The 72089-nt window shown below is 48.4% G+C and overlaps 1 protein-coding gene and 1 pseudogene across 4 annotated transcripts; one reads left to right on the forward strand and one right to left on the reverse strand.

Moving 5' to 3' along the window:
* Positions 1-35244: 35244 nt before the first annotated feature.
* On the reverse strand, positions 35245-40061 carry LOC100216878 (keratin-associated protein 5-4). Of its 4 annotated transcripts, none has more exons than XM_008667116.4 (5): positions 39568-40061; positions 38686-38738; positions 38036-38080; positions 37875-37919; positions 35245-36000 (listed from the first exon to the last, which is right to left on the reverse strand). In XM_008667116.4, the coding sequence occupies exons 1-5, from the start codon at positions 39676-39678 to the stop codon at positions 35373-35375; spliced, it is 882 nt and encodes a 293-aa protein (XP_008665338.1). In that variant the 5' UTR covers positions 39679-40061; the 3' UTR covers positions 35245-35372. The 4 variants fall into 4 exon arrangements, with proteins under 4 accessions (XP_008665338.1, XP_035820192.1, XP_020402633.1 ...); XM_035964299.1 differs by adding an exon at positions 38219-38269 and having other exon boundaries at positions 37875-38080; positions 39568-39815; XM_020547044.2 differs by lacking the exon at positions 38686-38738 and having other exon boundaries at positions 37875-38080; positions 39568-40057.
* Positions 40062-49055: 8994 nt separating this feature from the next.
* On the forward strand, positions 49056-50640 carry LOC109942021 (uncharacterized; annotated as a pseudogene).
* Positions 50641-72089: the final 21449 nt, after the last annotated feature.

Here is a 72089-nt window from a genome sequence, read left to right on the forward strand (position 1 = left end):
TTCTCTCTCTCTTGCAACAGGGACCGGGAAAGGGGGATACCCCAAAAGGGTCCTTCCCCGTGAAGGAACCAGGCTCCGAGCCTCCCTACTGATCAGAGGTTCGAAGGCTGGCCCCCCGAAGGGTTCGACAGCCGCCTCAGATCGCGTGGGCCCTACACCCACTACTGGTCAGAGGTTCGAAGGCCGCCCCCCCCCCCCCGAAGGGTTCTACGGCCGCCTCAGGCTACTCGGGCTCCGTGCCCATTACTGATTAGGGGTTCGAAGGCTGGCCCCCGAAGGGTTCACAGTCGCCTCAGACGCCGAGCGAGGGATGACCATGGGTACGTTCGATACATAACCAAGGCTCGGGCTGCGCTCCCGAGGTACCCTAGGACATTTCCGAGACCAGCGGGAGCGATCTTGTAACGGAATCCCATCAGAAGGAGGCATCGAGCCCTCGGACCCCGTCGCCAGGGGACCGGGTCCGGCAGATCACCCGCAGGTACTTTTGGGCGTGCCTCTGGGCCCCTAGCCGACCCCTAACGAACGGGGCACGGACGTCCACTCGGATTACCCGCTTGCAGCTCACCGGAGACACCATGTTCGGCGCCCATCGAGGGCAACATGGCGCTTTCCCGCCCTCCTCCTTGCGGAAAGGCGATGCAGGGGCGTATGTAAAAAAGCCGAGTTTGTCCCTGATCGCCCTCTCGCCCTGTGCAGAGGCTCGGGGGCTGCTCTCGCAAACCCGGCTCCGGCCGAACCGTTGACAGCGTCAACATACCAGCCCGAGAACTTGGGACCCGACCGTACACCCGGGCTATGGCCAGCTCGCATGAGGGAACAACCAGACCAGTCGAAGCATTACGCGAGGCATTAAGACCTCATAGGAGTGAAACCACTCCTCCGAGGCCTCGGGGGCTACACCCGGCGGGTGCGCTCGCGCACACCCACCGGAACAAAAGCGCAACCGAGAAAGGCTGGTCCCCTTGCAAAAAAGTGCGACGAAAGCCTCCAAGCGAGTGCTAACACTCCCTTCGAGGCTCGGGGGCTACTGTCGGGGACCATAATTAGGGGTACCCTCAAGACTCCTAATTCTCAGCTGGTAACCCCCATCAGCATAAAGCTGCAAAGGCCTGATGGGTGCGACTAAGTCAGGGATCAGTCCATTCAGCGACTCGATCACGCCTCGCCCGAGCCTAGCCTCGGACAAGGGCAGCTGACTCCAGAGGATTTCCGTCTCGCCCGAGGCCCCCCTCCAACGACGAACATATTTCCGGCTTGCCCGAGGCCCTGCCTTCGCTAAGAAGCAACCCTGACTAAATCGCCGCACCAACCGACCAAGTCGCAGGAACATTTAATGCAAAGGTGGCCTGACACCTTTATCCTGACGCGCGCCCCCTGGCAGAGCCGAAGTGACCGCCGTCACTTCGCCGCTCCACTGACCGGCCTGACAGAAGGACAGCGCCGCCTGCGCCACTCCGACTATGGTGCCATTTGACAGAGTGAGGCTGACAGGTAGTCAGGCCCCGCCGGAGGCACCATAGGAAACTCCGCTCCGCCCGACCCAAGGCTTGGACTCGGGCTAAGTCCCGGAAGACGGCGAACTCCGCTCCGCCCGACCCAGGGCTCGGACTCGGGCTAAGTCCCGGAAGACGGTGAACTCCGCTCCGCCCGACCAAGGGCTCGGACTCGGGCTAAGTCCCGGAAGACGGCGAACTCCGCTCCGCCCGACCCAGGGCTCGGACTCGGGCTAAGTCCCGGAAGACGGTGAACTCCGCTCCGCCCGACCCAGGGCTCGGACTCGGGCTAAGTCCCGGAAGACGGCGAACTCTGCTCCGCCCGACCCAGGGCTCGGACTCGGGCTAAGTCCCGGAAGACGACGAACTCCGCTTCGCCCGACCCCAGGGCTCGGACTCCGCCCTGGCCTCAGCCGACGACCTCCGCCTCGCCCGACCCAAGGGCTCGGACTCGGCCTCGGCCACGGAAGACAGACTCGACCTCGGCTTCGGAGGAGCCTCCGCATCGCCCAACCTAGGGCGTAGGCCAGCCACGTCAACAGGAGGCGCCATCATCACCCTACCCCGAGCTGACTCAGGCCACAGGAACCAGACCGGCGTCCCATCTGGCTAGCTCCGCCAGATAGGCAATGATGGCGCCCCACATGCTCTGTGACGACGGCGGCTCTCAGCCCCCTTACGGAAGCAAGAGGACGTCAGCAAGGACCCAACCGTTCCGACAGCTGTCCCTCCGCCAGGCTCCATCGCTCCTCCGACGGCCACGACATCACACCAGCTGGGTGCCAGAATCTCTCCGGCTGCCACGACGGCATGTACTTAGGGCGCTAGCTCTCCCCCGCTAGACACGTAGCACTCTGCTACACCCCCATTGTACACCTGGATCCTCTCCTTACGCCTATAAAAGGAAGGACCAGGGCCCTCTTAGAGAGGGTTGGCCACGCGGGGACGAGGACGAGACAGGCGCTCGCTTGGGGCCGCTCGCTCCCTCTCCCGCGTGGACGCTTGTAACCCCCTACTGCAAGCGCACCCGACCTGGGCGCGGGATGAACACGAAGGCCGCGGGATTCCCACCTCTCTCATGCCGGTCTCCGGCCGCCTCGCTCTCCCCCCTTCGCGCTCGCCCTCGCGCTCGACCCATCTGGGCTGGGGCACGCGGCGACACTCACTCGTCGGCCCAGGGACCCCCCCCCCCCCCGGTCTCGAAACGCCGACAACACTAATCTACTTAGCTAATAAATCCCCCACAGTAACATTCCCCGTAATTACTCGCCTTGTCTACAATTCTTCGTTTCTTACCCTATATTTCTAACCCCGATGGGCTACCCCTATAGTGTTAGAAGAGAGCACTATAGACGTGATCCTTGGTATGTCATGGTTAAGAAAGGCAAAGGCAGTTTATACACTGTGCTAAAGGAACCATAGAACTCACCAGTTCCAAAGGAGAAAGATTTGAAGTTGAAGTTGCAGTAACTACCACCATCAGACTAGCGACATTCTTAGTGGATGAGAAGTTTGTGGGTGACAACATCCGTGCAGTTAGGGATTTTTCGGATGTCTTTCTAGAGGAGTTACCAGGGATGCCACCAGATAGGGAAGTTGAGTTTGTCATTGATCTCTTACCTGGGACTACTCCTACTCCCAAACGGTCATACAGGATGTCTGTAGAAGAGTTAAAAGAACTTAAGAAACAGTTAATAGAGTTACAAGAGGCTGGGTATATTCGTTCGGATTCTTCACCTTGTGGAACACCAGTTCTATTTGTACGGAAGAATGATGGATCGCAAGGGATGTGCATGGATTATAGGACCCTTAATGATGTCACTATGAAGAACAAGAATCCATTACCCCGCATTGAAGATTTATTTGATCAGATGAGAGGTGCAAGGATATTCTTGAAGATCGATCTCTGATCGGGTTACCATCAAATGAAGATTAGGCCATCGAATATTCCCAAGACGGATTTCTCGACCCAATATGGATTATATGAGTTCATCGTTATGTCATTTGGACTAACTAATGCACCAGCTACTTTATGGATCTGAAGAATAAGGTGTTCATAATATGGACAGATTCGTCGTGGTTTACATCGAAGATATTTTTATTTATTCCAAGAGTGTTAGTGATCATGAGAAACATCTGAGATTGGTGCTACAGAAGCTACGAGATAATCAACTCTACGGATTGACGAGGTGTCATTCCTTGGACATATCATTTCTAATGGAGGGATATCAGTGGATCTTGCTGAAGTCAAGGAGATAATGGCGTGGAGCGTGCCCACTATAGTTATGGAGATTCGGAGTTTCTTAAGACTTGCAGGATATTATCGAAGATTTATTAAAGGATTTTCTAAGATTGCTAAACCTATGACCTCGCTTCTGGAGAAGGGCAGAGAATTTAAGTGGGACAAGAAGTGCCAAGATAGCTTTGACCAATTAAAGAAGAGATTGATGTCACCACCAGTTTTGGTTATGCCAGATTTATAGAAGAGATTTGATATTTATTGTGATGCATGTGGCCAAGGCTTGGGATGTGTGCTCATGCAAGAAGGACATGTGATCACCTACGTGTCTCATCAGTTACGGAAACATGAATTGAACTACCCCACTCATGACTTAGAACTGGCAGTCTTTGTGCATGCGCTTAAGATTTGGAGACATTATATCATGAGGACTAAGTGTCAAGTGTATACAGATCATAAGAGTTTGAAGTATATATTCACTCAGAAGGATCTCAACCTTAGGCAACGCCGTCGGTTGGAGCTTATTAAGGATTATGATTTGGAGATTCGCTATCACCCGAGCAAGGCAAATTTGGTTGCAGATGCCTTCAGTCAAAAGGAGCATGTTCATTCAGTTGTTGTTGCCCAGCTACCCGATGAGATTGTTGAGGATTTTAGGAGACTTAACCTGGGGATAGTTGCTCACACTGAAGGAGTTATTATTGATGTAGAACCTACCTTGGAGCAAGAAATCCGCATAAGGATAAACTGGTGATGCTAAGATACAAGAGATTAGGGATCTGATTACTGAAGGTCAAGGTCCGGAATTCATGGAAGATGAGCAAGGCACCATGTGGTTCAAGGACAGGATATGTGTTCCTGATATTGAAAGCCTTCGTGAGACTATTTTAAAGGAGGCCCATGACTCGGATTATTCTATTCATCCTGATAGTACCAAGATGTATCAGGATTTAAAGCGGATGTATTGGTGGTATGGATTGAAGAGAGTTGTGGCTGCACATGTGGCTATGTACGATGTGTGTCAAAGAGTTAATGCTGAACACTAGAGGCCAGCTGGACTACTGCACCCACTTAAGATACCCGAGTGGATGTGAGAAGAGATTGGTATGGATTTTATTACTGGATTGTCTCGCACCCCGAAAGGATATGATTCGATATGGGTGATTGTGGATAGACTGACCAAAGTGGCTCATTTCATTCCGGTCAAGACTACTTATAAGGGATCTCAATTGGCAGAGTTATATATGGCTCGGATTGTGTGTTTACCTAAAGTACCAAAGAAGATCGTTTCGGATAGAGGATCACAGCCTACCTCCAGATTTTGGAAAAATTTTCATGAGAATATGGATGCGAAGTTGAATTTTAGTTTGGCCTACCATCCTCAGACTGATGGACAGACTGAAAGGACTAATCAAGTATTGGAGACATGTTGAGAGCTTGTGCCCTTCAGCATGGTAGTAGTTGGGACAAGAGTCTACCTTATGCAGAGTTCTCATGTAATAATAGTTAACAGACCAGTCTGAAGATGTCACTGTTCGAGACTCTGTATGGCAGGAAATGCAGGACTCCTCTATTTTTGGACCAGACTAGAGGAAGCCAGTTCTTTGGATCCGAACTTATTCAAGAGGCAGAAGAACAAGTCTGTATAATCAGGGAGAACTTGAGGGTAGCTCAGACCAGACAAAAGAGCTATGCGGATAATAGAAGAAGACCACTGGAGTTTGAGGAAGGTGATCATGTGTACCTCAAGGTGTCACCACTTCGTGGAATGAGGAGATTTAAAGTCAAGGGCAAATGGTTCCCCTTGTTTTATTGGACCTTTAGAGTTTTTAGGCGAGTTGGATAGATGGCCTATCAACTCGAGCTACCTAATAATCTATCTGATGTGCACAATGTATTCCATGTGTTTCAACTTAAGAAGTGTCTCCGTGTCCCTAAGGAATAGTTAACAATGGAAGAGCTCAGTGTTCAGGGTGATTTGACTTACACGAAATATCCCATCAAGATTCTTGACACTTTGACTAGAGTTACAAGGAATAAGGTGATAAAGATGTGCAAAGTGCAATGGAGTCACCATGGTGAAGATGAAGCGACATGAGAAAGAGCAGAAGAGCTTCGCATAGATTTTCCCCATCTTTTCCCTCGTTCCTCCTAAAATCTCAAGGACGAGATTCTTGTTAAGGGGGTAGGATTTGTAATACCCAACTTGTAAAAGTCAACATAAAAGGAGAAAAGTTATTTTCTTTATTTATATGTGTGTGTTGTATCTACTTTCCATCACATGAGAACACCACATGTAAAAAAACAAATAATTAATAATAATAATAATAACATACCACAAAAATATGCATCATGTTGGCTTTTATTTGTATGTGTATTTAATAATAATAAAAGTCACTAATAGAAATGAATTCATATCCAAAGTTGAGAATTAATGACTAACTTGAATATTTGAAAATGAGAAATAATCAAGAAAAGAAAAAGAGAATAAATATACAGATAAATATTTTTATCACAGGATTTGAATTGGAACACTTGATATATGTGCAAGTTCACAACTGAGTTTAAATTTAAAATTCGAAATCTAAAATGAGAAAATAAAATAAATTAAAAAAAAGAAATGGAAAAAATAGAAAACAACACTTGGGCCATGGTGCTCTGGGGGCCCATTAATTCTGCCTCCACGCGCGCTGCGCAGTCTAGTTCCGCGCTTGCGCTCGCTGCAGGCGGGGCCCACGCTTCATCCACTTCTTTATACGCCGCCGACTCGTGGGGCCATGAGGTCAGTCGTATCCCCTCCGTTCTGTGCGTCTTCTTCGCGGAACCGAACTCAACCGCGCGCGTGTGTTTGGCGGAGGATCCTTCGTCTCGGCTGAATAGCTCAACCCACCTCCACCGATTGCCGAGACCTGCGCGCGGGCGCCTAGTCCCCAGACCGTAAATAGCCGAGCCTGCTGTCAGCTGCGCGGTCCACCTCCTCTTTGAGCCGCCGCAACGGATGTCGTGAACCTCGCCGATAGCTCCGTGTGGGGGGAAATCGTTAGCGAACCGGTCCTGCGAATTTTCCCCACGTCTCTGCGCTATAAAGCCAACGCCCCGCTGACCCGGCACCCTCAACCAACCCTAGTCGCCCGAGTACTTCACGCCGCGCGCGCCATTGGCAGAGGAGGAGAAAGAAGGGTGCCGCCAGGGAAGATTTCTGTGTAAACTCAAATTGGGGGGGGGGGGGGGGGGGGCGTAGTTGGTCTTGGAGCTTCTGGAGATCACCACGTGCCTGCTTGTGGCCTCGGCGGGTGGAGATTGTATTGGCTGGGCCGTGAATTGCTCGCCAGTCTTCCGTCGTCGCCGCCGTACCACGGACCACCGCGACCGGGAGCAACTACGTCTACAGCTTGGTAAGAACCACCCCAATCCGCTCCGCGTTGATGTATGCATCGTGTAGGACTGGTCGATTCTAGGTATGGGGCGGTGATTGGGCGGCGGTCGCCGCGGTGGCGAGAGCGCCACCGCGGGATGGTCGGTGCCGCCACGACTGCGTGCAGAGTTGGGATAATTGGATCTGACCGTTCGATCGCAAGGAGACGGTCTCGATTTAGTCCACGTGCTGCTAAGGCATAGTTTAGATCTACACCGTTGGATCTCGGGTGTGCGGATCAGATTTTGTGTTGGTGTGGCACACTGCGGGCCGCGGGATCGTGATCCAAGCGTGGGCGTGGCGTACCTATTCGGGTGCACGCTCGATCTAATCTAAATCGTTAGAATTCGATCCGACGGCGGGGAAACAATGGCACCCCTTCGGCTGGGTATTCTTCTTAAAAAGCCCCTACGATTTCCAGAAAACAACCCGCCATCCCCGCTGACTGTTCTCTACGTCTTAGACAACTTGCGCCGTAGCCCCTAGGGTTTCCGTAAATAGTGCGCACAGTCCAAAGTGTGGGTAAATCAGTGAAAATATTTATAAATTGATTTGTGACTATAGGAATAATTGTAGAAACTTATTTTATTCATAAAAAATCATATGTGGTCCAAATTAATCCATTCTAGTTCCTATAATTTTGTATTAATTATGTTTATCCCTTGGTAACACTGTTTTAACATGAAAGCCATATTGAAATTAATATCCTAATTAATTTGTTATCCAACACTTAAAACTTCATAAATTCATAACTCCTTCATTTTAATTCCGATTTGACTCGTTCCAGTTGTGTTAGTTTCGTATAAGTATTTACTACGCAGTAACAACATTGATTATACCATGTCTCATTATTTTATAATTAGATCTTTATTTAATCTATGTTGGTTAGTCTTGTTAATCTACTTATCATTATAATCTAATAGAATAAATCTATGGTCAAGTTATAACTTAGATTAAGTTGAGGTATTTATTTATAGAATAATCTCTCATATTTATAATATAGTTTAATATTTTAATCACACAAATCTTTTATAAAATCATAAGCCCTTAATCGACTCCGATTTTAGTGGTTCTCGTTCCCACTATCTCGTAGCAACACATAGATTATTATTATTCAGTTTGTACTTATGTTTGGTGTAATGTTAATTTTATCTATACCATGTTTGTTTGTATTGCTACGACTAGCGCGAGGACACGTGTCATCTGAAAAGCAAGTTGGTACATGGAATCTCAAGTGCCAGGCAAGTTGTGCCCTTGATTCACTTTTGTTATCCAATAATGTTCTTTATAATCATTTACCATGCATAGGTTTAATTTTGATGGGACCCAATAGGTCACTCTAGTCTGTTTATCCATTTTACCTTGTTTACCCCTGAATCACATGGTTAGTTTTGCTATTGCTTTATATGGTTTTGGGTTAATATTTCATTATATCCATGTTCTAGTTATTCTGTTATTTTACTTATGTTCATGTCAAGATGTCACACCCGACTTTAAGGAACAAAGCCAGGTGCATCTCATACATGTGCCAAGAGGACAACATATATAATAACAGAGTGTGTAGAGATAAATGTCACAAAACATCAGAGTATTTATTACATAGCGGAAGACTTATTACAAAATAAAAGAATAAATATAAAACGAACTAAGGATCGACAGCGCCAATGTCAACTGAGATACGCCACCTAGATCAGATCAAACTCCTCGCCTTGTGGTTCCTCCTGAACCACCTGTTCTTCTCCTATGGGGGGGTGTGAGACAGCAAGGGTGAGCTCACACATGATCATAGCTCAACAAGTTGTGGGGAACCAGTGGACATGGACTCACTAAGGTGGGAGTTCATGTTATGTGTAAGGCTAAATCAATGACGGGGATTAAAGCTGAGCATTGCTTTTATGTAGTTGGTCAAACTTTTATTAGCAGTTACTAAATGTAAGTAAATACCAAACCTTAAGTAAAGTAATAGAACAAATTAATAATAAACCCATGCAATGCAAATGACAAAATTGAATTTAAGTTCCATAATTTAAACATCAGAGAGTCCTAAGCTGCTCATGACCGTGAGCTCGGCTAGTATACCAGTTTTACACTCTGCAGAGGTTGTACCCTTTACCCACAAGTCATGTTACCCATCTGCCAAGGGGTTGCGACTCCCATACACCTCTACCTAGGAAGCGCGGCAGGGCAACACTACGAGGCCTTTACAAAGTTCCACTAGCTTCCGAAAACCCGCTACAGTTTATGGGAAGAGCACTTGCAAGAATCCCCCGTCTGACCGCCATCGCAGCTAAATCAACCCGAGAACCTCCTTGCATGCAACTCCCCTACTGCCCTTGCCCCATTCGGGTAAGGTAGTCTTCCACTAGCTTTTCTAATTAGTCAGCCAAGGGCGTCCCATTAAACCCTTGTGGTGGCACGTGTTTCTCAAGTTAAGCTCTATGTTCCAATTAACATTAATGAACTTGACATGAACATAAATAGAATAACAAGAATAATTGGAACATAGATATAATAAATGATTATCCCAAAACCATGTAAAGCAATAGCAAACTACCCAAGTGATTCAGGGGTACACAAGGTAATGAGATAAACAATCTAGGGTGACCTATCGGGTCCCATCAAAATTAACCTATGCATGAGTAAATGATATTAAAGAACATTATTGGGTAAAAAGTGGTCAAGGGCACAACTTGCCTTCAATGAGCTCCTGCTCAGCTACTTCTATCTGCTGCTCACCAGGATCCTCAGTCACGGGCTCTTCTACTCGCCACAATACAAACAAGCACAATATACAGGGAAAATCAACATCACACCAAACATGTAAACAAAATACACAGTAATAATCTACATATTAAAATAAAATCCTAGGAACAGGAATCGTAATTTTTGGAGTTATAGATTTTAAGTTATGGATTTTCAAAGGTTTTATGTGTTTAAAATAGGATTAAGTGTGGGATTAATTTTCTTACTGTGGTCATGACAAAACAGAGGCTTTAAGGGATAGAGAATAAAATTACAAAATTTTAGAAAGTGGAATGGCTCAATTTGGATCAAAAATGGAATTTCTATGAGTTTTACAAGTTATAGCACTTACTTTCATATTAAATATTCAATTTCTAATTCATTTATAACATTTAAATGAGCTCTGGACCGGGCGCAACATTTGCAGAAAATGCAGGGGTCTTGGGGGAACTTTCCGAAGACACAACGCACAGCTATATAGGACGGCGGGTAGATTTCTATAAACTACAGGGACTCTTTTGAATGTTTGCTCGGCCGAAGGGGTACGGGGTGATCACCGCCGTTGGATTGGATATGGGCGCGCCAGATTAAAACACTACTCCAGCGAACCGGTACTCAGTGTGACCCCTTGGATTCAAATCCGACGACCTAGATTTTAAACACACAGATCTCACCGTAGCCGCAGGATATGAGATCTACGATTCATTTTCCCCACGCGCGAGGGGTTACGGAAGATCTAATCCAAGCCGCATAATGTCGATCTAACGGCTAGAGGCTTTCCCCCCACTCCCCTTTCTCCTACCGGCGTCAACACGACGGCGCCTGACTGAGGCACAGCGGCGCCATTACCTCGGACCCGAATCCCATCACCCTGTGCCCGAAGCTCAAATCTACTAGGTGCAACACCATCACAGGGCCAAAGCGAATACAGAGCGGGGCGTACTCACCAGTCACGAGGGTGAAGAGGACTGCGCCCACGGTGCCGCGCAATCCACGCACGCCGATGACGAATTGATGCCGCCCTGCTCGCCGACTCGGTCCGCAAATGGGCTGGTCTCCTTCGCAGCAACCTGGCGAAGGTCTTTGAGTCATTTCCCGGCACTGGACAGCGACGGGTAACGCAATCACGACGGCGGCGGCGGGTTCGTTTCCCTCGATGAGCACACGACGAACTGGCGGCTGAAGTTAAACGGTGAAAAGGAGGGGGAAGAAGAAGACTCGGTCCAGTCCTTTATAAGCGCGCGGGCGATGGACTTGGGCACAACGTCCACAGCCATGAAGATCGCGATGGCGCCCGCGGAGCTCGGGATTCGGTTGACGATGGAACTGACGAGGTCGGCCCACTGGTCAGTGCCACAGGGACGCGGGCGCGGATGTGTGACCGAATCGTGGATAGCCACTGACAGAAGAGGGCCCGCAGGTCAGCGAAGGGAGGAAATCCACAAGCGCCTGAGAGGAGAGGCTAACCTCTTGGGCCCGGGCTGTCGGCGCACGCGGGATGGAGTGGGCTGGCACGGAGGGGGTTTTCTCTGGGTGGGCCGAAATGAAAACTTTGGGCCCAGGCGCAGCAGTTCTTGTTTTCTTTTTTTATCTTATTTTCCTTTCATTTTCCCATTCAAATTGGCTCCAAATTCAAATTCAAATGTTTTGTGGCAAATTTTATCCACAGATTATGTTATGTTATGACAAGCTCTAGCATGGGCATATATGTATATATATTATTTATATATTTTTTTTATTTCACATGGTATTTGTTTGTTTCTCTTTCCTAAATTTTAGAATCTCTTTTAAGTTTTGAATTCCACTCTGGATTTTTTTTACTATATTCCTTATCACAAAATGCACACACAAAAACAATATCCAGCATGATGCATGATTTATTTGAGTGTCTTTTGTTAATTATTTATTTGTTTAATTGTGGTGTTCACATGAATTGAGAAACATAGATAACTCATATATGTATACGGAATACAATTTTTCTCTGCTTAGACTCTGTTTACAAAGTGGGTGTTACAAATCCTACCCCCCTTAGAAACATTCTCGTCCTCGAGATTTAGGAAGAACGAGGGAAAAGATGGGGAAAATCTATACGAAGCTCTTCTTCTCTTTCCCATGTTGCTTCATCCTCTCCATGGTGACTCCATTGCACTTTACACATCTTTATCACCTTATTTCTTGTAACTCGAGTCAATGTGTCAAGAATCTTGATCGGGTACTCCGTGTAAGTCAAATCACCCTGAACACTGAGCTCTTCCATTGGTAACTGTTCCTCAGGGACACGGAGACGCTTCTTCAGTTGAGATACGTGAAACACGTTATGCACATCCGATAGACTAGCAGGTAACTCGAGTTGGTATGCCATCTCCTCAACTCGCCTAAAGATCAAGAATGGTCCAATATAGCGAGGGGACAATTTGCCCTTAACCTTGAATCTCCTCATTCCACGAAGTGGTGACACCTTGAGGTACACATAATCTCCTTCTTTAAATTCCAGTGGCCTCCTTCTATTATCAGCATAACTCTTTTGCCTGGTTTGAGCCACCCTCAAATTCTCTCAAATTATACGGACTTGCTCTTCTGCTTCTTGAATCAGTTTAGGCCCAAAGAACTGTCTTTCTCCAGTCTGATCCCAATATAGAGGAGTCCTGCACTTCCTCCCATATAAAGCTTCAAAAGGTGACATCTTCAGACTGGCCTGATAACTATTATTATGTGAGAACTCAGCATAAGGTAGACTTTTATCCCAACTTCCTCCATGCTGAAGGGCACATGCTCTCAACATATCTTCCAATACTTGATTAGTCCTTTCAGTCTGTCCATCAGTCTGGGGGTGATAAGATGTACTAAAATTCAACTTTGTACTCATGTTCTCATGAAAGCTTCTCCAAAATCTTGAGGTAAACTGTGAACCTCGATCAGACACGATCTTCTTTGGTACTCCATGTAAACACACAATCCGAGCCATATACAACTCTGCTAGCTGAGAACCTTTATAAGTAGTCTTCACAGGAATAAAGTGAGCCACTTTAGTCAATCTATCCGCAATCACCCATATATCATCATATCCTTTCTGGGTGCGAGGCAATCCAGTAATGAAATCCATACCAATCTCTTCCCACTTCCACTCGGGTATCTTCAGTGGATGCAATAGTCCAGCTGGCCTCTGGTGTTCAGCCTTAACTCTTTGACATACATCGCACATAGCCACATGTGCGGCCACATCTCTTTTCAATCCATACCACCAATACTTCCGCTTCAAATCCTGATACATTTTGGTACTACCAGGATGAATAGAATAATCCGAGTCATGGGCCTCCTTCAATATAGTCTCTCAAAGGCTTTCAATATCAAGAACACACATCCTATCCTTGAACCATACGGTGCCTTGCTCATCTTCCGTGAATTCTGGACCTCGACCTTCAGTAATCAAATCCTTAATCTCTTGTATTTTCGCATCACCAATTTGTCCTTTGTGGATTTCTTGCTCCAAAGTAGGTTCCACATCAATAGTAACTCCTTTAGTATGAGCAACTATCCCCAGGTTAAGTCTCCTAAAATCCTCAACAATCTCATCGGGTAGCTGGGCAACAATAGCTGAATGAACATGCTCCTTGCGACTCAAGGCATCTGCAACCAAATTCGCCTTGCCCGGGTGATAGTGAATATCCAAATCATAATCCTTAATGAGCTCCAACCAACGGCGTTGCCTAAGGTTGAGATCCTTCTGAGTGAATATATACTTCAGACTCTTATGATCCGTATATACTTGGCACTTGGTCCCCATGATATAATGTCTCCAAATCTTAAGCGCATGCACAACGGCTGCCAATTCCAAGTCATGAGTGGGGTAGTTCAGTTCATGTTTGCGTAACTGACGAGACGCATAGGCAATCACATGTCCTTCCTGCATGAGCACACATCCTAAGCCTTGGCCACATGCATCACAATAGATATCAAATCCTTTCTGTAGGTCTGGCATAACCAATACTGGTGGCGACATCAATCTTTTCTTCAATTGATCAAAGTTGTCTTGGCACTTCTCGTCCCACTTAAATTCTCTTCCTTTCTCCAAAAGCGAAGTCATAGGTTTGGCAATCTTAGAAAATCCTTCAATAAATCTCCGATAATAGCCTGCTAATCCCAAGAAACTCCGAATCTCAGTAACTGTAGTGGGTACTCTCCACTCCATTATCTCCTTAACCTTATCAGGATCCACTAATATTCCTCCATTAGATATGATATGACCAAGAAATGGCACCTCGCCAATCCAAAACTCGCACTTGCTGAACTTGGCATATAGCTGGTTATCTGGTAGCTTCTGTAGCACCAATCTCAGATGTTCCTCATGATCACTATCACTCTTGGAATAGATAAGAATATCATCGATGAACACCACGACGAATCTGTCCAAATACTCCATAAACATCTTATTCATCAAGTTCATAAAATAAGCTGGTGCATTGGTTAATCCAAACGACATAATAGTGAACTCATATAATCCATATCGAGTCGAGAAAGCCGTCTTGGGAATATCCGATGGTCTAATCCTCATCTGATGGTATCCCGATCAGAGATTAATCTTCGAAAATACTCTAGCACCTCTCATCTGATCAAATAAATCCTCAATACGGGGTAACAGATACTTGTTCTTCACAGTAACATCATTAAGAGATCTATAATCCACACACATCCGCTGTGATCCATCCTTCTTCTGTACAAACAGAACCGGCGCTCCCCAAGGTGAGGAACTCGAATGAATGTACCCAGCCTCTTGTAACTCAGTTAACTGCTTCTTCAGCTCCTTTAACTCTTCTACAGACATCTTGTATGGCCGTTTAGAAATAGGGGCGGTTCCAGGTAAGAGATCAATAACAAACTCAACTTCTCTATCAGGTGGCATCCCTGGTAACTCCTCTGGAAAGACATCTGGAAAATCTCTAACCACACAGATGTTGTCACCAACAAAGTCCTCAGGTATAAAGAACATTGCACGTTTGGATGAGGTGGTTACTGCAATATTAACTTGAAATCTTTCTCCTTTGGTGGTAGTGAGTTCTACGGTACCTCTACCACATGCTATAATGGCCTTTGCCTTTCTCAACCATGACATACCAAGGATTAGATCTATACTGCTTGACTCTAATATTATAGCAGTAGCTCCAAATTCTCTACCCATAATGGTCAATGTCAATCTACGTGTCATTTGATTCGCCTCAACAGGCCCTTTAGGTGTAATTACTATCATTGGTTTTCTCATATTTAGCAGTGGTATTTCATTTGTGTTGGCATATCTAGCAGACATAAATGAATGTGTAGCACCAGAATCAAATAAGATGGTTGCAGGAATTGCATTAACATAAAACATACCAAGTACGATGTCAGCACCATCCGGAGTAGCATCAACGCTGACTTGATTAACCTTGGCAATAGAATATCCCTTGCCAGATCCTGGAGTTTGTTGCCTATTCTAAACTGGAGTAGTAGCAATCCTCTGTGGGCAGACATTTGCATAGTGTCCAGTCTTCCCACACTTGAAACACGTAGTGCCTGGACTCTGTCCTGAAAACTTCGTCGGGGTGCCAGTAGGGGTAGCCTGTCGAGGAGGTGGAGTCCTCAGAGGTGATTACTGAACTAGGCGCTGGCCTCTGCCAGTGCGAACTGGTGTACCCTGGGGTGAACTGTAGCGAGGACGAACACTGTTGCTTCCTTGTCCTTGAGACATAGCCTTTCTCTTCAAATCTCCCAGTTGAACACGCTTGTGTTCAATAGCCAGGGCCTTATCAAACAGCCTCTGAAATGATGGAAATGTGTGTGCCACTAGAGCATACTGTAGTGGTCCATTAAGTCCTTCAATAAAATGCTCCTGCTTCCTCTCATCTTCAGCAACTTCATCAGGGGCATATCTGGATAACTGGATAAACTTGTCGAGGTACTCGCTGACTGACATACTTCCTTGCTTCAGCGACAGAAATTCCTTCTTCTTAATCTTCATTAATCCAGCTGGTTTATGATAATTCCGGAACTGTGTACTGAACTCTGCCCAAGTGATAGTATCAGCGGCATCGTGGGCAGCAGTATATGAATCCCACCAGTCAGCAGCAGGACCTGTCAGACGTCCAGAAGCATATAAAACCTTCTCCCGGTCAGTGCATTGTGCAATATTCAGCATCTTCTCAACGGACTTCAGCCAATCATCCGCGTCCAGTGGATCAGGAGAGCTTGCAAATGTAGGTGGCTTATGACTCATGAATTCCCTATGCTTATCACGGGATGGAACTGGTGGTGGAGGTAGAGGCAGTGGTACTTGTTGCTGTTGCTGCTATTGCTGTTGTTGTTGCATTTGCTGTTGCAGCTGCTGTTGCACCCTCCTTTCTTGGCGTATCTCCTCTCGCTCCTGGCGCAATTCCTGGCTTATCTCTTCTCTTTCCTGATGCATCTCCTGGCGTTCTTGCTGCATCTGAGCACGCATATCTGCCATAGTATCCGCCATTTGTTGCATCATCCTCATCTGAGCAGCAATCAGTGGGTCAACTCCGCCTGGTGGAGGATTAGGAGGATTCATCTCTGCTGGCTGTGGCTGGGGTTGTCTATATATCCACTGAGTGTGTCGATTAGGAGGCAAATCAATTCCACCACCCCGCCTGGTATTGACCATCTGAGTTAGATACATATGGTAAGAGAATAGTAGACAAGGCAGGTAGTTACAAATCGTGTTATTTTGGGGGATTTATTAGCTAAGCAGATTAATATTTTACCTATCATAGCTAATTCAATACCTTATGGTGGTACATGCTAAGATGTCCATCTATAATAATTCAATCAATCAAAGAAGCAAATCAAGCATTTATCATCAGCACAATCAACCAATCATTTTTAAATAAAGAAAATAGTTTTAAATTTTGTCTTAGGTTCCCTATCTCTTAAAAAGATCATAGTGGTAGGATTCCAAGGTGTGAAATCCATCTTGTCTTAGAATAGAGGAGGTAAGAATGATCAGAGTAGAACAGTAGAAGGTGAGACAGGATCAAGATAAGTATAGAAAGAATCAGAGTGAGATAAGTATAGAATGAATCAGAGTAAGGTAAGTAGGTAAGGGTTATCCATTTCTATCTAGGTTTCGTCCTACAGTCAACATTTCCTCTGATACCACTTTTGTCACACCCGGCTTTAAGGAACAAAGCCAGGTGCATCTCATACATGCGCCAAGAGGACAACATATATAATAACAGAGTGTATAGAGATAAATGTCACAAAACATCAGAGTATTTATTACATAGCGGAAGACTTATTACAAAATAAAAGAATAAATATAAAACGAACTAAGGATCGACGGCGCCAATGTCAATTGAGATACGCCACCTAGATCAGATCAAACTCCTCGCCTTGTGGTTCCTCCTGAACCACCTTTTCTTCTCCTGTGGGGGGGGTGTGAGACAGCAAGGGTGAGCTCACACATGATCATAGCTCAACAAGTTGTGGGGAACCAGTGGACATGAACTCACTAAGGTGGGAGTTCATGTTATGTGTAAGGCTAAATCAATGACAGGGATTAAAGCTGAACATTGCTTTTATGTAGTTGGTCAAACTTTTATTAGCAGTTACTAAATGTAAGTAAATACCAAACCTTAAGTAAAGTAATAGAACAAATTAATAATAAACCCATGCAATGCAAATGACAAAATTGAATTTAAGTTCCATAATTTAAACATCAGAGAGTCCTAAGCTGCTCATGACCGTGAGCTTGGCTAGTATACCAGTTTTACACTCTACAGAGGTTGTACCCTTTACCCACAAGTCATGTTACCCATCTGCCAAGGGGTCGCGACTCCCATACACCTCTACCTAGGAAGCGTGACAGGGCAACACTATGAGGCCTTTACAAAGTTCCACTAGCTTCCGAAAACCCGCTACAGTTTATGGGAAGAGCACTTGCAAGAATCCCCCGTCTAACCGCCATCGCAGCTAAATCAACCCGAGAACCTCCTTGCATGCAACTCCCTACTGCCCTTGCCCCTTTCGGGTAAGGTAGTCTTCCACTAGCTTTCCTAATTAGTCAGTCAAGGGCGTCCCATTAAACCCTTATGGTGGCACGTGTTTCTCAAGTTAAGCTCTATGTTCCAATTAATGAACTTGACATGAACATAAATAGAATAACAAGAATAATTGGAACATAGATATAATAAATGATTATCCCAAAACCATGTAAAGCAATAGCAAACTACCCAAGTGATTCAGGGGTAAACAAGGTAATGAGATAAACAATCTAGGGTGACCTATCGGGTCCCATCAAAATTAACCTATGCATGAGTAAATGATATTAAAGAACATTATTGGGTAAAAAGTGGTCAAGGGCACAACTTGCCTTCAATGAGCTCCTGCTCAGCTACTTCTATCTGCTGCTCACCAGGATACTCAGTCACAGGCTCTTCTACTCGTCACAATACAAACAAGCACAATATACAGGGAAAATCAACATCACACCAAACATGTAAACAAAATACACAGTAATAATCTACATATTAAAATAAAATCCTAGGAACAGGAATCATAATTTTTGGAGTTATAGATTTTAAATTATGGATTTTCAAAGGTTTTATGTGTTTAAAATAGGATTAAGTGTGGGATTAATTTTCTTACTGTGGTCATGACAAAACAGAGGCTTTAAGGGATAGAAAATAAAATTACAAAATCTTAGAAAGTGGAATGGCTCAATTTGGACCAAAAATGGAATTTCTATGAGTTTTACAAGTTATAGCACTTATTTTCATATTAAATATTCAATTTCTAATTCATTTATAACATTTAAATGAGCTCTGGACCGGGCGCAACATTTGCAGAAAATACAGGGGTCTTGGGGGAACTTTCCCAAGACACAGCGCACAGCTATATAGGATGGCGAGTTGATTTCTATAAACTACAGGGACTCTTTTGAATGTTTGCTCGGCCGAAGGGGTACGGGGCGATCACCGTCGTTGGATTGGATATGGGCGCGCCAGATTAAAACACTACTCCAGCGAACTGGTACTCAGTGTGACCCCTTGGATTCAAATCCGACGACCTAGATTTTAAACACACAGATCTCACCGTAGCCGCGGGATATGAGATCTACGATTCATTTTCCCCACACGCGAGGGGTTACGGAAGATCTAATCCAAGCCGCATAATGTCGATCTAACGGCTAGAGGCTTTCCCCCCACTCCCCTTTCTCCTACCGGCGTCAACACGACGGCGCCTGACTGAGGCACAGCGGCGCCATTACCTCGGACCCGAATCCCATCACCCTGTGCCCGAAGCTCAAATCTACTAGGTGCAACACCATCACAGGGCCAAAGCGAATACAGAGCGGGGCGTACTCACCAGTCACGAGGGTGGAGAGGACTGCACCCACGATGTCGCGCAATCCACGCACGCCGATGACGAATTGATGCCGCCCTGCTCGCCGACTCGGTCCGCAAATGGGCTGGTCTCCTTCGCAGCAACCTGGCGAAGGTCTTCGAGTCAATTCCCGGCACTGGACAGCGATGGGTAACGCAATCGCGATGGCGGCGGCGGGTTCGTTTCCCTCGACGAGCACACGACGAACTGGCGGCTGAAGTTAAACGGTGAAAAGGAGGGGGAAGAAGAAGACTCGGTCCGGTCCTTTATAAGCGCGCGGGCGACGGACTTGGGCACAACGTCCACAGCCATGAAGATCGCGATGGCGCCCGTGGAGCTAGGGATTCGGTTGACGATGGAACTGACGAGGTCGGCCCACTGGTCAGTGCCACAGGGACGCAGGCGCGGATGTGTGACCGAGTCGTGGATAGCCACTGACAGAAGAGGGCCCGCAGGTCAGCGAAGGGAGGAAATCCACAAGCGCCTAAGAGGATAGGCTGACCTCTGGGGCCCGGGCTGTCAGCGCACGTGGGATGGAGTGGGCTGGCACGGAGGGGGTTTTCTCTGGGTGGGCCGAAATGAAAACTTTGGGCCCAGGCGCAGCAGTTCTTGTTTTCTTTTTTTTTATCTTATTTTCCTTTCATTTTCCCATTCAAATTGGCTCCAAATTCAAATTCAAATGTTTTGTGGCAAATTTTATCCACAGATTATGTTATGTTATGACAAGCTCTAGCTTGGGCATATATGTATATATATTATTTATATATTTTTTTTATTTCACATGGTATTTGTTTGTTTCTCTTTCCTAAATTTTAGAATCTCTTTTAAGTTTTGAATTCCACTCTGGATTTTTTTACTATATTCCTTATCACAAAATGCACACACAAAAACAATATCCAGCATGATACATGATTTATTTGAGTGTCTTTTGTTAATTATTTATTTGTTTAATTGTGGTGTTCACATGAATTGAGAAACATAGATAACTCATATATGTATACGGAATACAATTTTTCTCTGCTTAGACTCTGTTTACATAGTGGGTGTTACACAAGATCATTATATTATTGTTAATTGGAACATGGAGCTTAACTTGAGAAACACATACCACCACAAGGGAGGAATGAGACCCCTTGGCTAACTAATTTGTCGGGGACCATAATTAGGGGTACCCTCAAGACTCCTAATTCTCAGCTGGGAACCCCCATCAGCATAAAGCTGCAAAGGCCTGATGGGTGCGACTAAGTCAGGGATCAGTCCATTCGAGCGACTCGATCACGCCTCGCCCGAGCCTAGCCTCGGACAAGGGCGGCCGACCCCAGAGGATTTCCGTCTCGCCCAAGGCCCCCTCCAGCGGCGAACATATTTCCGGCTCGCCCGAGGCCCTGCCTTCGCTAAGAAGCAACCCTGACTAAGTCGCCACACCGACCGACCAAGTCGCAGGAGCATTTAATGCAAAGGTGGCCTAACACCTTTATCCTGACGCGCGCCCCCCGGCAGAGCCGAAGTGACCGCCGTCACTTCGCCGCTCCACTGACCGGCCTGACAGAAGGACAGCGCCGCCTGCGCCACTCTTACTGTGGTGCCATTTGACAGAGTGAGGCTGATAGGCAGTCAGGCCCCGCCGGAGGCACCATAGGAAGCTCCGCTTCGCCCGACCCAGGGCTCGGACTCGGGCTCAGCCCCGGAAGACGGCGAACTCCGCTCCGCCCGACCCAGGGCTCGGACTCGGGCTAAGTCCCGGAAGATGGCGAACTCCGCTCCGCCCGACCCAGGGCTCGGACTCGGGCTAAGTCCCGGAAGACGGCGAACTCCGCTCCGCCCGACCCAGGGCTCGGACTCGGGCTAAGTCCCGGAAGACGGTGAACTCCGCTCCGCCCGACCCCGGGCTCGGACTCGGGCTAAGTCCCAGAAGACGACGAACTCCGCTTCGCCTGACCCCAGGGCTCGGACTCCGCCCTGGCCTCAGCCGACGACCTCCGCCTCGCCCGACCCAGGGGCTCGGACTCGGCCTCGGCCACGGAAGACAGACTCGACCTCGGCTTCGGAGGAGCCTCCGCATCGCCCAACCTAGGGCGCAGGCCAGCCACGTCAACAGGAGGCGCCATCATCACCCTACCCCGAGCTGACTCGGGCCACAGGGAACCAGACCGGCGTCCCATCTGGCTAGCTCCGCCAGATAGGCAATGATGGCGCCCCGCATGCTCTGTGACGACAGCGGCTCTCAGCCCCCTTACGGAAGCAAGAAGACGTCAGCAAGGACCCAACCGCTCCGACAGCTGTCCCTCCGCCAGGCTCCATCGCTCCTCCGACGGCCACGACATCACACCAGCTGGGTGCCAAAATCTCTCCGGCTGCCACGACGGCATGCACTTAGGGAGCTAGCTCTCCCCCGCTAGACACGTAGCACTCTGCTACACCCCCCATTGTACACCTGGATCCTCTCCTTACGCCTATAAAAGGAAGGACCAGGGCCCTCTTAGAGAAGGTTGGCCGCGCGGGGACGAGGACGAGAACAGGCGCTCGCTTGGGGCCGCTCGCTCCCTCTCCCGCGTGGACGCTTGTAACCCCCTACTGCAAGCGCACCCGACCTGGGCGCGGGACGAACACGAAGGCCGCGGGATTCCCACCTCTCTCACGCCGGTCTCCGGCCGCCTCGCTCTTCCCCCCTTCGCGCTCGCCCTCGCGCTCGACCCATCTGGGCTGGGGCACGCGGCGACATTCACTCGTCGGCCCAGGGACCCCCCGGTCTCGAAACGCCGACAGTTGGCGCGCCAGGTAGGGGCCTGCTGCGTGTTGACGAATAGCTTCCCGTCAAGCTCCAGATGGGCAGTCTCCAGCAACCTCTCCAACCTGGGACGGTGCTCCATTTCGGGAGTCTTGAGTTCATGTCCCTCGACGGCAGCTACGACATGATACTCCTTCCACCGCCGCGCGACGACGACAATGGCGGCTGGCAGCCCGCCTGCCGGCGGCGGAATCGGCGACGTCTTCCCCGCATGGTGGGAGAGCAACCTTCGAGCTCACCCCGTCCCCTCCCCCGCCGACGGAGGAGGAGGCGGGGCAACCAAGGCCAAGCAGGAGACAGCGCCTCGTCGGCTGTCGAGCGAGCCGACGGCCCCGGCACCCCAACGGGGGGCGCACCGGGCGTCGACCTCGCGTTTGAGACGAAGGCGAGTGCCGTCTCCCTGCGACACGCCAATCCCGAGCAAGCGGACGACGCCAGCGCGCTCGCGGAGAGCTTGCTGGACGTCACCCTCGCACCTGAGACGACGGTGCAGTCAGTCCCCGACGTGACTTCATCGCCGCTCGTCGACCAAAAGGTACCGACCGATTCCCATCCTACGTCATTTGGATTCAGCCTCAACCCGCCTAGCAACCTCGCTTTGGCGGACGCTCTCGTAAAGGCGAGTCCAAACCCTCTGGGGTTTCGCATGCGGTCGCCTTGGGACCGGCTGACGGACGTCTCGACCTACGGGCCCTCTGGGTCCGAGGAAGACGACGGGCCCAGCATCTGTTGGGATTTCTCTGGACTTGGCAACCCAGTGCCATGCGGGACTTCATGACCGCATGTGACTACTGCCTTTCCGACTGTTCCGACGGTAGCCGCAGCCTCGGCGATGAGGAGTGCGGCCCAAGCCGCGAATGTTTCCACGTCGATCTAGGGGGTCCCTCCGAAGGCAATCATCTCGGCATGCTGGAGGACGGTGATCTCCCTAGGCCAGTGCCCCGCGTCGACATCCCACGGGAGCTAGCTGTGGTCCCCGTTCAGGCGGGGGGCCATGACCCACAGCTCGAGCAAATCCGTGGGGCGCAGGCCAGGTTCGACGAGGAAGCAGGGGCGCTTGAGCCGATCCGCCGGGACGTCGGGCAGGCATGGGTGGGCCAACCCCCGGCCAGAGAAATACGTCATCTGCCCCAGGGTTTCCAGCACCGCGTCGCCGACGACGCCAGGGTCAGGCCGCCACCCGCATCTAGTGGCGTCGGCCAGAACCAGGCTGCCGTAGCGATGCTTCTCCGAGCGATGCCGGAGCCATCAACCACCGAGGGCCGGCGAATCCAGGGGGAGCTCAAGAATCTCCTGAAAGGTGCCGCGGTCCGACGGGCCGAGAGCTCTGCCTCCCGAAGGCAGGGATACCCCTCGGAACCTCATGCCGCGACTTCCCGATTCATGTGGGAAGCCTCGGTCTACACCGGACGCACGCGCAACACCGCGCCTGCGGCCCCGGGCCGCCTCGGCAACGAGCACCATCACCGCGACCGTCGGGCCCACCTTGATGAGAGGATGCGCCGAGGCTACCACCCCAGGCGTGGGGGACGCTACGACAGCGGGGAGGATCGGAGTCCCTCGCCCGAACCGCCCGGTCCGCAGGCCTTCAGCCGGGCCATCCGACGGGCGCCGTTCCCGACCCGGTTCCGACCCCCGACTACTATCACAAAGTACTTGGGGGAGACGAGACCGGAACTATGGCTCGCGGACTACCGTCTGGCCTGCCAACTGGGTGGAACGGACGATGACAACCTCATCATCCGCAACCTCCCCCTGTTCCTCTCCGACTCCGCTCGCGCCTGGTTGGAGCACCTGCCCCCGGGGCAGATCTCCAACTGGGACGACCTAGTCCAAGCATTCGCCGGCAATTTCCAGGGCACGTACGTGCGCCCCGGGAATTCCTGGAATCTCCGAAGCTGCCGGCAGCTGCCGGGAGAGTCCCTCCGGGACTACATCCGACGATTCTCGAAGCAGCGCACCGAGCTGCCCAACATCACTGACTCGGATGTCATTGGCGCGTTCCTCGCCGGCAACACCTGCCGCGACCTGGTTAGCAAGTTGGGTCACAAGACCCCCACCAGGGCGAGCGAGCTGATGGACATCGCCACCAAGTTCGCCTCCGGCCAGGAGGCGGTCGAGGCCATCTTCCGAAAGGACAAGCAGCCCCAGGGCCGCCCGTCAGAAGATGCTCCCGAGGCGTCAACTCAGCGCGGCGCCAAGAAGAAAGGCAAGAAGAAGTCGCAAGCGAAACGCGACGCCGCCGACGCGGACCTTGTCGCCGCCGCCGAGTACAAGAACCCTCGGAAACCCCCCGGAGGTGCCAACCTCTTCGACAAGATGCTCAAGGAGTCGTGCCCCTATCACCAGGGGCCCGTCAAGCACACCCTTGAGGAGTGCGTCATGCTTCGGCGCCACTTCCACAGGGCCGGGCCACCCGCGGAGGGTGGCAGGGCCCGCGACGATGACAAGAAGGAAGATCACCAAGCAGGAGAGTTCCCCGAGGTTCGCGACTGCTTTATGATCTACGGTGGACAAGCGGCGAATGCCTCGGCTCGGCACCGCAAGCAAGAGCGCCGGGAGGTCTGCTCGGTGAAGGTGGCGGCGCCAGTCTACCTAGACTGGTCCAACAAGCCCATCACCTTCGACCAAGCTGACCACCCCGACCACGTGCCGAGCCCGGGGAAATACCCGCTCGTCGTCGACCCCGTCATCGGCGACGTCAGGCTCACCAAGGTCCTCATGGACGGAGGCAGCAGCCTCAACATCATCTATGCCGAGACCCTCGGGCTCCTGCGTGTTGATCTGTCCTCTGTCCGGGCAGGCGCTGCGCCCTTCCATGGGATCATCCCCGGGAAGCGCGTCCAACCCCTCGGACAGCTCGACCTTCCCGTCTGCTTCGGAACACCCTCCAACTTCCGAAGAGAGACCCTGACGTTCGAGGTGGTCGGGTTCCGAGGAACCTACCACGCGGTACTGGGGAGGCCATGCTACGTGAAGTTCATGGCCGTCCCCAACTACACCTACCTGAAGCTCAAGATGCCGGGCCCCAACGGGGTCATCACCGTCGGCCCTTCGTACAAGCACGCGTTCGAATGCGACGTGGAGTGCGTGGAGTACGCCGAGGCCCTCGCCGAGGCCGAGGCCCTCATCTCCGACCTGGAAAGCCTCTCTAAGGAGGCGCCAGACGTGAAACGTCATGCCGGCAACTTCGAGCCAGTGGAGACGGTTAAGGCCGTCCCCCTCGACCCCAGCAGCGACGCCTCCAAGCAGATCCGGATCGGCTCTGGGCTCGAGCCCAAATAGGAAGCAGTGCTCATCGACTTCCTCCGCGCGAACGCCGACGTCTTCGCGTGGAGTCCCTCGGACATGCCCGACATACCGAGGGATGTCGCCAAGCACTCGCTGAATATTCGGGCCGGAACCCGACCCGTCAGGCAGCCTCGGCGCCGATTCGACGAGGAGAAGCGCAGAGCCATAGGCGGGGAGATCCACAAGCTAATGGCGGCAGAGATCATCAAAGAGGCGAAAAGCGCCAAGCTCAATCCTGGTCTTGGGGTTTATCATCTCCAGGCGGGGCATCGAAGCCCACCCGGAGGGGATTGCGACCACCGCACAGCACCCCGAGCCCTTGTTGGGGGCACCCGGGGGCTACACGCACCCCTGGGAAGGACCGCTTATCACCACCAAAGTTCTGAATCTCGGAACGTACAAGCTGGCCAACAGTCAGGGCGAGGTCTACGGCAACGCTTGGAACATCCAACGGTTATGTCGCTTCTACCCTTAAGATGTTTTCAAGTTGTTCGTATACCTCGCTCCCACGCAAGTCTTAGTCGTCAAGGAAGGGTCAGCCTCGCCTTGGCAGAGCCTGACCCTCCCTCGGGGGCTAAAAAGGAAGGAACCCCCCTTATCGCTCTGCGTCAAGATTGGGGAACCCCTCTGCGTCCAAAATTTTCAAACAAAAAGGCTTTTACGTTCCCCCGGCTATGTCAGAAGCAGGACCCCAAGGAGCGAACGTGGGTGCCAGTAAGTGGCAAGGCCGACCGAGCCGAGGTACTCCCATGCCTCCGGGTTAGGGACATCTCACTCGTCACCCGCCACGAAAAGTGACCCCTACTTGGGGAAGCCACCCTGCTACCGACAGGCGAAGCCGGACACGCAAAATAAAAGGAAAAGGAGTGCGACTTCATGCAACGGTAACAAAGTGTTCAGGCCTCAGCGGCCGCAGAAAGACACATGCGCATCCAACAGAAACTGTTCCAACAAGTTAGGCATCGCCTTGGGAAGGAGTCGCGCCTTCAGCTCCGTCCCCACCTTCAACGAGGTCCATATCGGCTTCCGGCGACGGCGCAGGTGGGAGGATCTCCGCCTCAAAGGTGGTCGCCAGCACTGTGCTCGGACCCGCGGCGGTCGCATCGAGCCTCTGGACCTCTGCCAGGGCGGCTTCATCTTCGTCGGGAAGGCAATACCCCTCGCTAACCCGCTCCAGGTCCACAACGTAGTGGGAAGCGAGCACGGCGAAGGCCCGCCTGACGCCGTGGTGTAGCGCCTCGCGGAGTCTGCCGCGCACATGATCGCCCAAGACTTGGAGGCGACTTTGAGGGGAGCTTCCTGAGGGAACGTCGCCGAAGCCAAGGATCCGGTAAACGTCCGAGACGGCTTCGGACATGGCCGCATGGTCAGCCTCCCTCTGCTCAGCCGCCCCAGCAAGCACCTCGGCAAGTGCCTTGGCGGACTCATCAAGGGCGGACTCAAGCTCTGCGAACAGCCAGAAGAAAGATCTCAAACACAAGCAGAGGAAACAAACAGGAACGAAAACCAAGGATGGCCAAGGTGTACCTCCGGCTCGGGCACGCTGCTCCGAGGCTGCGACTTGGGCTACGGCTAAGTCGGCCGCAAGGGTTTCGGCCCGGCTTTCGACCTCGGCAGCCCGGCCCCGAGATTGGTCCCGCTCCTCGACGACCCGATCGAGCTCCGACCGCTGCCGTTGCGCTTCTGCGCGCGCCGCGGCCGCCTCCGCGCGCGCCGCTGCCGCCTCGGCTCTCAGGTCAGTGCAGAGCAACTGGAGGTCCGCTACCTCAGCACCCTGCTGAGAAAGGCGCGCAGTAGCCCCGGCGAGCGAGGTCCTCAGGGATCGCAGCGAGCCCCAGACGTCGACCTCGCGGCGGATGAACGACGACTTTGCGGCGCTCCGATCCGTCAGATCCTGAGGGAAGGAAGCGGGGCGTCACGAAGAACGCCTCGGTCACAAAAGAGAAAAGGTATGCCTGAAACCGTTACATGGAGGATTTTGGGGATGTCCCGGCAGAAAACCTCCAGTGACGACCGGAGCGACCCCGCCGTTGCTTCAGCACACTTGCGGAGCTCATCCCAGGACTGGTCCTCCCGTTCATCGTCGAGAACGAAGACGGGGTCCGAGGCCTCACGGGTCCAGAACCGGAGCAACTGGCGCCGGCCCTCGGAGCTCTGCCGCACAGCGACGAGGCTGCCGCCCGGCGGGACGGATTGCGTCTCCATGCCCCCCTCTTCCGAGGCACCAAGCGCCGACGCATCAGCCGTCTCAACGTCGGCAGCAACCGATCGCTCTCCGATGGGGGCGGCAACGACTTCAGTAGCGGCAGGCGCCGGCGTGGCCGGCACGTCCGGCGGGCTCGGGACCACATCAGCATCAGCCGCCTCCCCTATCACAATGGCCGCCCCGGCAGAAGAGCCAGCCTCGGGAACCTGCTCCACGGCGACCGGTGCCGCCTGAGCCCCCTGCGGTGGAACGCCTTGCGAGAAGGTCGGCTGGACGGCAAGGCCTGGAGCGGCGCTGGCCACGCAAGCCGGCGCCGTCTTAAGGGCCTTCCGGGGTGCCTAGTCGGTCAGGCCATGGCTCCGCTTGCTGAGGGAAAAAGGAAAATCACGGCCGGGACATATGAACAAAAAGCCAGGACGAAGACATTCCGAGATACTTACCCGCTCCGGGCCATGATCAACCGGGCCTGGGGGGAAGTCTCTTGGACCTCGACCCCCGGAACCACCGCCGAGGTCCGCTTCGCCGGCAGCTTCGGCACCACCCTTGCTTTGAGCGCCCTGGACGCCCGGGGGCGGACTGCCCAGGCACTGTCACGGCGACCTGAGGGTCGCTCCCCTGCGCTGCCGGCGCGGGTGGTGGCTCTCGGGGAGCAGACGCTCCGGCCTGGCCCCCCGGGGTCGCCTCAGCTCTTCCGGCCGAGGGGTCCGGTGCCCTCTCGGATTGCCCCCGGCCCTCGGGCTGGGACCTCGGCGTCCCGACCCCGGGGACTGACGGCATCATCCCGCTCGGGGGCGGGTTTGACGGCTCCTGGCCAAACCCCAAGCCGGGGCTGAGGCCGAGGCGTCCAGCCATGTCGTCCTCCTCGTCATCATCTTCATCATCGTCGTCGTCGTCGGGCGTTTCCGGCGACGGCTCCCTTGAGAGCCCCTCCCTCTCCTGCCGGCGACGAAGCTTCTCCAAGGCGTCTCGAGCCCGCCTCCGCTCACGGGCCCGGGCCTTTTCCGCGTCTTTCTTCTTCTTCTTCTCCTCCGCGGCGACCCGCCGCGCTGCTCGGTCCACCGCATCCTGCGAGACCCGTGGCAGGGAAGGCTTGTGCCACCCCACCTCCTGAAGAAGGAGGAAAAACCCAACCGTAAGGACCAGGAGCAACCCGATGCAAGAGGAAGGAAGAAGCGGACACTCACCAGGGTCACGCACCCTTGGTCTGGGCGCATCAAAAGCTGGGAATAGGCGGTGGGGTCCGGCTTCCCCAACGCGACGGACACCCGCCCGTGGAGGGCGTCGAAGGGAAGAGGATCAGAGGACATCCGCGAGCCCTCCAAGTCAGCCTCTGGTGTCATCTCCCAAAGCGACAGCCGTCGCTCCGCCAAGGGAAGCACCCTCCGACGGTGGATGGCGGCAATCACTCCCGCAGCGGTGAGTCCCCCCTTCCGCAACACCTCCAAGGCCTGGAGAAGGGGTTCGAGGTTCTTTTATCTTTCGTGCGGGGTCCCGTGGCGCCAATCGTCGGCGGCAGTGGTGACTACTCGCTGGGAGAACGGCGGGAGCAACTCGCCGTCATTCCGGAGGTAGAACCACCGGTGCTGCCACCCCTTGTTCGAGGACGCGAGGATGGCAGGAATGTACAGCGACGCCCGCGACTGCCTCAGCAGGAGGGTGCACCCGCCGGCCCGCACCGCTGCGCGGACTTTCCTCTCCCCCGTCGGCGAGGCAAAAAGCTCCGCGAAAAAGAGATGGGTCCACAAATCCCAATGGGGGGGCGATCCCCAAGTACCCCTCGCACACCGCTACGAAGATGGCGGCCTGCGAGATGGAGTTGGGGGTGAGGTTGTGCAACTCCACCCCGTAGTGGTGCAGGATCGCCCGCATAAAGCGGCCCGCCGGCACACCGAATCCCCGCTCGTGGAAGGAGACGAAGCTCACGATGTACCCCGGCGGTGGGGACGGAGCGGCTCCGCCCACAGGAGGAATCCATTCCGGTCGCTGCTCATCGGTGAGAGGGCGAAGTAAACCCTCGCCAACCAGATCCTCCAGATCACTCGCCGTCACCGTGGAAAAAGGCAATGGATCGCGCGGCGAGATGATGGTCACCCGGTCAGCCATCACCAAGCGGAAGGGATGGCGGCGCAAGGGGCAGGAAGGGCGGTTTCCTCTTCTCTGGCTAAGTCTCTCGGGTTACGAAAACCTAAGAAGGAGGCAGGAAGCGGAGCAAAGAACCATCACCAGACCCTCTCCCGGGTATATAAAGACCAAGGCGAGACCGGTTCAAACGTTCCGCCTGGACCGGACGCGGGATTCGAAAACGCAAAGCAAACAGCCGTTCCTCGGACGACTCGTGCACGCGCAACGATCGCCTCGCCAACCACTCGCCCCGTCGCATTAACTCCGCGGCGGGACAGGCGGCGCCTCTGGCAGGAGGAGCGGGCGACGCTTCGCCTTCGCCATAATGACCGCGCCAGTAAAGGTACGCCGCGTCGTTCGATTTCGTATCCTTTTCTTTTTTCCTCTTTCTCTCTCTCTTGCAACAGGGACCGGGAAAGGGGGATACCCCGAAAAGGGTCCTTCCCCGTGAAGGAACCAGGCTCCGAGCCTCCCTACTAATCAGAGGTTCGAAGGCTGGCCCCCCGAAGGGTTCAACAGCCGCCTCAGATCGCGTGGGCCCTACACCCACTACTGGTCAGAGGTTCGAAGGTCGGCCCCCCGAAGGGTTACACGGCCGCCTCAGGCTACTCGGGCTCCGTGCCCATTACTGATCAGGGGTTCGAAGGCTGGCCCCCGAAGGGTTCACAGCCGCCTCAGACGCCGAGCGAGGGATGACCATGGGTACGTTCGATACATAACCAAGGCTCGGGCTGCGCTCCCGAGGTACCCTAGGACATTTCCGAGACCAGCGGGAGCGATCTTGTAACGGAATCCCATCAGAGGGAGGCATCGAGCCCTCGGACCCCATCGCTAGGGGACCGGGTCCGGCAGATCACCCGTAGGTACTTTTGGGCGTGCCTCTGGGCCCCTAGCCGACCCCTAACGAACGGGGCACGGACGACCACTCGGATTACCCGCTTGCAGCTCACCGGAGACACCATGTTCGGCGCCCATCGAGGGCAACATGGCGCTTTCCCCCCTCCTCCTTGCGGAAAGGCGACGCAGGGGCGTATGTAAAAAAGCCGAGTCTGTCCCTGATCGCCCTCTCGCCCTGTGCAGAGGCTCGGGGGCTGCTCTCGCAAACCCGGCTCCGGCCGAACCGTTGACAGCGTCAACATACCAGCCCAAGAACTTGGGACCCGACCGTACACCCGGGCTACGGCCAGCTTGCATGAGGGAACAACCAGACCAGCCGAAGCATTACGCGAGGCATTAAGACCTCGGAGGAGTGAAACCACTCCTCCGAGGCCTCGGGGGCTACACCCGGCGGGTGCGCTCGCGCGCACCCACCGGAACAAAACGCAACCGAGAAAGGCTGGTCCCCTTGCAAAAAAGTGCGACGAAAGCCTCCAAGCGAGTGCTAACACTCCCTTCGAGGCTCGGGGGCTACTGTCGGGGAACATAATTAGGGGTACCCTCAAGACTCCTAATTCTCAGCTGGGAACCCCCATCAGCATAAAGCTGCAAAGGCCTGATGGGTGCGACTAAGTCAGGGATCAGTCCATTCGAGCGACTCGATCACGCCTCGCTCGAGCCTAGCCTCAGACAAGGGCGGCCGACCCCGGAGGATTTCCGTCTCGCCCAAGGCCCCCCTCCAGCGGCGAACATATTTTCGGCTCGCCCGAGGCCCTGCCTTCGCTAAGAAGCAACCCTGACTAAATCGCCACACCGACCGACCAAGTCGCAGGAGCATTTAGTGCAAAGGTGGCCTGACACCTTTATCCTGACGCGCGCCCCCCGGCAGAGCCGAAGTGACCGCCGTCACTTCGCCGCTCCACTGACCGGCCTGACAGAAGGACAGCGCCGCCTGCGCCACTCCGACTGCGGTGCCATTTGACAGAGTGAGGCTAACAGGCAGTCAGGCCCCGCCGGAGGCACCATAGGAAGCTCCGCTTCGCCCGACCCAGGGCTCGGACTCGGGCTCAGCCCCGGAAGACGGCGAACTCCGCTCCGCCCGACCCAGGGCTCGGACTCGGGCTAAGTCCCGGAAGACGGCGAACTCCGCTCCGCCCGACCCAGGGCTCGGACTCGGGCTAAGTCCCGGAAGACGGCGAACTCCGCTCCGCCCGACCCAGGGCTCGGACTCGGGCTAAGTCCCGGAAGACGGCGAACTCCGCTCCGCCCGACCCAGGGCTCGGACTCGGGCTAAGTCCCGGAAGACGGTGAACTCCGCTCCGCCCGACCCCGGGCTCGGACTCGGGCTAAGTCCCAAAAGACGACGAACTCCGCTTCGCCCGACCCCAGGGCTCGGACTCCGCCCTGGCCTCAGCCGACGACCTCCGCCTCGCCCGACCCAGGGGCTCGGACTCGGCCTCGGCCACAGAAGACATACTCGACCTCGGCTTCGGAGGAGCCTCCGCATCGCCCAACCTAGGGCGCAGGCCAGCCACGTCAACAGGAGGCGCCATCATCACCCTACCCCGAGCTGACTCGGGCCACAGGGAACCAGACCGGCGTCCCATCTGGCTAGCTCCGCCAGATAGGCAATGATGGCGCCCCGCATGCTCTGTGACGACGACGGCTCTCAGCCCCCTTACGGAAGCAAGAAGACGTCAGCAAGGACCCAACCGCTCCGACAGCTGTCCCTCCGCCAGGCTCCATCGCTCCTCCGACGGCCACGACATCACACCAGCTGGGTGCCAAAATCTCTCCGGCTGCCACGACGGCATGTACTTAGGGCGCTAGCTCTCCCCCGCTAGACACGTAGCACTCTTCTACACCCCCATTGTACACCTGGATCCTCTCCTTACGCCTATAAAAGGAAGGACCAGGGCCCTCTTAGAGAAGGTTGGCCGCGCGGGGACGAGGACGAGAACAGGTGCTCGCTTGGGGCCGCTCGCTCCCTCTCCCGCGTGGACGCTTGTAACCCCCTACTGCAAGCGCACTCGACCTGGGCGCGGGACGAACACGAAGGCCGCGGGATTCCCACCTCTCTCACGCCGGTCTCCGGCCGCCTCGCTCTTCCCCCCTTCGCGCTCGCCCTCGCGCTCGACCCATCTGGGCTGGGGCACGCGGCGACATTCACTCGTCGGCCCAGGGACCCCCCGGTCTCGAAACGCCGACGTAATTAGGAAAGCTAGTGGAAGACTACCTTACCCGAAAGGGGCAAGGGCAGTAGGGGAGTTGCATGCAAGGAGGTTCCCGGGTTGATTTTGCTGCGATGGCGGTCAGACGGGGAATTCTTGCATGTGCTCTTCCCATAAACTGTAGCGGGTTTTCGGAAGCTAGTGGAACTTTGTAAAGGCCTCGTAGTGGATCCCTAGCCATTCACCTTGGTAGTGTCTAAGGGCCTAGCTAACCCTGGCGACATGGGAAACACGACTTGTGGGTAAAGGTTACAACCTCTGCAAAGTGTAAAACTGGTATACTAGCCGAGCTCACGGTCATGAGCAGCTCAGGACTCTCTGATGATTAAATTATGGAACCTAAACTCAATTTGTCATTTACATGAGATTTTTAATTTTGTTCTATTATTTTATTATGCTTTGGTATTTACTTACATTTAGTAATTGCTAATAAAATTTGACCAACTTATAAAAGCAATGCTCAGCTTTAACCTCTATTGTTGATCAGCCTTACACTTCATGAACTCTCACCTTTGGTGAGTTCATGCCACATTATTCCCCACAACTTGTTGAGCGATGAACATATGTGAGCTCACTCTTGCTGTCTCACACCCCCACAGGTCAAGAACAGGTATCACTAGTTGGCGCATGGTGGAGGTTGCGCTGTGTTCATGAGAGGTCTAGGTCGTCGTCTCCCAGTTGACTTTCTGGCGCCATGGATGGATTTTAGATCCTGTTATGTTTATCCTTTATTTTTGTAAGTCTTCCGCTATGTAATAAATACTCTGATTATTGTGACATTTATCTCTATACACTCTGTTATTATATGTGTTGTCTTTTTTGGCGCATGTATGAGATGCACCCGGCTTTGTCCCTTAAAGCCCGGGTGTGACACACTGCCAGATATATCAATGTCTGTTATGGAAATTTTTTAGTTTATCAGGAGAATGGATTGCTATCCCAACATATTTGTTATTATTGGATATTATTTACAATACCAGTAACTGTTGTATCAGCTGAAAGGGACTTCTCAAAGCTAAAATTATTGAAGAATTATTTAATGTCTATAATGTCTCAATAAAGGTCAAATGGGCTAGCAACTTTATGTAGCGAGAATAAATTGTTAGATGATATTAATATTTAAGCAATCATTAATGATTTTGCATCAAGAAATGTTAAAATACATTTTAAGGTGATCTATAATACATTTGAGGTAAAGATCTTACTTTTTTACCGCTCAGTTTTTTCTGCGATATATTCAATTATTTTAGTTAGTTAATATATATATATAACAATACAAATAGTTCTTATGATATTAAGGCCCCTACTTTTAATCCTATCCCCCCCTCAAATATCAGGAACGCCCTGGGTGCAGGGTGCGGCGGCGGCTACCGGCTTAGGCCGTAGGCCCTAGCGTATGCGTTAATGCGTATTTGCGTAATTGTGTTGCTTGTATGTCATATGCGACGAGCGGACAACGACAACTTGTGCGGACCTGTTTGGTTCAGCTTTTTTCTAACCAGCTTTTCTGAAAATCTGGCTGTGAGAAGAATCTGGCTTTAAGGAGAATCTAAGTATCATTACGATTACGTATGGAGGAAGATAAAGTTTTTCATAGGGCTCAGGATCTAGAAAGTGACGGATTCCTACTATTACAACAACTCAACCGATTATGTGTCTATGTTGATTTTGGATGGTTTTTATCCCAACGAATTTTATAGAAGCTGGCTGAAAAGCTGAGCGTTTGGTAGTCTGCAGCAGCTTTTGGTAGCCAGAAGCTGCCAGAAGTCGAAACAAACAGGCCCATAGTGTGTGGGGTGGGGGTATAGATCAAGGCCGCCTCTCCCAGACTATTAGATTATATTTATTATGAGACTAATCCGGAGTTTTTATAGAGATCAAGTGACAACTTTGATGCTTTTGAGGAGCACTTTTGTATACAAATCTTGATAATTAAAGAATCAATTATACAATATTAAAGCATCTCCAAAAGACTATTTATTTTTTACTCTCTATTTGACTCTTTATTTATCACTCTATAAAGATTAAACTTTAAATATAACATCTCATTCCAACAGACTCTACAACATGCAAGTTAGCTTGGCTAGCGAGATTTGCTAGCCAAATTTGGCTAGTGAGGGAGTCAATTTAGAGAGCCATATAGATTGTCAAGTTAAATGGCTAGCCTGTTGAAGTAGCTAAAATTTAGCTTCATAAGCTATTTAGATAGTCTCTTGGAGATGCTCTTAGTACGGTAAACTTATTCCTTTTTATTTGTTGACCAATTACATTCTTAGCTTGATTCTGGTTGTTTTCAATTGTTACTAGTGTTTTGATTCATCTAGACCATTACGAGGCCATTACGAGGACATCTAACTGTTCTACAAGGTTCGTGATACTAATCTTTTCAGATTATTGTTTAATTTTGAAATTAGATCTAAATCAATTTCCGTTACGTACGCAGCTGGCGCAGTGGCGACGGGCGTCAAAGTTAATTCATGACAGTGAATATTATGCACTAGCGAGGTTCCATCCAAATCAAACGCCAAATCATCCACAACAGGAAAAGAAGAGCAACAGACACACTAGCTAGTAGTAATATAATACTCTGATCTAGCACAAGCATCCACCGGGACAGCAGGGATTACTACCACAGGACGGGCAGCGGCATCCTCCTTTGCACCTGGAGCAGGAGCACACGCAGCCGCAGGAGCACTCCGGGCACGACGACGCCGGGGCACCGAGGCACGAACCGCGGCAGCACGCTCCCGTGCCGGTGCCGCGGCAGGACGAACCCCCCTCGCAGCACGACGACTGGCACTTGCAGCAGGAAGGTCGCATCTCACTGCAGCACGACGACAGGCCGCCGAGACACCGGTTGAGAGCGCCGAGGCAGCCAGCCGAGCACCCCTCACAGGAGAAGAAGCCGGGGCAGCTGCAGCACGGGGGGCAGGAGCAGGAGCACGGGCAGTCCGCGCAGCTGCAACCACTAGAGCAGCAGCTGCTGCACTGGGGTCGGCAATGGCCGCAGCCTGGTGGCGTCTTGCAGCTGCAGCTGGGAAGGCTGCAGGTGCAGCAGCCGGGGCTGCACGAAGGGGTCTTTGAACAGCGGCAGATCGGAGTACAGCACTGCGTGTCGCGGCAGGTGCAACAAGAACAGCTGAAGCAGCTTGGCGCATTGGGCTTCGGCAAGCAGTGGCACCAGCAGCACAGGCATGAAAAGCATGTGCGCAATTTTGATCTGCGCAAGGTTTCGTTTTTCATGAATTCGTAACAGTTCAATTATTATTCAGGAAATGCTGTAACAAATGTTAGTACATTTTCGAACTCTGACATGTCAGCATAGCCTCATAGAGTCATAGGCTTCGCCAAGGCTGCAAAATGTCTCAAAGCCACCACTAGAACAGACGTCGGACCAGTGATTTCAAGTCGTCCGACTAATCGCGATTAGTCGGGCTAGTCGGTTCTGTTAGCACGACTAGGGAGGCCGACCCGATCTGCTCGACTAATCGTCCGGTCGTCCGATTAGTCGTCCACTAATCGCGATTAGTCGCCCAATTTGGGTGGAAGCGATTAGTTGCCCTGGACTCCTAGTTTAGGTCAATAGTAAGTCTTGGCATTTATGTAGTAACTAGTAAGTCTGCAACTTTGCATCATATGAATTAGTGAGTTAGTGACTACTGAGTAATAACTGATGTTCAATTGTTCATGTTCTGAAACCTGCAATCTGAATTCTGTCTTCCAGTATTCATATTTGCTATGTTTGGTAATTGGTATTGCTTCCTATATGCTATATTGCTATATATAATTTAGTTAGTGACTGATGTCCATGTTCTGAAATCTGAATTGTCCAGTTCCAGTATTCATATTTGTTATGTACTTATGTTTGGTATTGCCTTCTATATGCTATATTGCTATATATATCAATATTATATACATAGGTCCTGCAAATATGTAAGAGCGTTGTAGGGACGTCCAGGTTGACTAGGACCCGACTAGTCGACCTAGTCGTCGTCCTAATCGCGATTAGTCGCCTGGTCGCCCAGGTGTATCGACTAGCAAGTCGCCCGACTTGAAATCATTGCGTCGGACAGCTTACTTTTTTTCCATACTTTTTCTTTGACATATCTGAGGAGCCACTTCGCCAGTATTATATATAACATACCTGATGCTTCTAAATTCTATTACTACATGGTATTTGTATATAAAGTTTAGTTGGGTCACATCGAATGTTTGGATGCCAATTAGAACAAGTAATTGTTGGCTAGATTGTTTGGATGCCAATTACAAGTAATTATTAGTTAACTATAAAACTAATTGCATAGACCATGGCTAATTGGTGAACTATTAAGCATAATTAATCCATAATTAACACATGTTTACTCACATGAGCAAATCATAGTTTAATTAGTTCACGTCTAGTCCTAATTAGCATCCAAACATCATGTCTGACCCTATTAAAGTTTAGGCCTAAGAATCCAAACACCCCCCTAAAGCTACCAAACTCTAGTACCAAAATTCAAAAAAAAAGAAGTTCTAAAAAAACTCGGTCGGGGAGGGAAAGACCGTTCTCCCGGTATTATATTAAAAAGAGACTCAAACGAAGGGTGGCGTGTAACCCGAGAGAGGGCGGGGCACACCGAGAGGATTTTTTTAACAATGTCAAAAATTCACCCTCGAGTGGGATCGAATCTAGAACCTAGAGATGCTACTCGGAAGCCTTAACCATTACGCAAAAAAAAGTTCTACAGAACGGAAATTCAGCCCTTTTAAACGAGGTAAAAAATCAGTTCTATAGCAACAATGTTCTATATTAAACTAGAACCTTTTAAAGGGTTTTTCTTTCATGATAAATGCTACTGTATTCAAAAGTAATGTTGTTTTACATGTTGGAGCAGGAACGTAGCATCAAATTGCTAGACCCCCTATTGTATTGGTTTGCGGTGCTACTTCAATTGACGGACTGCTTGCTTGTTCTCAGTGATTCATCGTATCTCCATCAAATCATTGTCGTTTCCCACCCAGTGTAACAGAATTTGAAACGAGCAATTAAAAACTTCAGTATTCCTGCCTGCCCATGAATCCAAAACAGTTTTGTAGGGATAAACGAAGTACCTGATCCACCGCGAGAAGCTGCAAGATCCATGTCTCCTTTTGCTTCTGCAAGCAGCAAAGTCAGCCAAAAAAGAGAGAGAGAGAAAGAGACACTGATAAGGGGAACCATGGGCCATGGTTCTGCTGGCCTGGCATGAGAGAATCAAGTTAAGAATTCATACACTGGTATCATTGGGTCGGTCTTTGCACTGACAAACTCGTTGACGCTGTCAAGAATTATTGGAAAGCAGTAGCAACTTTGTGAGCAAAACATCGTAATCAAAGACACACGCAACTATAATATTACTGTTCAATAGTACCTTTTTTCAAAAAAAAAAGAGAAAGAAGAACTGCACAGGACCCACCTACTGTATTACTATTATGTTGGTTTCCTGATACACTAGCTACCACTTATCCTGCAACCTCAAACAGGAATGTAAATGGAATCTGAGCTATGTGTGAACAGTCCAAATGTGGAGTATGAGACGACCAGGACAAGATATAATTAGTACACGAAGCAAACGTTCAAGAAAAACTACAGTGTACTTCTTCTCGCTGTTCATGTGAGTCTGTTTTCTTCCCAGGGGGGAATGCAATGCGTGGGGTCAAGGAATATCAAGCCACAAATGAAGATATTTTATTTATTGTTTTTTCCCTATTTTCTTGTCGCGACAAATGAAGTGGTAACTGCTGTTACAACTGCTTATTTCTGAATATCAAGTGAAATGATTCTAAAATGAAATAACAGAAAATAATGGTGCAGTGACGATGTTTGAGTTCCAGTTCCAGACGAGAGAAAGCGGAAGAGCGGGAGAGGGTTTTTATTATTTACTCATTGCAACATCGCGAGACGGGCTGAATGCGCTCGAGTCCCTGTATCTCTTGCTGCAAAAGGCGAGTAGTCCCCGTCAGTCAGTCGGTCAGTCAGGGAGGGGGCTCACGACAGGTGCAGCAGCGCTGCTCCGTCCATGTGCCATGAATGGATGCGGCAGTACGCTCCGCCCATTCATTGCCATTGCCGTGCCAGTTGCAAATGGGAGAAGCAAAGATCTGGAACGCTTTTTTTTTCTTATTGCTAGCAGAAGCTGATACTCATCCTGCCCACACAGCTTCGGCAAGATGGAGGAGTGTGCCAACACCCGCAACAGGCACTGAAACTAGGAAGAGGTGTAAAGCAGTGGTGGTGGTGGTGTAAAGTAACCCATGAACATCGTTGGGCGTTGGTTCATGGCGGCCTTTTTCTTAGTGTATAGTAGTAGTATTTTTTCTTGGCGAGAACAAACTTCTTTTTTTTATTGATGAAACAAGACTTGCTTCAATCGAGAAAGGGAAAAGAAAAAATCTTTGGGACAAAAACCCAGGCGAGGTGACCATGCCCGTCAGCCCTTGGGTGGGTGATCAAAGTTGCAGAGGGTGCCGGCACGTCGGATGAGCAGGTGAGGGACGCTTTTGTCGCCTCGAGCCTCGCGACGAACTCCCAGCCCCAGTGCCCCGGGACCCGAGCCGAGAAGGAGCTCGGCCTCGGCGCATGGACAAACTTTTCCCTGAGATTTCCTCCGGGTCCCTCCCTCTCCCTCCCTACGCGCTACCGCCTCGCTCCTCCTCCCAAGTCCCAAGCCCCGCATTGGATTTGGACGGGGGCGGGCGAACGCGCACGCACGCGACCACTAAAAGAAGAATGAACGAACAAATGAAAGCGGCGGTTGGTGCGTACCTCGAGGAAGCCGACCTCCCGGTTGAGGATCTGCACCTCGAGCTGCAGGCGGCGGCGGCCGCACAGGTCCGGGTACCTCGGCGGCGACTTGGGCTGCGGCGCTTCCCCCATCGCCCGCCGACTTATCGACCAACGGCCGAACCAGACCCTACGAAACAAGGCGACCGACCTAAGCTATGGGCTGGAGAGCTACTACTATCTAGCTGCCGCGGCCGCGAGCTAGCGCGGGTCCAGCCAGGGGAATGTGCCTGAGAGAGAGAGAGAGAGAGTCTGGGATATAGGAAGGGTGGCGGCGGACGGCTGTGTTTATAACCGGCTCGGTTGGGCCGTCAGGGCGAGAGGGGCGCTGTAGGCTCTAGCCGAGGCGGAAGGGGGCAGGTGGGGACGGCGGGGGAGCGTCTGCGCGAGCCGCAGCAGCCCTGCCCGCCGGCGGCTGAGGTAAGCTGCAGCTGCGTGTGGTGCTCGAGCGAAGGCGGGACGGAGACCCTCGCGCGCGTGTACGTACTTGTTGCCGGTGGCAGGCAGAACCATTGGCGCGCCATGGAAACGGTTCATGTTCATATATCAGGTTTTTATTATATTTTAATTCGAATATAAATGCATATTTTAAAAAAAGGAATTCATAATAGGTACCTTAAATTCGATTTTTTTCATTCAGATATTAACTAAATTCAACTTAAATTTATCATTATAAATTTCAATAAACATTCATAAAATTTTACTACTAGAGTCATCATTAACTAATCTCCAGTAGCAGATGGCTGTCATTTTCATCAAACCAATTAAAGGCGAGTTAGACTCCCTGGCATTCAATTTGCAGGGATTCAGACAGGCATCCGGTTTACAAACAAATTTGCAAAAATCATCCTTCCTTACAATAAGATGCGATCATATGAACCTCAATGAAAGCACGTGCAGCTTCCCCACGGCTAGAGTTTTTTCCGGTCAAATACCTCGTCATCCCACTGACAGTTTCTCGATCGAGAAAGGTTGGTTTCCAGTATTTGTTGGACAAGGTGCAAATACAGGATGGCGGTCTGGAAAGGGCGCAACATCACCCACGCTGGAAGACTTAGGCTATGCGCAGCCACGTACTGTAAAGGAAGCGCTACCAGTGTGCAGTTAGATATACAGTAAAGTAAACGCTGCAGCGGGCACTTCACCGGCTACCGGAAATATAAGGAGAGCACGGAAAAACCTTATATACAGCGTCTGTACCATCCTACTCTAAATCTCTCTTATGTCCTCTCCGTCGTGCGGTCTGCTCCAAGCAGGCAGGCACAAGTGGTACTGGGCGCGTGCAGTGCAAAGAGTAAAGTGGAAAAAAATAATATAATATGTGGTAGTTGGTATAGAGTTGATATATAGAGTAAATATGACTGCGAAGAATTGTGATATAGAGTAGATAATTTTGCTGACGAGGATAAAATATTCTTTTTAGAGTAGAAATTTAGGGTTCCATGAGTGTGGATAGCCTTATCCTTACATAGGCGGTGCTTTCCTCTCGGCCGACGCACAGGCTTTCCGTCCTCAACGCTGGAAGAGGTTCCTTACTGACCGACTTCTCTTTGCGGTAGCAACAAGAGTAACGATCGGTGATAGGGCAAAAACTTCTTTCTTATCATAGCGCCTGGGCGTATGGCCGGCGTTCAAGAGACATAGCGCCCAAAGTATTTGCGGCGTCGGGCAAACGCAAATTCGACAATCAAGGAAGCGATAGCTCATCATGGATGGGTGAGAAGTATCATCCTGCATGCCATGCATCTCGTCAACCGACCACTTGAGCCAGTTCGTTGAGCTTTGGGCAATCGTTCAATCTATGCGCCTCGTTCAAAATATTTTAGTTCCACAATTATTTTGTATTTTCGTCTTAAATAATAAAGGTAAGCCGAGATGTAAAAAGCTTAACCTTAAGTCGTGCCAGGTAAGTCTATGGCAGCTCGAGGACGAGCTGGTCCTCAAGGGAGGGGGAGATGTCATGGGCATCATAGGGAGCGAGAGGCAACAGCCAGGCTGGGATAAGGCTAGAGAATAAGATTGAGATGAGAGAATTGTGGAGAGTTGGTTAGCATCAGATAAGTCCAAGAAAGTAGGAGTTAGTTGAGAGTTTGTAGGAGAAGTTGGTTAGCCATAGGGCTATTTATAAGCCGCATGGCAGTAGGAAATAAATCAAGCAAGATCATTATCAAACCAATCTCTCTCTCTTGCAATGACTCTCAAGCGCCTATGGCTGCTACCCTAGAACCAAGCCTGCGGCAGAGGGGTATAACCTCGCCGGAGAAGACAGCTATCCCCATGGACGGGACGGGACGGGATCAACCCTGGGTTGACCCCGTCCCTTATTTTTTGAGGGATGGGTCCATCCACTATTTTTGAAGAATATTCTTTGACCCTAACTCTGGACCTCCAAACCAAACATGAGTCAAGTTACAATGATCCCATCCCATCCCTCTTCATCCTTCCTCATCCATCCATCCAAACACTACCAAAGAGGACGAGATAATGCAGGTCCTTACTCATGCAGGTTCCTATTCAACGTCGACAACATACAAAGCACAGTTCATAGGACATACTGACATTAACTTTAAGACGCTTATCTGGGAACCCTGGAGCACCATTGAAGTGCAAGCTCTTTGCCTGGCTAACCAATCGTCCTTTGATACAAAGAGTATGAAACATTAATTAAGATACAAGGTTCTAGATACACTCCTTTTTGTACTTTGTACTTAACCGTGTCTTAGGTGTGCTTTTATAACCGTGTACCTAAATTATACATGCTCTTGATTATATTTAATAAATTTATCTCACTATTTAGTTTTCATATGTGTGATTAGTTATGTAATTATGAATATATTAAGACCTACCTACAACTGGTATTTAAATATCCGATGTGACATGCTAAAACTTTAGACCGCGATAGTACGGCACTTAACTGAAGGACATGGGCCTTAGTCTTTTTTGCAAAGAGTCATCTTTTCAGACCCCGAAAAAGGAAGTGTTTTCTCTTTGTTGATACAGCACCTCATCCTACGGTACGGTATGACTTGGAGCAGCCTAGTACAGCCGTGGGCATGACAAGGTGGAATCACTAGCGTTACCTAGACCAAGCTGATTACTAGCTGAAACGCCAAACAAAGACCACGGTTTGTTTATCCGGCGCAGTCTGCGGTTTGTCCAGGACCAGGAGTGTTTGAGCCGCACGCGCACCCGCTTCAGCGGCAGGCCAGCAGCCCCACGGCGTCCCGCTTTTTTACCACCAGCTGAAGCTGCAGCTGCAGCACCGGCGGCTTTGCCTGCGGCCGCAAGGATTGGCTGGGGCGGCCTGACACTGACCTGACTGCCTGCCTGCCTCTGACGCCGGGTCCGATGCGGCAGCGCGGCATGACCACGTGAGGGGTCTGCCGTCTACTCGCCTGCCCGTGGCCGTGGGCCGGCCGGCAGGCGGCACGGTGCCGCCGCAGCGCAGAGGGCGTGGCGTGGGGGCTCACACCGTCACACGTCACGCCGCACGGGGCGTGCCTGTCCGGGTCTTGTTGTCTCATGACGGGTGACGCGTCGGGGATCCTCGTGGTGGGAATGGGAAAGGGGTAGCCGGCGCTGGCGCTCGTCGGATGCCGCCGACGCCCGTGCTCGTACGAGCCAGCCTGCACCTGCAGACAGGGATGCACCTTGCACGTAGCACAAATGGAAAGGGAAGGTCGTCAGAATCCTCACACGTTATTTTTACTAGAAAAAACAGCGCCCTATCGGGCGCTCTACAACCATTCACATATATCGAAAACAATAGAATCATGATAGATGACAGTAATATTGCATCATCGTAGTGTGTTTTCCACAAACATGTCATCAATATCTGTTGTGCATGAAATGCAATAAATATCGCACCACTGCAATACTACAATAGCCTAGAACAACCTTGAAGCTAGACGAATGAATCTTATAACTTGGAACTCATCTAATGTCATTTTAAAAACATATGTTCGTCCAACGATCTTCTCCCAATATGCTTCAAGGGTGACCCAAGATCGAGTAAACAACAAGGTTTTGTACCGACTTAGATCTTATTATTTCGAGAGCAGTACTATATTCTAAGAGCATAGGTAAGCTCTGAAGACTTCTAGTAAGACAAAGAAAGACACTGGATCTAGAAACCTAGTGAATAGTGAGTTGATTGCTATTTCTTTTTCCATTTCTTCTTACCTAATGAATAGCCCAACAATATGAATCAAAATCTTCAAGACAGATTAATCTTCATCTCTTCATCAACAAGCTCAAATATTTCACCAATTCCGAGATAATGTAAGAAATCGTCATTGTTACCACAACCAAATTCAAGGTGCTAATTCTGTTTGTTAACATACAAAATAAAAGGTTAAAAGATAACAAAATATGGCTTACCTAGTCAGCTTGATGTTCATATTATTATGCCGAGTGGTTATATAGACATATAAAACAAGAACTTAACAAGGTAACTAAGCTTGTCTAAGACTGAGAAGCATGACAACTTTAGCTTGCTAAACTTTATGAAATACAAAGATGATCCTTCTATAAATCATTTGTTACACACTGACAACATAGTATTCTAAGCCTAGCTAAAAGGGGATATAAGATAACATGAGAGGAACATTTCTACAATATAGTATGTTGTATTATGACAAAAGAAGAGGAAATCAAACCTACACGACAAAACTAAATAAAATATGTGAAACAAACCATCCCTCTGACTGGAAATGAATTTAGAATGAAGCTAATGGCTATATATTATTCAGATAAGAAAATACGCTACTGAAAAAACAATCTCATTTAGCGCACGGGGAATTTAGACAATATGGTAAAATGCTAAAGCGACACGATTAAGGTATAGAAGACGTTGCACTGCTCGTCTAATGAAGCAGTAAGTAGCAAGATCAAACCGCATGAGGTATCTTCTGGTGGGCTTAGCCTGAACGACCAAGCACCAGAATATAGGCTACTTCTAGAGAAGGTGCTCAAGTCACATAAACATAAACACCCTCTCACTGCCCTTTGTATACCACCGGACTGGAAGCAGCTTCTAAGTGGGGATGCTAGCGGCCACTTGCTCTCATGGTCATTGAAAGACAACAGTTTCAAGGGTTCATAGCACATAGAAATATAGGGATTCAACTGCACATATAGAGAAACCCTTGGTGTTCTAGAGAAATTTAATTAACCATTTGTCATATAGACTTGGATAGGAATAAACAATAGGCACAAATCCAAAGCTAAATGTACCTTTAAGTGATGGATAATGCATGAGAGATACCCTTGAATGATTTTCATCAAGCTATGCATCAGAGCATGTATGGTTATGGTACTGGAAAATATGAGAGGACATGAAAAGTTCTTGCAAAGATACTGCAATGCTAAAATAGAAAAAGGGGAAAACAGGAAACTGAAACTTTGTTGTCTTTTAGTTACCATTTTACCATTCACTCATATTGCAGGTGTTCATGTCTCGACTATCTTGTAGCTATAATTGTTAATACCCAGCAGGTCGTCCAATCTAGTGTGATGCTTGACATGTTCAAGGGCACTTATGAGGCTATCACAAAAGGCAACCCAATGTGGAACTAATTAATTGTCCCAGAAACGTCACTCTATTCATGGGACTCCAAATCCAATTACATTCATGTGCCCCCATACTCCAAGGACATGACCACATCTATTGTAATACAGTAGGTACCTTCTGTAATAGAAGCTGTTTATGCGCATGTACCATCAGAGTTGACTTGAGCACATGGAGGCACAGAACCTGAGCAAGGGGACCCCGTTTTAGCTGGTTCAGCCTCGTAGACAAGAAAATGGAATCCTATGTGTATATAATCGAGCAAAGTTCTAAAAAGGTGAATACGATCAGTATCTTCTCACCCGTATGCAAGTTTATGAGTCCTATTTGCTACTGTCCAGTAAACATTTCAGATACCATGTGTAAAGCTCGAACCTTCTGTGAGTTTGGCTGAGCTACAACTCAACTTAGCTGACTTTCAACGACGCTATTCCTTTCTTTTTTTTCAAATGATGTTTTATAATGTAGCAAACACAACTCCACAAAAAGAGAACATATGTACATTTTGCTAGGTACAGAGTGCAATACCAAGTATAGCCTTTGAACTATAACAAAAAAAACTCTAATATTGTCCCCTCTATTCTTTTTTACATATCACATTAGCTTTATCCTAAGTCAAACATTACAATCTTTGACCAACCGTTTTAAGAATCCTTAGTTCCACAACATATAAACTATATATTATTAAAGTATTTTGGGATCTAAAAACATAAATCTATATAGTTTTTTTTCTAAAAATATCAACAATCGAAGATATAAATATTTGCATGAGGCAGAATGGGTAAAAAATACGGAACTAATGAGGAACTTGGAAGCTTGTTGTTACCTAGGAGAATTCAGTTAGTCGTTTCTAGAGATCCTTTCGCTTGCAGAGTTTCAAGTTCCTTTCAACGATATTCTCTCTACATAGTTGGACACACAGTTAAATGGATGAAATAAGCTCTAAAACAAACATGCACCTATCTAAGTAATCACCTTCCAAGATAACTCATTATTCCTATAAGCATTTGTTAAGTTTTTTTGCTAGAAAAAAACAAATGCAATAGCAAACAGTGAAAACTGATCCACTATGGCAAATTGGACTTAAATCTTCTGTTTAGAATGACAAAGGTAGGAGATCTGTTTTTTTGGAGAAGGAAAGAACAACAACAAAAATGCATCACTTATTATAAACAAAATATATGTTTTCAAATCTCAAGTTATTGCTACAACTCAAACTAAATTGATATATGACACATTACTATATTATATTAGCATTCCATCAAACAATTTAATGGCATGATAAGTAGTGGTAGATGTTGTTGGGCCCAAAAGCTATATCAGTTATTACATCGGCGAGCAGCGGGAGGAGTTGAAACCTGGATGTCAAGATTTGTCGACATGTAATATACAAATCTGGACCTAGGAGCTGAATCATGGGGTGCACTTGCTTTGGATTAGCATCCTAATCCTCATGTATCCATCTGGCACAATAACCCTATTGAATCAGCTTTGGCACATCAATCAAAGGGGATGTTTGAGCTTAAAATTTTATTTTATGTATTGGCGCATCTCTACATAATGCCCACCCATTTTAGGCACTGAACTAATGGAAGTATAGAGTACCATTAACAAAATCTACAAAACAAATCAGGCTAAATTGGATGAGAGCGCCACTAACCTAGCCCTAGTCGCATTCTTGCAGCTGGAGTTAATGTAAAATACTCTATTTTCTTGTCTTTATCTAAATTAATAGAAGCATAGTTTGTAGTGACACCTGTAGGTTGTATATTTGTGGGTTCAAGCAGTGTTGTAGCTTTTGCTTCTACCGAGGTTTTCTATAAATATTGTCTGCTGAATCTTGTGTTAATTGGTCTTAGCTATCTCCTGCTAGCTACCACATGTCAGCATAGATGTAGTAGTGTGGAGAACCAGGGTGTCAAACTGGGATGCCAAATGTGGCCTCCTTTGTAATATGGTTTTAGGATTTGCTAGACCATGTTATTCTCATCTGATATCTAACATAATCAAACCCCATTTTTTCATTCACCTTCCTACTGAAAACACAAAATAAAAAATGTAGCATTTTCCTAATGGTCTATGAAAATATAGTTCATGAACTATAGCTTCTTCTGACCATTTCCCATAGGCACAACAAAAAAGTATCAGTATGGTTCCAAAAAACAGTGTATACCTATGAATAGAATGAATCTTGCAACAGGGGCACATGTACATCCAATTACCTCCACCTCACGCTCTCTCACAACACATCTACGTGGGGGGGGGGTTGTCTTATCTTCATGTTGCCTGGACTTGTTGCTTGCTTTTCTTGCATCGCCTTTAGTCGTTGCCACTCTGCACTTCAATTTCTGAAATAACTGAATGTCTCTATCTGTTCATCCTGGACTCCAGAAAAGGGAGGCAACCCCGATGGGCAGTAGATCTTCAGTCCATTCCTAAAAGTAGAATTGGTTCAGTTAAAACATAAACCAAAAGCTCAACTAACAGTTTACATGATGAATACAATTGCCTTTTATTTGAAAAGATAGCACTCTATATTTCTATCTACATGTTATAGTTGTGCCCACCGTGAAAAGATTACATAATAATGAGCTTCTCAGGAATGAAAACAAACTTTCCTAGATCCTATATTGTGGGCCAAGAGCACCATCAGGGCTGCGATAACAGTGAGAATGGACTAACACTATGGTGGACAAGAGCTGTCTGCCCAGAACCCAATTCACAAAATCGTGAATGCATATGGAAGCATGAAACACGTATGAATATGTACGTCGTACCTGCGAACACATTGAAGAAGCTAATGTCCCTTCTGCAAGAACTTGATGACGCATTGCCTATCCAGGAGTCCAAGATGTGACCGGGGAAAAGAGGAGAAGATAGAAACCAGTGGATGTGAGCGTGCGAAGGATGTGCACCTCGAGGAGGCGGTCTTGGGGCTCATCATAGATAAGCGGGATGATGCGCGCGCCGACAACCTTGACGAAGTTGGTGTAAAAGGCGCCTATGTAGGAGGTCGCGGTGGTGCTGTGATCCTGTCGCCCGCGCCATCCGCCGGGTTCGAGACGATGCCAGGGCATCCACAAGAACCGGACGGCACCTCCGGCCCAAGTCGCCACCGCGGGGGTGGAGGAATCACTGTTGTTTAGGGTTTGGGATTTTTTTAGAAAGGGGGCTAGGGGTGCGGAAGGAGGAGAATGGAGATGACAGTGGCCGCGTGAGAAAGAGTACAAAAAACGAGAAGTCGTGAGCGGTTCGCCCATGTCGTTGGGTCCCACCACGTGAGGCAGAGCAGCAAGTCAAATGCGGCGCGCAGTTGATGACGTGCAAGGCTGGGGCAAGGACTCTGACGCGCGTCGGCTCGCGATAGGCAAATGGCCCATGAATCGTGGAGAGGCGTCCAAAAGGGGTCAGGTTTTAATAACTCTGATAATTCTATTAGATTGAAACAATATGATCTATCAGGCTAGACGAGGGCAATGTTGTAATTTCCTCGTAGAGACGTGTTATGCACACCCCTGAGCTTTTCTTCGTCTTACTTTTATTGGCCCCAGCTACTCCATGTTGCTTAAGTTATCGTTTTGTTCTTCTATGTCACGAAGGTGTCCATCATCTGAAGCTTATATTGTTGAACCTGTAACGGACTTGCAAACAATCCAAAACTCATCATCTCGAGGACCTGACCTTCGGCCAGCTGAGAGCATCTGCAGTAGTCACCTAAAAAAAGTGATCCTAAATATGTATTTAGGAAGCTGTTAAACCGGCTTTGGGAGAGAGAAAAAACTTGGTTTCCATCAGATCCTGAAATTTAGGAACTAAAACAAATTTAAATCATCGCTGCTCAAATCAGATGGACGACGAGGCCACCCAAGTGAAGTTGGACTAGGCCGCACCAGGTGCATCTATGACGTTCCACGCCCTCTGCAATGTAATGGTGAAGGCTTTCTCTGTTTTTTTTGCATCTTTTCAACTAGTTCAGCAGTCTACAGCTGAGTGCGATTCAGCAATTAGTTGGCTTGCCTTTGGCACCTTCCATTTTTTCTGCAGTACGCTATCGGTAGCCTATCTTGATTGATGGCCTTGCGCTCCATCGTATTGGCTTCACAGCCTAATTCATTATGTATTTATAGATTGTTTGATACAAGTCAAAGTCGATTGCTTTCATCACGTGTTTTGGATGAATCATCTTCGGATGACGACGACGAGTTCATAATTAGCGCGGCTCAAATCATTCAAAGTGTCTCACGAAGAAAGCCAGGAGGTTCCGTACATGGACGTGTATACATATATCGAGATAGAGAAGCTGGGCACACTAGATTGTTTCAAGATTATTTTGCAGAACATCCCACATATGGCCCAAGTGTTTTTCGATGAAGGTAGATGTCTATTCATTTTAATACTCAGTATGTGTAGTATATGTACATTAGTTTTCTTATTCATTTTATTGTAGGTTTAGGATGCATCGGCAACTATTTCTTCGTATAGTGAATGTTGTGGAACAACATGATGATTACTTTGAGCAAAAGAGAAACACAGCTCACCAAAAAGGGCTAAGTTGCTTACAAAAGGCAACTACAGTATTTCGTATGCTAACTTACGGAGTACCAGCGGATGCTATGGATGAGTACGTACGTATTGGAGAGAGTACAACTTTGAAAAGTTTGAGAAGGTTTGTTAAAGCTGTTGTTGACATTTTTGGAGATGAGTATTTGAGGACACCCAATAATAATGATACAACCCGGTTACTTGCACTTGGGGAAGAAAGAGGGTTTCCGGGTATGCTCGGGTCACTTGACTGCATGCATTGGAGGTGGAAGAATTGTCCGTAAGCTTACCAAGGCCAATATTCTAGTCATTATCATACACCTACTATAATTTTAGAGGCAGTGGCTTCACACGACCTATGGATTTGGCATGCTTTTTTTGGTTTACCTGGTTCTCTTAATGACATCAATGTTCTTCACCGATCTCCACTATTCGCAAAGCTATCAAATGGAGAAGCTCCACGAGTGAACTACAACATAAATGGCCATAACTATTCAATGGGATACTATCTTGCAGATGGCATATATCCATCTTGGGCTACATTGGTCAAGACAATTCCAGAACCATGAGGCAATAAGAATAGATACTTTGCCACAGCACAAGAAGCAATACAGAAGGACGTGGAGCGAACTTTTGGGGTTTTGCAATCTCGTTTTGCTATTGTCCGGGGGCCAGCTCGACTTTGGGATGAAGAAACATTGAGTGACATAATGACAGCTTGTATAATCATGCATAACATGATTGTTGAAGATGAAGGAACTGTAGATCCCGACGAATGTTTTGAGAATGGGGGAAACAATGTGGAACCCTCCCATGATCATACTGCGGATTTTGACGAATTTATTGCGAAACATAAGGAAATAAGGAACCAAGAAACTCACCATCAGCTTCGACAAGATCTAGTGGAGCACCTGTGGCAGCACCACGCAGATCAATATAGTTAGTGTTTTCATTATAAATTATTGTAATTTTCTGTTTTTGTTACTTGCTTTTATTCGCGCCAATTGCCGCAGTTTCTCAATCCTAGGTGATAGGCCAGGGAAATTTATTGTGACAGCGAAAATTATTTTGATAGAGAACAAGGGTTGCTTTCTGTGTCTTCAGAGCTATGCTTATCCTTATTTTCGTTAGGTGATTCTGAATACACTTATAAGCCACCATATTTTCCATAATACTGAACTGAACAAGGTGGTTGTAATCCATAATACTAAACAAAGTGAATTGAACTAAATAAGTCACCATAATTTCCATAGTAATATTGAACCGCACATGTAGCAACAAAGTGCCTATAATCCCTCCGCTAAAAGAGCACTGCATTCTCACAAAGCGTTCTCACAGATAGTACTGAAATATACTTGAACAATATGATGTGCAAAGATGAATACAAGTATGTTGAAGTAAGGCTCACCAAATTCTTACAAAGTATGCAACAAAAGGTGCCTTAACCGTACCAAAATAATGCAGTAAAGGAAATATGAGAACCATTCTTATTCAGAACCATATAGTATTCAGAACCATTGTTATTCAAGTACTGACAACATAGTGTTTACTAAAACTAAAAATAGAAACCCCTAAAATACTTTTATCCACCTAATGATAGTACTTAAACTGAAAATAGAAACCACTAAAATACTTTGATCCACCTAATGACAGTACTCAAACTAAAAATAGAAACCACTAAAATACTTCGATCCATCTAATGACAGTATTCAAACTGAAAATAGAAACCACTAAAATATTTTGATCCACCTAATGACAGTACTGAAATTGAACATAGAAATCACTAAAATAGAAACCATTGGTCCCTACCAACAGCAAAGTGCCATAGAACTGCTTTGATTTAGAACCAGCAACAAATAAATATTGGACTCCACAGTAAGTTCAAATGACTAATTTGATCTAAAACTAGCTAATTCATGCGTCGAGCCACAATCTCAGCTTGTAGGCTCGTGTAGTACTCCCTTTAAAACTCACTCATGGAATTGAGGTCCATTAACATGATTTTTTGTTCTTCTGCAATTCTCTTCAAGTAAATATTATTGGCCTCGTTATCAAGCCGCTCTTTCTCTAGAGCATGCCTCTCTTTGTCGAGCTCGAGCCTCTCTTTATCAAGAGCATATGATCTGGCATATCTTTCGTCTCTCTTAAATTCCTTGGCTACCTCATCCTCTCTTTTCTTTGACCAAAGAATTTCTAATGCTTCTGTGCAAGCATCACTGGCACCTCTATGAAATGCTTCTTTTGACTTCTTCTTACCAAGCGGTCTCTTTGATGCATCCATATCTATGATGGTAGTATCTAGAGAGACTGTATCGATGTTGTCCTGATTGGTAAGATCAACAACTCCAGGACTTGATTTTCTGGTGGTTTTCTGTTTTTTGTTACTTGCTTTTACCTCTATCATTTGACGTAGTTTGTCAATCCATTTTGGTTGATTCCTCAACACAAGCCAACAATGCCTAAATGAAAAGGATCTATGCTTAGGTTGGTCTTGTTCCTTAAATAAAATCTTAGCTTGCTCCACCTGAAAGGAAATAAAAAATTTGTAAGAGTCTTAGTCTTTAAACCAAACAGAATATGTGAGTTTTAGATTGGTGTTGGAACTTGCTCTCCTGGGCAAGATGATCCAACGGGGGAGTGAAAGGAATGCAAACAAGGTTTAACTCGAGATGACGATTGCTCTGTTAATCTAGCCTCTCAAGGGCACTGTACGGGGGTATTCATAGGTGCCTGAGTGCCCAACGTCTCCATGTAAGGGCGCATGTGCCCTCAGGCACCTAAATTATCCCCAGAATATTCCCACAAGGGAGGGTTACAAACTGTCATTACAGAAAAGCTATTACAAATTGGGCCCGTAACACACTTCTCAATGCGGGGCCTGTTACGATGGGCCAAAACCCAAGAGGGCCTCCAGGTCTGGTGAGGACGTGGGGTGGGAAGACTTCGTCGTAGGCCTTCGTCGTAAGCCTTCGCCTTGCGGTGAAGAGGGTAGAGGGTGTACCACGCCGTCATCATGCTTCCGTTGGTGTGGCGAGGTGACGAAGGCCTGGAGCGAAGGGTAGCGTCTTCGCCTTCGCCCCAACATTTGCCCTCTGAGGGACCAGTTCGACTGAGTCATCTGGTGCCGAAGACGTCGCTAGATGGTGGAGACGCTGCTCTCGCTCGAAGTGGTTCCGCGGGGGTTTTTGATGTGACCGTTGACAGACGTGTACTGTTGGACTGCAGGCTTCCCGAAGCGTCGCGTCCTGTGTATAAAAGGGGAGGGGCTTGGGCTTTCTTACCTTTCTACGCGTCACGAAACCCTAGCATTTTGAAACCGTTCGCCCGCTCGCCTGCCCTCCTTGCTCTTGTTCATCGGAGATCTGGCCCGCGTCAAGCAGACCGCGCGCCACCGTCGACGGTACGTAGCCATGCCGTCTTCTTCTTCATTCGCTGCGAATACGCCGCCGGGCAAATCGTCGTCTGAGGAAACCATGAGCGATCTGGCAGCGGAGCTGCACCCGGGCCACATGGTTGAGTTTGGCGTTTCACGGATCTCCTCGGTTCGCGTGCAAGACATGCAGCAGCTGGGGTATTTTGGGAACGGAGTTGGACGAGTGCCGGGGGCGGAGGAGATTCCAGAGCCGGAGGGTGAGATTGTTGTGTTCGAGGCATTTTTTTACTGTGGGCCTTCGGTTACCCGCGCATCATTTTGTGGCGGAGGTGTTGCAGAGGTTTGAGGTGCAGATTCATCAATTGACTCGTAACGCCGTGGTAGCCCTGGCGAAGTATGTCTGGGCAGTGACTTCGTACGACGGTCAGCCCTCCGTGGAGGTCTTCCCCAAAAATTATTGTTTGCACTGGCAGAAGAGGAAAGTTGGAAACAAGATTGCACAGTTTGGATCATGCACCTTTACGCCGAGGACTGGCAAGACTTCAGCGGAGGTTGTGGAGCTGGTTCCTTGCGCCCGCAACAAGTGGGGCAATTGGTATGATTATTGGTTTTATGTGGCGGGAGGCGAAGTCGAAGACCTCCTGGGACTCCTGACGGCCATGATGTGCTCGCACTCCTATGTGGCGTTCCCGTTGTTTGACGTGGCGGAGGATGATAGTGACGAAGGGGCCCTTCGTTGCGCTGCCCGCATGAGTAGCGGGCGCGATTTAGTTGAGGAATTCATCGGCTACTAAGTGTGGCCCTTGGCGCATGGCTAGGCGTTGGGCGAAGTATGTCCTTGCCAGATGCCCTCCTTGGGCGGGCAGCTGGTGCGAAGTCCTGCCTTTGCGTTGGATCTACGTGGTCGGGATCCCGCCGCAGTCGTGCGTGAGGCGGAAGACGGGGCTGTGCGGATTGTGGGGCGTTATGTGTCGAGGATGGAGGCCCTGCGGAGTTGGGATATCCGTGGATCCAACGTTCGCTTGAATAGGGTCTTCGAGCTGAATCGCCTGCCATACGACGGCTATCCCGGGGATGATGCTGCCACGACCGTTGACCGCCGCGGGAAGAGGCCGGTGGCCGTGACTGAGGAAGGCCCTTCGCAGGAGGCTGCCCCAGCCACTAAGAAAAAAAATAGGTACTGCAGTTGGGGGACTGGGGGTCTCTGAAAGTTTTGCTGTGGAGTTGATGGGGACGTGCGTAGCCCTCGGGGGGGGATGTCTTTGCCCGAGCTTCGGGAGTCTTCGACGCGAATGCTGAAGGTTACCGGGGGTCAATGGACAAAGAATGTTCCGGTACCCCGCGCGGCTGGCGAAGACTTTTTTACGTCTCGTATGGCTCGCGACTTGAAGATTTTTCCTTACGGGCGGAATATTGCTGCTGTTGTATCGGCAGTGATGGAGAAGGATCGTCAAGATGCTGCCCAGAAGCGCCGGACGGTCGTCAGGCTCAGGGATCCTTTCCGCGAGGCAAAAAAGGCGTGGGCAGCCGCGAAGTCTGCCGCCCCGGGCACTAGCAAGCCATTGCCGGCTGCGAAGCCGCCCGCCCCCGGGCCCAGCAAGGCTTCGGCTGGTGCGAAGGCTGTTGCTTCTGGCACGGGCAAGCCACCCTCTGGCGGGCCCGCGAAGGGTCGAAGGCTGCCTTCGCTGACGCGAACGGAGGGTGCGGCGGCGCATATTGCCGACTTTGACACGGACATCTGTGTTGGGGATTATTTTCTTGGTAAGTAATTTAAATTTTTTAGGTATTAAACCAGTATCATGGTGCAGGGTCGGATGGGGGGCAACTGGCTGTTGTCCCGCCTCCGGTGGAGGCCACTTCGCCAACGGCGGTGGTTGGGGCGAAGGGTGCCACGCGGGACTCGTGGGCCGCCTTCGGAGCGAGCGGCGAGATTCTGTCGGCCGCTGCCGCTAAGGACGTGGCGGGCTCCATGTCCCAGCAACTGAGGCAAGCGTCGCAGCAGCTGTCGCAACAGCTGAAGCATGTAAGTTGTGTTGTACTTCGATGGTTGTTGTTTTTATGAGGGTGCGGGTCTCATGGGATTTTGTGTCAGGCGGCCGACTTCGCTGACCACGTCGTGTCGGGTGCCTTGACTGCGGACTTTGCTGCCGAGGTTGAGAGTCTCTGCGCGCAGCATGCGGATGCTGTGCAGGAGAACTCGGCTGCAGAAAGCAAAAGCCGCAGACTGTCGGAGAAGGTGGCTGCCATGGAGGCCGAGAGGGCGGATCTCCGGCGCCAAGGTCGTTGCTGATGCGCAGGCTGCACAAGCCGAGGCCAAGCTTGCGCGGACGGAGGGCAGTCTCGCCCGCCAACTTGCCGAGGAGCTGCAGGCGAGACTCGACGCCCTGCGTAGCCGCGTGGACAAGGCGGAGACCTCGGTGCGTGCGGAGGTCGAGCGGACGCATGCGCAGTTCGTGGACGCGTACCGGGAGCTGGGTGCGCGGACCGCTGCCTTCGAGGCGCCCGGCCAAGAAGCGGGCCTCCGCTTCCTTGAATGGATGAAGGAAGAGCTAGGGGTGCTCCCAACGATCGTGACAGGTCTCATGTCATTTGCCTCCCTCGTCACCTGCGAGGGGGGCGTGAATGCTTTGTCCCGCGAGGGGTGCAGGCATTTCGAGGTCTTCGACCAAAATGACGAAAACTTTGAACGTGAGATCTTCAAGGTTGAGGACCCCGTGCTTAAGCAGTCGGCGGGGGCGCTCTACGACAGAATGTGGGGCCCGCACGGCCGAGAAACGGTCCGGGAGCGGTCCGCCCGGGCAATAGAACAGGTAAATGCTAGTTTTTGTGTGGTTATAAGTGGGGGCATGTGTGGTTTTGCTGAATGTGTGCTGTTGCTGCAGATTGCGCATGCCGAAGGCGTCGAGGACCTTAGTGGTCTAGACGGCGCGCTACTCGAGGCTGCGGAGGTGGATCTGGCGCCGCCGTCTGATGCCGGCGAGGGCCCCTCGTCGACCCCTGCACCAACAGCGCCAACTGGAGGCAGTGAAGACCCCGCGCCGATGGGCGAGGACGCCTTGAAGGCGGTGGCCGAGCCGGCTGCCGAAGACCCCACGACCTTAGTCGGGCCTTCGCAGGTGGCTGAATAGGTGTTGAGGAGTTTGTAAATTTTGTCTGTGTGATATTGAACCTCGGTTGCTGCGCAGGTTCTGAGGTTTGGGCCTGCGCACGCAACCGCTACTGACAATACTATTTTTGTGGCGGCTTCGACCGTGGCTGCCGATGATGATTCGTTTGGCTCTGTGTCTAAGTGTTTTGAGTCTGATGATTCTGGGAGTTCGATTGCGTGGACGGAGGAGTCTTCAGATGAGGATTTGGATTATTTTGCAGCGTTAGATGTGGCTGCAATGGAGCTGTCACACCCGGATTTCGGGGCACCAAGACCCGGGCGCGAACATAATCACCAGGTGTGATGGGACCAAGTCTCACACATATGATGAATCATGGCACAGGATCGAATGTCACAACTTTACTATATAATAGGAGTTCTATACAAAATAAATAAGTAATTACATTATAAGGAGACAACGGTCCAGCAACCCAAAGTTGACTGGGAGACGACGGCCTAGACCTCTCACGAACGCATCGCAGCATCCTCCAAGCGCCTCATCCTTCGGTACCTGTTCTTGACCTGTGGGGGGGTGTGAGACAGCAAGAGTGAGCTCACATACGTTCATCGCTCAACAAGTTGTGGGGAATAATGTGAATGAACTCGCCAAAGGTGGGAGCTCACGTGAAGTGTAAGGCTTACCAAAGAGGATGGTTAGAGCTGAGCATTGCTTTTAAAGTTGGTCAAAATTTTATTAGAAATTACTAAGTATAAGTAAATACCAACCCAATTAAGTAGTAGAACAAAAGTAACAACCTCCCCTGCGATGCAATGCATATGACAAATTGAATTTAGTTCCATAATTTAATCATGTGAGGGTCCGAGCTGCTCATGACCGTGAGCACGACTAGTATACCAGTTTTACACTCTGCAGAGGTTGCGCATCTTTACCCACAAGTCATGTTACCCATCTGCCAAGGGATCGCAACTTCCCATACACCTCTACCGAGGAGGCGAGGCAGGGTAACACTACGAGGCCTTTACAAAGTTCCACTAGCTTCAGAAAACCCGCTACAGTTTATAGGAAGCTCCAATGCAGGGATCCCTCGCCTGACCGCCATCGCAGCAAAATCAACCAAGGACCTCCCTACACTGACCACTCCCCTACTGCCCTTGCCCCTTTCGGGTAAGGTAGTCCTCCACTAGCTTTCCTAATTAATCAGCCAAGGGCGTCCATAAACCCTTGTGGTAGCACTGTTTTCCCGGGTGGTCGCTCCATGTTCCAATTAACATAATGATCTTATCATGAACAGTAAATAACAACGGATAACAAAAGTATAATCATGAATAATGTGTATCTCAATGCCCAAATCCACATAAAGCACTAGCAAGTACTACCCAAAAGTTTAGTGGTAAACAAGGCATAAAGATAGTCAAACTAGGGTGACCTATTGGGTCCCATCAAAATTAACCTATGCGGATCATTATGATTAATCAAAACATGAATGGGTAAAAAGAAGTGATCAAGGGCATAACTTGCCTAGGACTTGAGATTCCAGGTACCAAGATGATCTTCAGGTGACTCGTGACCTCACGCTAGTCGTAGCTGATAGTCGCCTAGAGGGGGGGTGAATAGGGCGAAACTGAAATTTACAAATATAAACACAACTACAAGCCGGGTTAGCGTTAGAAATATAAACGAGTCCGCGAGAGAGGGCGCAAAACAAATCGCAAGCAAATGAAAAGTGTGACACGCGGATTTGTTTTACCGAGGTTCGGTTCTCGCAAACCTACTCCCCGTTGAGGAGGCCACAAAGGCCGGGTCTCTTTCAACCCTTCCCTCTCTCAAACGGTCCCTCGGACCGAGTGAGCTTCTCTTCTCAAATCAAAGCCGGGAACAAAACTTCCCTGCAAGGGCCACCACACAATTGGTGCCTCTTGCCTTGATTACAATTGAGTGTTGATCACAAGAGCAAGTGAGAAAGAAAAGAAGCAATCCAAGCGCAAGAACTCAAAAGAACACGGCAAATCTCTCTCGCTAATCACTAAAGCCTTGTGTGGAATTGGAGAGGATTTGATCTCTTTGGTGTGTCTAGAATTGAATGCCTAGCTCTTGTAAGTGGTTGAGAAGTGGAAAACTTGGATGCAATGAATGTGGGGGTGGTTGGGGTATTTATAGCCCCAACCACCAAAAGTGGCCGTTGGGAGGCTGTCTGTTCGATGGCGCACCGGACAGTCCGGTGCACACCGGACATGTCTGGTGCCCCGCCACGTCATCACTGCCGTTGGATTCTGACCGTTGGAGCTTCTGACTTCTGGGCCCGCCTGGATGTCCGGTGCACACCGGACATGCACTGTTCCTTGTCCGGTGCGCCAGTATGGGCGCGCCTGACTCCTGCGCGCGCTGCGCGCGCATTTAATGTGCTGCAGGTAGCCGTTGGCGCCGACTAGCCGTTGCTCTGCTGGTTCACCGGACAGTCCGGTGCACACCAGACATGTCCGGTGAATTATAGCGGAGCAGCTGCTGCGCCTTCCCGAGGCTGGTGAGTTCCGGAGGCCGCGCTTCCTTGGAGCACCGGACACTGTCCGGTGAATTATAGCGCGCCGGCCTGCGAAATTCCCGAAGGTGGCGAGTTCGAGTTGGAGTCCTCTGGTGCACCGGACACTGTCCGGTGGCACACCGGACAGTCCGGTGCGCCAGACCAGAGGTGCCTTCGGTTGGCCCTTTGCTCTTTTGTTGAATCCAACTCTTGATCTTTTTATCGGCTGAGTGTGAACCTTTTACACCTGTATAATCTATACACTTGGGCAAACTAGTTAGTCGAAATATTTGTGTTGGGCAATTCAACCACCAAAATTAATTAGGGACTAGGTGTAAGCCTAATTCCCTTTCAATCTCCCCCTTTTTGGTGATTGATGCCAACACAAACCAATAGCAAAAATAGGAGTGCATAATTGAACTAGTTTGCATAATGTAAGTGCAAAGGTTGCTTGGAATTGAGCCAATATAAATACTTACAAGATATGCATGGATCGTTTCTTTCTTATTTAACATTTTGGACCACGCTTGCACCACATGTTTTGTTTTTGCACATTATCCTTTTCAAAGTTCTTTTGCAAATAGTCAAAGGCAAATGAATAAGATTTTGAGAAGCATTTTCAAGATTTGAAATTTTTCTCCCCCTGTTTCAAATGCTTTTCCTTTGACTAAACAAAACTCCCCCTAAATGAGATCTTCCTCTTAGTGTTCAAGAAGGTTTTGATATATCATTTTTGAAATACTACTTTCTCCCCCTTTTGAACACAATAGGATACCAAATTTTGAAATTGGTGGTGGTGCGGTCCTTTTGCTTTGGGCTCTTACTCTCTCCCCCTTTGGCATGAATCGCCAAAAACGGAATCATTAGAGCCCTCGAAGTGCTTTCTTCTCCTTTGGTCATCAATAAATGAGTTAAGATCATACCAAAGACGAAGTCCTTTTGCTCTCTCCTCTAAAGATGAAGAGTGGCTTGGAGCGACGGCGAAGGATGAGTTACGGAGTGGAAGCCTTTGTCTTTGCCGAAGACTCCAATTCCCTTTCAATATACCTATGACTTGGTTTGAAATAGTCTTGAAAACACATTAGTCATAACACATGAAAGAGATATGATCAAAGATATATAAATGAGCTATGTGTGCAATCTAGCAAAAGAAATTGCGCGAATCAAGAATATTGAGCTCATGCCTAAGTTTGTTAAAAGATTGTTCATCAAGAGGCTTGGTAAAGATATCGGCTAATTGATCTTTAGTATTAATGTAAGAAATCTCGATATCTCCCTTTTGTTGGTGATCCCTAAGAAAATGATATCGAATGGCTATGTGTTTAGTGCGGCTATGCTCGACGGGATTATCCGCCATCTTGATTGCACTCTCATTATCACATAGCAAAGGAACTTTGGTTAATTTGTAACCGTAGTCCCGCAAGGTTTGCCTCATCCAAAGCAATTGCGCGCAACAATGGCCTGCGGCAATGTACTCGGCTTCGGCGGTGGAAAGAGCGACCGAATTTTGCTTCTTTGAAGCCAAGACACCAAGGATCTTCCCAAGAACTGGCAAGTCCCCGATGTGCTCTTTCTATTGATTTTGCACCCCGCCCAGTCGGCATCCGAATATCCAATCAAATCAAATGTGGATCCCCTAGGATACCAAAGCCCAAACTTAGGAGTATAAGCCAAATATCTCAAGATTCGTTTTACGGCCGTAAGGTGAGCTTCCTTAGGGTCGGCTTGGAATCTTGCACACATGCATACGGAAAGCATAATATCCGGTCGAGATGCACATAAATAGAGTAAAGAACCTATCATCGACCGGTATACCTTTTGATCCACAGACTTACCTCCCGTGTCGAGGTCGAGATGCCCATTAGTTCCCATGGGTGTCTTGATGGGTTTGGCATCCTTCATTCCAAACTTGCTTAGAATATCTTGAGTGTACTTGGTTTGGCTTAGGAAGGTGCCCTCTTGGAGTTGCTTCACTTGAAATCCTAGAAAATACTTCAACTCCCCCATCATAGACATCTCGAACTTTTGTGTCATGATCCTACTAAACTCTTCACATGTAGATTCGTTAGTAGACCCAAATATAATATCATCAACATAAATTTGGCATACAAACAAATCATTCTCAAGTGTTTTGGTAAAGAGTGTAGGATCGGCCTTTCCGACTTTGAAGCCATTAGCAATAAGGAAATCTCTAAGGCATTCATACCATGCTCTTGGGGCTTGCTTGAGCCCATAAAGCGCCTTAGAGAGCTTATAGACATGGTTAGGATACTCACTGTCTTCAAAGCCGGGAGGTTGCTCAACATAGACCTCTTCCTTGATTGGTCCATTGAGGAAGGCACTTTTCACATCCATTTGGTAAAGCTTGAAGCCATGGTAAGTAGCATAGGCTAATAATATATGAATTGACTCAAGCCTAGCTACGGGTGCATAGGTTTCACCGAAATCCAAACCTTCGACTTGAGAGTATCCCTTGGCCACAAGTCGAGCTTTGTTCCTTGTCACCACACCATGCTCATCTTGCTTGTTGCGGAAGACCCATTTGGTTCCTACAACATTTTGATTAGGACGTGGAACTAAATGCCATACCTCATTCCTAGTGAAGTTGTTGAGCTCCTCTTGCATCGCCACCACCCAATCCGAATCTTGGAGTGCTTCCTCTACCCTGTGTGGCTCAATAGAGGAAACAAGCGAGTAATGTTCACAAAAGTGTGCAACACGAGATCTAGTGGTTACCCCTTATGAATGTCGCCGAGGATGGTGTCAACGGGGTGATCTCGTTGAATTGCTTGGTGGACTCTTGGGTGTGGCGGTCTTGGTTCTTCATCCTCCTTGTCTTGATCATTTGCATCTCCCCCTTGATCATTGTCGTCATCTTGAGGTGGCTCATTTGCTTGTTCTTCTACTTCATCAACTTGAGCTTCATCCTCATTTTGAGTCGGTGGAGATGCTTGCATGGAGGAGGATGGTTGATCTTGTGCATTTGGAGGCTTTTCGGATTCCTTAGGACACACATCCCCAATGGACATGTTCCTTAACGCGATGCACGGAGCCTCTTCAATACCTATCTCATCAAGATCAACTTGCTCTACTTGAGAGCCGTTAGTCTCATCAAACACAACGTCACAAGAAACTTCAACTTGTCCAGTGGACTTGTTAAAGACTCTATATGCCCTTGTGTTTGAATCATATCCTAGTAAAAAGCCTTCTACAGTCTTAGGAGCAAATTTAGATTTCCTACCTCTTTTAACAAGAATAAAGCATTTGCTACCAAAGACTCTAAAATATGAAATGTTGGGCTTTTTACCGGTTAGGAGTTCATACGATGTCTTCTTGAGGATTCGGTGAAGATATAACCGGTTGATGGCGTAGCAGGCGGTGTTGACCGCCTTGGCCCAAAACCGATCTGAAGTCTTGTACTCATCAAGCATGGTCCTTGCCATGTCCAATAGAGTTCAATTCTTCCTCTCCACTACACCATTTTGTTGTGGCGTGTAGGGAGAAGAGAACTCATGCTTGATGCCCTCCTCCTCAAGGAAGCCTTCGATTTGAGAGTTCTTGAACTCCGTCCCGTTGTCGCTTCTAATTTTCTTGATCCTTAATCCGAACTCATTTTGAGCTCGTCTCAAGAATCCTTTTAAGGTCTCTTGGGTTTGAGATTTTTCCTGTAAAAGAATACCCAAGTGAAGCGAGAATAATCATCCACTATTACAAGACAATACTTACTCCCGCCGATGCTTATGTAAGCAATCGGGCCGAATAGATCCATGTGGAGTAGCTCAAGCGGCCTGTCGGTCGTCATGATGTTCTTGTGTGGATGATGGGCTCCAACTTGCTTTCCTGCCTGGCATGCGCTACAAATCCTGTCTTTCTCAAAATGAACATTGGTTAGTCCTAAAATGTGCTCTCCCTTTAGAAGCTTATGAAGATTCTTCATCCCAACATGGGCTAGTCGGCGGTGCCAGAGCCAACCCATGTTAGTCTTAGCAATTAAGCATGTGTCGAGTTCAGCTCTATCAAAATCTACTAAGTATAGCTGACCCTCTAACACACCCTTAAATGCTATTGAATCATCACTTCTTCTAAAGACAGTGACACCTATATCAGTGAATAGACAGTTGTAGCCCATTTTGCATAATTGAGATACAGAAAGCAAATTGTAGTCTAATGAATCTACAAGAAAAACATTGGAAATAGAATGGTCAGGAGGTATAGCAATTTTACCCAATCCTTTGACCAAACCTTGGTTTCCATCCCCGAATGTGATTGCTCGATGGGGATCTTGGTTTTTCTCATAGGAGGAGAACATTTTCTTCTCCCCTGTCATGTGGTTTGTGCATCCGCTGTCGATGATCCAACTTGAGCCCCCGGATGCATAAACCTACAAAACAAGTTTAGTTCTTGACTTTAGGTACCCAAATGGTTTTGGGTCTTTTGGCATTAGATACAAGAACTTTGGGTACCCAAACACAAGTCTTTGACCCCTTGTGCTTGCCCCCAATATATTTGGAAACTACTTTGCCGGATTTGTTAGTCAACACATAAGATGCATCAAAAGTTTTAAATGAAAGACTATGTTCATTTGATGCAATAGGAGTTTTCTTAGGCAACTTAGCACGGGTTGGTTGCCTAGAACTAGATGTCTCACCCTTATACATAAAAGCATGATTAGGACCAGAGTGAGACTTCCTAGAGTGAATTCTCCTAATTTTGTCCTCGGGATAACCGACAGGGTATAAAATGTAACCCTCATTATCCTGAGGCATGGGAGCCTTGCCCTTAACAAAGTTGGACAATCTTTTAGGAGGGGCATTAAGTTTGACATTGTCTCCCCTTTGGAAGCCAATGCCATCCTTGATGCCAGGGCGTCTCCCACTATAGAGCATACTTCTAGCAAATTTAAATTTTTCATTTTCTAAGTTATGCTCGGCAATTTTAGCATCTAGTTTTGCTATATGATCATTTTGTTGTTTAATTAAAGTCATGTGATCATGTATAGCATCAATGTTAACATCTCTACATCTAGTACAAATAGAAGTGTGCTCAACGGTAGATGTAGAGGGTTTGCAAGATTTTAGTTCTACAACCTTAGCATGCAATATTTTATTTTTACTTCTAAGGTCGGAAATAGTAGCATTGCAAACATCAAAATCTTTAGCCTTAGCAAGTAATTTTTCATTTTCATTCCTAAGGCTAGCAAGTGAAATGTTCAATTCTTCAATCCTAGCAAGCAAATCAACATTATCATCTCTAGGATTGGAAGTTGAAACAATACAAACATGAGAATCAACCTTAGCTAACAGATTAGCATTTTCATTTTTAAGGTTGTCTATTGTCTCATGGCAAGTGCTTAGCTCACTAGATAATTTTTCACATTTCTCAATTTCTAGAGCATAAGCATTTTTAACCTTAACATGCTTCTTATTTTCTTTAATAAGGAAGTCCTCTTGGGTGTCCAAGAGTTCATCCTTTTCATGAATGGCGCTAATCAATTCATTGAGTTTCTCTTTTTGTTGCATGTTGAGGTTGGCAAAAAGGGTACGCAAATTATCTTCCTCATCACTAGCATTATCATCACTAGAGGATTCATATCTAGTGGAGGATTTAGATTTAACCTTCTTTTTGCCGTCCTTTGCCATGAGGCACTTGTGGTCGACGTTGGGGAAGAGGAGTCCCTTGGTGACGGCGATGTTGGCGGCGTCCTCGTCGTCGGAGGAGTCGCTTGAGCTTTCGTCGGAGTCCCACTCCCGACAAACATGGGCATCGCCGCCCTTCTTCTTGTAGTACCTCTTCTTCTCCTTTCTTCTCCCCTTCTTGTCGTCGCCCCTGTCACTATCACTTGATAATGGACATTTAGCTATAAAGTGACCGGGCTTACCACACTTGTAGCAAACTTTCTTGGAGCGGGACTTGTAATCTTTCCCTCTCCTTTGTTTGAGGATTTGGCGGAAGCTCTTGATGACAAGCGCCATTTCCTCATTGTCGAGCTTGGAGGCGTCTATTGGTTGTCGATTTGGTGTAGACTCCTCCTTCTTTTCCTCCGTCGCCTTGAATGCGACGGGTTGAGCTTCGGATGTGGAGGGATCATCAAGCTCGTTGATCTTCCTCGAGCCTTCGATCATGCACTCAAAACTCACAAAATTCCCAATTACTTCTTCGGGGGTCATTAGTGTATATCTTGGGTTGCCACGGATTAATTGAACTTGAGTAGGGTTAAGGAAAATAAGAGATCTTAGAATAACCTTAACCACCTCGTGGTCATCCCACTTTTTGCTCCCGAGGTTGCGCACTTGATTCACCAAGGTCTTGAGCCGGTTGTACATGTTTTGTGGCTCCTCCCCTTTGCGAAGCCGGAACCGACCGAGCTCCCCCTCGATCGTCTCCCGCTTGGTGATCTTTGTGAGCTCATCTCCTTTGTGAGCGGTTTTGAGCACATCCCAAACCTCCTTGGCGCTCTTCAATCCTTGCACTTTGTTATACTCCTCTCTACTTAGAGAGGCGAGGAGTATTGTTGTTGCTTGAGAGTTGAAGTGCTCGATTTGGGCCACCTCATCCTCATCATAGTTTTTATCCCCTATGGATGGTACCTGTGCTCCAAACTCAACAACATTCCATATACTTTTGTGGAGTGAGGTTAGATGAAATTTCATTAAATCACTCCACCTAGCATAATCTTCACCGTCAAAAGTTGGCGGTTTGCCTAATGGAACGGAAAGTAATGGAGTATGTCTAGATGTACGAGGGTAGTGTAAGGGGATCTTACTAAACTTCTTACGCTCTTGGCGTTTAGAAGTTACAGAGGGCGCATCGGAGCCGGAGGTCGATGTTGATGAAGTGTCGGTCTCGTAGTAGACCACTTTCCTCATCCTCTTTGGCTTGTCCTCACTCCGATGCGGCTTGTGGGAAGAAGATTTTTCTTTCTTCTCTTTGTGGTGAGAAGCAGATTTCTTCTCCTTCCCTTTGTTGGATGTAACACCCAGTTTGTAACCTATAATAAAAGAGGAGAAATTAATTCCTTTATCTATATGTGTGTTATTTCTACTTACCATCATATGTGAACACCCCACTTACACAATTAAATAAATACCCCAAAGACACCTAAATAAATCTTGCATCATGCTGGATCTTACTTTGTGTGCATTTGGTAATGATATAATAATAAGTATGTTAATACTCCAATGAGAAATTAAACCCTAAAAGAAATTCTAGGGTTTGGAAGAGAAGAAAGGGAATACTATAAAAAAAGGAATAAATATATATATATCAAAATATATTATTTCTACATTAAGATTTGAAATGGTACATTTACCCAAAGGTGAAACTCATATTCAAATTCAAATTGGATTCAAAATACTTATAAAAGAAAACAGAAAATAAATCATAAAAGAAAAAGTAAAGGAAGCTTACCTGGGCCGGCTTACCACATTTCAGCCCACCAGGAAACCCCTTCCGCGCGGCCCACTTCTTTCCCCTCCCCTTTTCTTTGGTTCTGGTCACACCTACATGTGGGCCCCACCTACCAGACGGATTCCACGCGACGGAATCTCCTCGCCCGCGTAACAAACCTTCTGCTTCTCCCTGCGCAGCTCCGATTCTCCTACGCATATAGGTGAACGTCCGTGAAGACCGCATCGTCCGCGCAACAAAATCCCCCACGCTCGGAGTTCTCTGGCACCATAAAGCGCGGTGTGGCCCTTCTTCCTCCTCTATTCCACGCCCAGAACCAATTGCAGGGTCTTGTGCGCGCTGAATCGGAGATCCCCGAAGTCACTGCACCACCGTCGGCCGTCTCATCCGCGGCATCTTTCCTCACCATAGCCAGGCGGGTTGAGGGTTCTGCCGCCGGGGAGGTCGGCGATGGGGGGGGGGAATCTCCGCCAACGCTGGTGGTTGATCGGATTGCCTCGGCCATGTGTGCGGCACCGCCGTTCCGCTGTTCCGCCGTACTCCGTCGTCGAGATGCTGCGCGACTTAATTGCCGGTAATAATACCTCATCAACATTCGCAATGTTATAGACATCGAATTACGCCTGTCAATTTTGGTAATCAAGCCTCAGTGAGCGATGTGCAGTTTGTGCCGATGGCGCTCCGCCGTGGGGATGCCTCGCGCCGCCGTCTTGTGGGCTGGGGGTGGTGTAACGCGCTACCGTTGGATCCTCACTGTAGGGTCTAGATTAGATAAGCGAATCGATAGGATGTGGGATGTTAATGACCGTTAGATCTGCAATGGACGGTAGAGATTAGTTTGGGTGTAGCTTTTCGTGAGATCGGATCGTGACCTCAGATCGTGGATCGTGCGGTTTGGATGAGTGGAACCATCATAAAATCTGTGCCGTCCAAATGAAATCTAGCGGCTATCTGAGCATACCGATTCATATGGATCCGATCTATTCTGGATCGTCCAGATGGGATCCAGCGGTTAGGAAATAGAGATACCCTTTGGTCGAACACTTTTTCGTAAGAGCCCCTCGGTTTCATTGAAATAAACCCGCCGTCCAGTGAGCGCTGTTCACTGTGTCTTGGGCAATTTTCCCTGTGGCCCCTGCCTTTCTCAGATTTAATGGCCCAATCCAGAGCCGTTTGAAATTGAGTAAATAAATTGGTAAAGGGATTTTTAATAGGAAAATAATGGCTAGAACTTATAAAATTCATAGAAAATTCATATTGAGCCCAAATTGATCCATTCTAATTCCTATAATTTTGTAATAATGTTGTTTATCACTTAGTGTCACTGTTTTCACATGAAAGTCACATTAAAATTTATATCCTATTTAATATTGTGCAAAATACATAAACCTTAGGAAATTTATAATTTCCCCGTTTTAAATCCGATTTGACTCGTTCCAGTTGCGTTAGTCTCGTAGAAACGCATAGATTATTATTATTCAGTTTGTATGGTGTGATGTTAATTTTATCTATACCATGTTTGTTTGTATTGCTACGACTAGCGCGAGGACACGTGTCATCTGAAAAGCAAGTTGGTACCTGGAATCTCAAGTGCCAGGCAAGTTGTGCCCTTGATCACTTCTTTTTACCCACTCATGTTCTAATTAATCATAATGATCTGCATAGGTTAATTTTGATGGGACCCAATAGGTTACCCTAGTTTGATTATCTTTATACCTTGTTACCACTGAACTTTTTGGGTAGTACTTGCTAGTGCTTTATGTGGTTTTGGGTATGAAGATACATTACTCATGATCACACTTTTATTATCTGTTTATTATTATTGTTCATGATAAGATCATTATGTTAATTGGAACATGGAGCGACCACCCGGGAAAACAGTGCTACCACAAGGGTTTAATGGGACGCCCTTGGCCGATTAATTAGGAAAGCTAGTGGAAGACTACCTTACCTGAAAGGGGCAAGGGCAGTAGGGGAGTGGTCAGTGTAGGGAGGCCCTCGGGAGGATTTTGCTGCGATGGCGGTCCTGCAAGGGATTCCTGCATTGGAGCTTCCTATAAACTGTAGCGGGTTTTCTGAAGCTAGTGGAACTTTGTAAAGGCCTCGTAGTGTTACCCTGCCTCGCCTCCTCGGTAGAGGTGTATGGGAAGTCGCGATCCCTTGGCAGATGGGTAACATGACTTGTGGGTAAAGATGTGCAACCTCTGCAGAGTGTAAAACTGGTATACTAGCCGTGCTCACGGTCATGAGCAGCTCGGACCCTCACATGATTAACTTATGGAACTAAATTCAATTTGTCATATGCATTGCATCGCAGGTGATGTTGTTACTTTTGTTCTACTACTTAATTGGGTTGGTATTTACTTATACTTAGTAATTGCTAATAAAATTTTGACCAACTTTAAAAGCAATGCTCAACTCTAACCATCCTCTTTGGTAAGCCTTACACTTCACGTGAGCTCCCACCTTTGGCGAGTTCATGCACATTATTCCCCACAACTTGTTGAGCTATGAACGTATGTGAGCTCACTCTTGCTGTCTCACACCCCCCCACAGGTCAAGAACAGGTACCACTGGATGAGGCGCGTGGAGGATGCTGTGATGAGTTCGTGAGTGGTCTAGGCCGTCGTCTCCCAGTCAACTTTGGGTTGCTGGATCGTTTCCTCATATGATGTAATTATTTATTTATTTTGTATAGAACTCCTGTTATATAGTAAAGATGTGACATTCGATCCTGTGCCACTATGCATCATATGTGTGAGACTTGGTCCCAGCACACCTGGTGATTATGTTCGCGCCCGGGCTTTGGACCCCTAAAACCCGGGTGTGACAGAAGTGGTATCAGAGGAATGTTGACTGTAGGACGAAACCTAGATAGAACTGGACAACCAATACTTACTTACCTTTGCTACTCTGATTCTTTTCTAAACTTATCTTAATCTTTTCTCATCTATTTCCGCTTTACTCTGATTATTCTTACCTTTTTCTTCTGAAGACAAATGTGGATTTCACACTTTGAAGTCTCGTACCTAAAGTGACCTTTAGGAATAGGAGACCTACTCTTAGAAAAAAACTATTTTTATAGATATCTATGAACTTGAATGTTTGTTCTTATGATATTTGTATGATTTGGATCTTTGATTGAGTGTGATGAATTGTGGAGTAATGTCCATAATTACATCTGCATATGCATATAGGAAAAAAATGCTTATAAAAATGATAAACATGCAAACTAGATTATGCCCCATTAATGCAGCTAGCCTAACAATATCTATCTCATCTTGAAAGATTCATACTCTATACTCATAGATCCATCTTATCTCAAAAGATCCTAACTTATCCTAATTAAAATATATCTAGCTTCACAGATCCATTCTTATCTTAAAAGAATATATCTTATCTTATCTTATCCTAACCACTTTGCTCACCTCGGAGTAACAATCATGATCCAACCCAAATTAATTAGATCTTATCTAGTTCAAGCTAGTCACACCCATCTAACCTAGATCTGATCTAATCTAAAGTGACTTGTCAAACATGTTAGATAATACTGATGAAATAGATTAGACTCTACTCCTATAAAACGGGTCTTAACTTAGTTCACCCTGCACTAAATTAAGAATGACAGATCGACTTGGCCATATGCAACTACCTTAATCATCCAATAGTTGCATAACCCCACAATTTTAACCTAGCAAGAGATTCTAACCTACCTACACCATACAATCCATCCTACTCACATATGTCCTAACCATATGTCCTTAACTCGGATGACAACTCCAAGAAATAAAGGCCAAAGAAGACCAACCATGTCAAAGAAGGATAAGCATCAACTCAAGACTTCAAAGATCAAGTTGAATCGCCAGCGGAGTCAAGATCCACAATCTAGGATGGAGTCCTTCCTTACCTTACCCAAACCTATCCATGCTTTGGATACATCTTTTATCCTACATAATAAAGTAGCTATATATATACCCATGCTTTTCTAATCACATGATAATTTGTGATATTAAAAAAAATCTTTTGGTATTAAAACCAACTAGAAACTAAAGCATAGACTACAAACCAAGCTTGTTGGATCCCTTTTCTACTAATCTCGAGGACGAGATTATTTTTAAGGGGGGTAGGATTTGTAACACCCAGTTTGTAACCTATAATAAAAGAGGAGAAATTAATTCCTTTATCTATATGTGTGTTATTTCTACTTACCATCATATGTGAACACCCCACTTACACAATTAAATAAATACCCCAAAGACACCTAAATAAATCTTGCATCATGCTGGATCTTACTTTGTGTGCATTTGGTAATGATATAATAATAAGTATGTTAATACTCCAATGAGAAATTAAACCCTAAAAGAAATTCTAGGGTTTGGAAGAGAAGAAAGGGAATACTATAAAAAAAGGAATAAAAATATATATATCAAAATATATTATTTCTACATTAAGATTTGAAATGGTACATTTACCCAAAGGTGAAACTCATATTCAAATTCAAATTGGATTCAAAATACTTATAAAAGAAAACAGAAAATAAATCATAAAAGAAAAAGTAAAGGAAGCTTACCTGGGCCGGCTTACCACATTTCAGCCCACCAGGAAACCCCTTCCGCGCGGCCCACTTCTTTCCCCTCCCCTTTTCTTTGGTTCTGGTCACACCTACATGTGGGCCCCACCTACCAGACGGATTCCACGCGACGGAATCTCCTCGCCCGCGTAACAAACCTTCTGCTTCTCCCTGCGCAGCTCCGATTCTCCTACGCATATAGGTGAACGTCCGTGAAGACCGCATCGTCCGCGCAACAAAATCCCCCACGCTCGGAGTTCTCTGGCACCATAAAGCGCGGTGTGGCCCTTCTCCCTCCTCTATTCCACGCCCAGAACCAATTGCGGGGTCTTGTGCGCGCTGAATCGGAGATCCCCGAAGTCACTGCACCACCGTCGGCCGTCTCATCCGCGACATCTTTCCTCACCATAGCCAGGCGGGTTGAGGGTTCTGCCGCCGGGGAGGTCGGCGATGGGGGGGGGGGGGGGGGAAATCTCCGCCAACGCTGGTGGTTGATCGGATTGCCTCGGCCATGTGTGCGGCACCGCCGTTCCGCTGTTCCGCCGTACTCCGTCGTCGAGATGCTGCGCGACTTAATTGCCGGTAATAATACCTCATCAACATTCGCAATGTTATAGACATCGAATTACGCCTGTCAATTTTGGTAATCAAGCCTCAGTGAGCGATGTGCAGTTTGTGCCGATGGCGCTCCGCCGTGGGGATGCCTCGCGCCGCCGTCTTGTGGGCTGGGGGTGGTGTAACGCGCTACCGTTGGATCCTCACTGTAGGGTCTAGATTAGATAAGCGAATCGATAGGATGTGGGATGTTAATGACCGTTAGATCTGCAATGGACGGTAGAGATTAGTTTGGGTGTAGCTTTTCGTGAGATCGGATCGTGACCTCAGATCGTGGATCGTGCGGTTTGGATGAGTGGAACCATCATAAAATCTGTGCCGTCCAAATGAAATCTAGCGGCTATCTGAGCATACCGATTCATATGGATCCGATCTATTCTGGATCGTCCAGATGGGATCCAGCGGTTAGGAAATAGAGATACCCTTTGGTCGAACACTTTTTCGTAAGAGCCCCTCGGTTTCATTGAAATAAACCCGCCGTCCAGTGAGCGCTGTTCACTGTGTCTTGGGCAATTTTCCCTGTGGCCCCTGCCTTTCTCAGATTTAATGGCCCAATCCAGAGCCGTTTGAAATTGAGTAAATAAATTGGTAAAGGGATTTTTAATAGGAAAATAATGGCTAGAACTTATAAAATTCATAGAAAATTCATATTGAGCCCAAATTGATCCATTCTAATTCCTATAATTTTGTAATAATGTTGTTTATCACTTAGTGTCACTGTTTTCACATGAAAGTCACATTAAAATTTATATCCTATTTAATATTGTGCAAAATACATAAACCTTAGGAAATTTATAATT

Source organism: Zea mays, chromosome 1 (genome assembly GCF_902167145.1).
Source record: "Zea mays cultivar B73 chromosome 1, Zm-B73-REFERENCE-NAM-5.0, whole genome shotgun sequence".
Lineage (NCBI taxonomy): Eukaryota > Viridiplantae > Streptophyta > Magnoliopsida > Poales > Poaceae > Zea > Zea mays.

Coding starts and splice junctions, on each gene's coding strand:
- LOC100216878 (XM_008667116.4), bottom strand. CDS start 39,678: ATGGGGGAAGCGCCGCAGCCCAAGTCGCCGCCGAGGTACCCGGACCTG. Junction 38,081..38,685: donor GTCTCGCGATGTTGCAATGA/GTAAATAATAAA, acceptor AATTCTTGACAG/CGTCAACGAGTTTGTCAGTG. Junction 36,001..37,874: donor AGCTTCTCGCGGTGGATCAG/GTACTTCGTTTA, acceptor AACCTTGCGCAG/ATCAAAATTGCGCACATGCT.